General features: G+C 45.2%; 1 protein-coding gene across 2 annotated transcripts; it reads left to right on the top strand.

Annotated features, from left to right (window-relative positions):
- Positions 1 to 18,341: 18,341 nt before the first annotated feature.
- CDC42EP5 (CDC42 effector protein 5) lies at positions 18,342 to 58,134 on the top strand. Of its 2 annotated transcripts, none has more exons than XM_040432898.1 (3): positions 18,342 to 18,578; positions 19,024 to 19,281; positions 56,421 to 58,134. In XM_040432898.1, the coding sequence occupies exon 3, from the start codon at positions 56,434 to 56,436 to the stop codon at positions 57,328 to 57,330; it is 897 nt and encodes a 298-aa protein (XP_040288832.1). In that variant the 5' UTR covers positions 18,342 to 18,578; positions 19,024 to 19,281; positions 56,421 to 56,433; the 3' UTR covers positions 57,331 to 58,134. The 2 variants fall into 2 exon arrangements, with proteins under 2 accessions (XP_040288832.1, XP_040288824.1); XM_040432890.1 differs by having other exon boundaries at positions 18,995 to 19,281.
- The last annotated feature ends 13,955 nt before the right edge of the window (positions 58,135 to 72,089 follow it).

Below are 72,089 nucleotides of genomic sequence, written 5' to 3'. Positions count from 1 at the left end.
ATCTGCCAGTAAACTTAACGTATAAATGCCAGTGACATGTCAGATATTTCAGAAATATCAGTACTAAATATTAAACTTGGCTTCCTTACATTGCTTTTAGGAATTACAGTACAGTACACTACACTCCTAGGCCCCTATCACACGTCCATGTACGCGATGACATACGTGACAAGATGGTCAGTGGTTTATCCGTGAAGAATCTGAGTTTGGTCCGCCTGTTCATTTTTTACCCTCTGTGTGTCATCCAAAATCCACATACACTGATAGGGTGAAAATCAGTTTCCAGAGCATCTCCTACCAATGGTCCATGAAAACCACTGACAGAACACTGATGCCCTCTGTGTTGTGTCAGTGGATTTCATGGACCCACAGACTTCAATGGGCGTGTTTGGTCCACAACAGGGACCAAAGTAGTGAACGTCTCTGTGGCTCTTCCAATGATCCTAGGTCAGTGGAAAATCACTGAGGTGTAAAGAAAACACGTTAAAATCGATGGATATGTGTGTTGCCCTTGGAGAACATGGACAAAACACATCCGTGATTCACAATGTGAAAGAGGCCTAACGTGAGGATACTAAATGCCAACCAGCAATCCTCCATGTGTTTTCCAGAATCTGTAATCTGCTTTTGAACAAGGTATATTGCCAAGCAGGGCCGTAGCTATAGGGGAAGCAGGGGAAGCGGCTGCTTTGGGGCCCTGACCCAGAAGGGGCCCATCCAGGAGGAGGAGGACTAAAGGATTTGGTCAGGGCCCCCTCAACAGTATCACACAATAAAATTAGATACAGTGACAGTATAGACAGTGTATAAAACGGATGGAACAGCTGCCGGGCCTGGTCTGAGAGAGCGATCTTTACTAGCCAAAGGAATGGGGGCGGCATGAAAGGAAGCGGTCGCTAAAAAATTACTGTGGGATGGAGCCCCATTAAAAAATTTGCTGTGGGGCCCAATCATTTCTGTTGCCAAGCTTGACCCATCATCAACAACAACTATGCTACTGACCTTCATGATAGGCCTTATGAACATGGTCAGCTCCATAAAAACCATGAGTTATAGGGAACCACAGAAGTCTATGGATCCAGACCATTGTATGGAATCCAGTAGGAAAATAGTTTATGGTTAGAGCCCTTAGGGCCGTCCTACATAAGTGCTAGATCTAAAATGTTTTTTACGATATATTCAGCATACGCCACATCATATAAAATAAGACAGTTGAATGGCTGAAAAGAAGGAATTTAGACTAAAAGCTAATGTATAGGTACCCAAAAATCTCTAAAGAAAACACCACCCTTACACAGCTATGTTGCTGTAGAAATCATAACATACATGGCCACTGGAATGCAGAATAGCAAAAACCAAACTTCTTGTGGTCAAACTTGGCTTCATCCTTAAGGGGTTAATTTTTATTATATATATATATTTTTAAGTAAAAATTTCTGCCTTTAGCCATGAGCTATTCACTGCCTCTTTGGGGTTTGTCTTTCAATTCTAGTAACACTTCAGCAAATACCATTTATTATGTGCAAGAAGATAATACAAGGCACTTACTAATGTATTGTGATTGTCCATATTGCCTCCTATTTTCCCATCACATTATACACTGCTTGTTTCCTTGGTTACGACCACCCTGCAATCCATCAGCAGTGGTCGTGCATGCACATTATAGAAAAATGAACTAGACTATGTGCGCTCCCACGTTCCCGGCCACCAAATAGGCCAGCGCTTTTTCTTACAGTGTGCAAGCACAACCACCGCCGATGGACTGCAGGGTGGTCGTAACCATGGAAGCGAGCAGTGTATAATGTGATGGAAAAATCAATCCAGCCAGCAAAGGAAGCAATATGGAGAATCACAATACATTAGTAAGTGCCTTGTATTAATTTCTGCTACATAATAAATAATAAATAGTGAGACAACCCCTTTAAGGCTAGTTTCACACATGCGGCACAGCAATCTGGCAGGCTTTTCCAGCAGAGAAAGCCTGCCACAGTTCTCTGGATCCAGCATAGCCGGAAAGTGCTGCTTTCCTGCTGGAACCCATTGACTATAATGGGAACCAGCTACTCCACAGCATAAATGCGGAAATTCGTCCGGACGAAAACCGTTGCATGCAGCAATTTTTAACCAGCAGATTCAGCGCATTTATGCCAGAGAGCGGCAAGTCCTCCGCTACTCAATGGGGTCCAGCGGGCATGCGGCATCTAGCTATGCTGGATCCAGAGAACTCCAGCAAGCTGATCTCTGCTGGAACAGCCTGCCATATGTGAAAGTAGCCACATACAGCACCTTCATCTTACAGACTGAGGTGGTCTGACGTGTAACTTGAAGATCCTGGTCCTCAATACAAGCACCCCAATCCTGCCTACCATGTGCCATTCATAATAGTAGTGCATTCCTACTGTATGTCAAAATGGGGCCTTTGGGCGCAAGTCCATCAAGTTCAGCCAAGGAAGGGTTGTCCGGTTTTCTCCTAAGGATAGGTCACCAATGTAAAATCGGAGGGAGTGTGACTCCAAGCACTCCCTGATCATCTGTATGAGGAGACTGCAGGACTCATACCAGCGCTGCGTTCTCCTCCCTGGTTACTTGCTCTGTTGCTCACCATCGATATTGCAGCGGTGAACAGAGTAATGACGACTCCTCCGTCCTATTCAGGTGAGGCTTTGATATGGCTAACTATACATATTCCAGTAAAATAATTCTCACAGAATTCGGCATCAGTGTCGATTAAGAAATCAGAATTAGGCTTAAATACCCCCTGAACCCTCATCCATCCAAAAATTGCAGTTACTTCATCCATTAAATACTTGATTATCATTAAGGCTTCATGCACACGAACGTATTTTGTTTCCGCGTAGGTTCCTTTTTTTTTTGCGGATAGGATGAGGACCCATTCATTTCTATGGAGCTGTTAAAAAATGCGGATAGTCAACCGTTTGTTTTCCGTGTCTGTTGCTCCATTCCGCCCCAAAAAAATAGAGCATGTCTTATTCTTGTCCGTTTTGCGGACAAGGATAGGCATATACAATGGATCCACAAAAAAAAAATGGATGCCGCAATTTGCAGACCGCAAAACACATACGGTTGTGTGCATGTAGCCTAAGGCTTACTTCACACGAACATGAGCGCTACATGGCGTATTGTGGACCACATTTGCGGATCCGCAATACACTGGCACCGTTCCGCATGCATTCCGCATCACGGATGCGGATCCATTCACTTCAATGGGTCCGCAAGTCCAGAGATGCGGAATGGTGCAGAATGGAAGCACGGAATGGAACCCTACGGAAACACTACGGAGTGCTTCTGTGGGGTTTCGTCCCGTACTTCCGTTCCGCAAAAAGATAGAACATGTCCTATCTTTTTGCGGAATGGCCGGATCACAGACCCATTAAAGTGAATGGGTCCGCGATCAGCTGCGGCTGCCCCACGGTGGGTGTTCGTGCATTGCGGCCCGGACAAAATGTAATCCCTCTGGTTTTATCAGTGTTAGGCCCCCTGCACACGAACGTGGCCTGCAAGGCCACGGGGCGCACACGTTCGTGTGCAGGAGGCCTAACACTGATAAAACCAGAGGGATTACATTTGTCCGGGCCGCAATGCACGAACACCCACCGTTGGCCAGCCGCAGCGGATCGCGGACCCATTCACTTTAATGGGTCTGTGATCCGGCCGTTCCGCAAAAAGATAGAACATGTCCTATCTTTTTGCGGAACGGAAGTACGGGACGAAACCCCACAGAAGCACTCCGTAGTGCTTCCGTAGGGTTCCATTCCGTGCTTCCATTCTGCACCATTCCGCATCTCTGGATGCTCAACCTGCGGCCCTCCAGCAGTTGTAAAACTACAACTCCCACCATGCCCTTCTGTAGGCTGATAACTGTAGGATGTCCGGGAATTATGGAAGTTGTAGTTTTACAACAGCTGGAGGGCCGCAGGTTGAGCATTCCTGGTCCATTGTAAAGCATGGGTGAGTAGTCCTCTGCACCCACATCATGTGGAGGGCCCTATAGATTTAAAGATGTAGGCCTCAAATTAATAAAAATACAACATACCCAAAAAAAAGTTTTTCTGTCCAGATCACTGACATCAAGAATCACTATCTCTGCTTGGATTTATTTATTTTTCTTACAAAGGCAACTTAAGGCCAAAATTTTGACAAGATCTGCGAACAATTTAATGTGTTGGGATTGTCATGTGAGGTCCTTTGTCAAGGGTAACAAAGGTCATGCAGGTTAGAGTTTAACCAGTCCAATTCTTGTTTGCCCAGGGGTATGTGGCAGACACTTATCTTGCTTCCCCATTGAAATAATGTGACATTTGGCCAAGCTTTAAATGGTTACAACAATTTAGTGAAGTGGCGTGAGGTCTCCATGTGCCAGGTCCGCAGCACCACCTTAAGGCCACCAGCACACAGGTGCGAGTGAACGCACATAAAATCCGCACAAAGTTTCTGCAGCATATTCGCACCGAAATCCGCAATGTCTAATTGCAGATTTTGGGGCGGATTTGATGCGGTTTTGCCGCAGATCTCAACCCTCCATTGAAAAGGGTGAAATCCACAGCTAAATAAATACTGTAACACGCCATTTATTTTTTAAATATGTTCGGCAGGTCAATTTCTGCATGTAAAAGATCCACAAGGTGGAACCTGGGAAGAAGAGTGGAAGAGCTAAGGTGCACCGATCTAGGCCTCCTCAGTGCACTTAAGTCCTAATTTGCATATTTTTAAAACCACTTCTAAAGGCAACAACAGATCGGTGGAAGAAAGATGTTTATAATCAGCAGGGTCAGCCGTAACAAGCATTATGGCTGGTTGGTCTAATAGGGTTGACCCTGTTAAAAGATCCCCTTTAAGGTCTCTTGCACACGGCCGTTTTTTTTCCCCATTTACTGGCTGTTTTTTGCGTTCCGTATACGGTCCGTATACGGAACCATTCATTTCAATGGTTCCGCAAAAAAACGGAATGTACTCCGTATGAATTCCGTTTCCGTATTTCCGTTATTCCGTTCCGTTTTAACATAGAACATGTCCTATTATTGCCCGCAAATCACGTTCCGTGGCTCCATTCAAGTCAATGGGTCCGCAAAAAAAACGGAACACATACGGAAATGCATCCGTATGTCTTCCGTTTCCGTTCCGTTTTTTGCTGAACCATCTATTGAAAATGTTATGCCCAGCCCAATTTTATCTATGTAATTACTGTATACTGTATATGCCATACGGAAAAACGGAACTGAACAGAAACACAATGGAAGCAAAAAAACGGAACAACGGATCCGTGAAAAACGGACTGCAAAACACTGAAAAAGCCATACAGTCGTGTGCAATAGGCCTAACTATGATGAAAACGGGAGAGCAATCAGCAGCACAGGCGGTTATGAGGATCACTGCTATTTTATGAGTGCCCTGCCAGCCAAAAAAAGGGCCAGGGCATGATAACTCTCCTGATATCTATCACCATTATAAGGCATTATTCACATCTCCGGTAAACGAATCCGGCAGACTGTCGCAGCAGAGAATAGCCTGCCGGAGTTCACCGGATTAGGCATTGCCAGATACTGATCACTGCTGGACTCAATAGACCTGTGATGGCTAACCTCCGGCACTCCAGCTGTGGTAAAACTACGACTCACAAGATGTACACTTGCTTGCCTGTTTTCTCAGAACTCCATAGAAATGAATGGAGCATGTTGGGAGTCGTAGTTTTACCACAGGTGGAGTGCCGGAGGTTAGCCATCACTGCCATAGACTATAATGGGATCCAGTGGGGATTTGGCCACTTTGCAGCGAAGTTCTGGCTTTCGGACAGACAAGAAACCCAGCCCTCATGCCGGAAAGCAGGATACCTGGCAATGAACGGCAGTATCTGGCAAGCTGGTCTCTGCTGGAACAGCCTGCCGGATATGTTTACCGGAGATGTGAACGAAGCCTTATGTAACCTGTAATAGGGTTTTTAGGAAACCAGTTGACACTTTTTCTGAAGCCCACATGGTTGTCCAGTTTTTTTTCCACATTGACATCAATACAAAACACCGTAAAAACCTAATAAAACCGTAGTTTTTACATGTAGTGATACAATGCGGTCTTCTCTGGAAGTAGGTTGCTGATTGTGGTCTTCTGAGGCACTACCGCCAATGCATATACCCTAGTGAGATACTGTGGTTGGTTTAGTGTAACTGAATTACAGATAGTCACAGACCAGGAGGGCACATACCACATTTTTCTGCCTCTCGCAAACTAATTCTCATAATTCCTAATATATTTAAACACAAGATTCCAGTCACTGGAGACATCAATTTAGCGTTAATCCTGTGGACCAAAATTGCAAACAAAATCCCCTTTCACAAAACCCTGTACACCAGACGCTCTTCACCAGTAAAAGTAAAAAGGTGTTGGAACTAAAAATCCCACCTAATGAAATGAAAGGACTGCAGTTAATTTGAAAACACACACAGACTTGTGTACTCCTCGGTGGGGGGCGACTGCCCAGAAGCCATCTTAATCTGCAATCAAATAAGTGGAGATTAGAAGGACACAGGAGGCCCTCTGAAGAAAGAAGGTGGGTGGACCTGATTTATCTGCATCAGTCACTCACAAGTCTGAGGTTCCTTGTGTCAATTGTCCTATTCAGAGATTGTCACTGTACATAATTAATGAGCCAGTCTAGAACACAACATATAGTCTACTATGGAATGCGTATTGTGGGGGGAGGTGGTCCCTGGTGCTACATGGCCAAAGGCATCGAGGGGTTTGCCTTCATGTTGGGACAAGTCCTTGCAATGATTTAGAGGGGTTATCTCAGGACTAAATTAAAATCTGACATCATCTAATACTTGACAATTTCTTTGTAACAGAGCTAGAATCAGCCCTGTACCTCACATGGACCCTCTCCTAGTTTCCCTTCGGGCTGGCAGCTCAGGGGGCACGTCTTTACTGCTGCTGCTCTTTAGGGAGCATGTCCTTTCTCAGGAGAAGTGTCCATTCTGCTGCAGCTCTCCCTATCACAGCTCAGGAGGCATGTCCCTTCTCAGGGGTTGTGTCCTTTCAGCTGCAGCTCTCCCTATCACAGCTCAGGAGGCATGTCCCTTCTCAGGGGTTGTGTCCTTTCTGCTGCAGCTCTCCCTATCACAGCTCAGGAGGCATGTCCCTTCTCAGGGGTTGTGTCCTTTCTGATACAGCTTTCTCCCTATAAAGCCTCATGCACACGACAGTATTTGTGGTCCATGTCCAATCTGCATTTTTTGCAGCCCGCTCATTTCCATGGGTCCCCCCCCCCCCCCCCACAAAAAAAAATGAACGGCTCACGGATGACATTCGTGTGCTGTCCGCATGTGCGCGACCGACCCCCAATTATAGAGCCTGTCCTTTTATTGTCCATTTTGCAGATAAACGTAGGCTTTTATACAGTGCATTGACTTACATTGTGTGCCAGGACGGGTCCGTTTGGCTCAGTTTCGTCAAGAGGACAGCAAAACACTGCAGGCAGCATTTTGGTGTCCACCTCCAGAGCGGAATGGAGACGGATCGGAGGCAAACTGATGCATTCTGAGCGGATCCTTTTCCATTCAGAATGCATTAGGGCAAAACTGATCAGTTTTGGACCGCTTGTGAAAGCCCTGAACGGATCTCACAAACGGAAAGACAAAACGCTAGTGTGAAAGTAGCCATAGCTGGTACTGTACAACACTGCGGATTTGCTGCATGAAAATCCGCTGCGGCAAATCCACAGCTAATCAGTCACATATGGGCATAGCCCTACTGTGTATGGGGGCTTTAAGTGTGGGATTGAGGGTGCCAGCTCCAGGTACTTAGGACATCAAGGCCAGTGACGCCCCCTTCAGTGGTGACAGGGGATGCACCTTGTGCTGACCCTGGTTATGAGCAATGTTCCCACCATGTTGGCGGCAAACTGAACCGTAGTAAAGCAACCAAGGTGGTAGTTAGTGCCATATGTGAGATCTACTGCATAAATAGGAACCAACGTAGTGGAGTGTATGAGCAGAGACAGCATAGAAGGGAACATTTAGGGACGATTTACCATGAGGGGAATTTCTGAAGTCAGTTTTGCTTGAGTCTGCTTTGGCATACTTTATGCCAGATTTATCAAATGTTGTATTTTGTTTAATAAATTTGTCTTATCCTTAGGGCTCATGCACACGAATGTATTTTTTTTCCGTGTCCGTTCTGTTTTTTTTGCGGCCTGTATGCAGAACCATTTATTTCAATGGGTCCGTAAAAAAAAAACGGAAGTTACTCCATGTGCATTACGTTTCCATATATCTATATTTCCGTTCCGCAAAAAAATAGAACATGTCCTATTTTTGTCCGCATTACAGACAAGGACAGTACTGTTCTATTAGGGGCCAGCTGTTCCGTTCCGCAAAATACGGAATGCACACGGACGTCATCCGTATTTTTTGCGGACCGCGTGCATGAGTCCTTAGACCTAAGACTTTTGTCTAGAAAAGCTCCTCCAGTTTTCCTACTCCACCTTCCTACTGAAATGAGATTGTGACTTTTTCAGCGACCTTTGAAAAAGTCTGATAAATCTGGAGTGAAACTCTTTAACGGGAACTAACGGCAACACAAAGAAGAGACAGGCAAGTTGATTTCAGCAGTCTGTCATTTATAAGTTAAAAGTAAATGGTTGCCGAGAACCAACATCACAATCATTGCAGACTGGGCCTGGAGAAGAGTCACGGCGACCTGAGAAGAGTCACGGCTATTCATGATCTCCTGCCCACCTGCTGGTGACTGACAGTCTTCTACCTAGTTTTCTCTCTTTCTCTATAGGAGAGAACTGCCAATCATCAGCAGATGGGTGAGAGAGCAGGAGATTTTGAATAATAATGACTCTTCTCAGGTAGATTTGACGGGTTCCCTTTAGTATAACTAAACAAGCCCAATTTTCCATCCATACTTCAAAACTGGAGTGAGTGGTATAAAACCGCAAAAATGTTTGCGCAAGCAAGTTCAAAAAGTCACAAAAGCCCTGATTGGCGGCTTTTTGAAGTAAGAATTCTGGCGTTAAAGGGGTTATCCAACCCCTATAATAACCCCTCAATGCCCAGGCACCTCATATAGGTTATACTTACCCCGCCCCCCCGGCACCAGCGTCGCTCCTGATCCCTGCACGGCGTTAGGCCGGGTTCACACAAACGTGTGTGACCCGTGCCTGTGAAGCGGCCCGCAATGCTTGTTCGCCGGCCGTAGGTCAGCCGCATCGGATCGCGGACCCATTCACTTTAATGGGTCCGCGATAGGACTTGTTCTATCTTTTAGCGGAACAACGGGACGTAACCCCAGGAGGCACTCCGTAGTGCTTCCGAGGGGTCCCGTCCCGTGCGGCCGTTCCGCGATTCCGGATTAGCGGACCGATTGAAGTGAATGGGTCTGCATCCGTGATGCGGAATTCACACGGAACTGTGGCCGTGTATTGCGGCCCGCGATACGGCCACGGATCACACACGTTCGTGTGAACTTAGCCTTAGGGAGGCTCGTCCTGTCGCAGCCTGCCATTGGCTGACCCCCCCGTCACCAGATGTATTGATCCGTGAGACAGGGGAGATGCAGCTGTGGTTGTGCAGGGATCAGGAGCAACGTGATTACCCGGGAGTGGGGTAAGTATAACCTATATGAGAGCCTGGGCATTGGTGGAGTCATTATAGGGGTTGGATAATCCCTTTAAGGTATGATAAATCTGCCCTCAGGTTCCTTCTCAAATGTGGCTCCTCTCCTTCTGGGTAGCTGCTAACATCTGTGACTTGCTTCTTCATACGATATCAACCTGCCACCTCTATTAACAATGGAATGCAACAAGCAATAAGACATTGAGAAGATTCTCAAGGAGCTCCGAGTGCCTGTTTTTTTACACAGGTGAAGCCTCATACCAGACTTCAAACCTCTTCGGGCAATACCGCAGACCCAAGGTCATAAGAATTTACTGGAATTTAAAGCCAGCTCTCCAGTAAATCTGCCAATGTCATGGCCGTATTTCAAGTGACATTCCATATGTTGCCTGCAGAGTCCAAAGTTCTTTTATAGCTATTGACTTCCTCTATTATTTAGATTTACCTATGGGACATAACTACACTGCTCAAAAAAATAAAGGGAACACAAAAATAACACATCCTGGATCTGAATTAATTATTCTTCTGAAATACTTTGTTCTTTACATAGTTGAATGTGCTGACAACAAAATCACACAAAAATGAAAAAATGGAAATCAAATTTTTCAACCCATGGAGGTCTGGATTTGGAGTCACACTCAAAATTAAAGTGGAAAAACACACTACAGGCTGATCCAACTTTGATGTAATGTCCTTAAAACAAGTCAAAATGAGGCTCAGTAGTGTGTGTGGCCTCCACGTGCCTGTATGACCTCCCTACAACGCCTGTGCATGCTCCTGATGAGGTGGCGGACGGTCTCCTGAGGGATCTCCTCCCAGACCTGGACTAAAGCATCTGCCAACTCCTGGACAGTCTGTGGTGCAACGTGACGTTGGTGGATAGAGCGAGACATGATGTCCCAGATGTGCTCAATTGGATTTAGGTCTGGCGAACGGGCGGGCCAGTCCATAGCATCAATGCCTTCGTCTTGCAGGAACTGCTGACACACTCCAGCCACATGAGCATTGTCTTGCATTAGGAGGAACCCAGGGCCAACCGCACCAGCATATGGTCTCACAAGGGGTCTGAGGATCTCATCTCAGTACCTAATGGCAGTCAGGCTACCTCTGGCGAGCACATGGAGGGCTGTGCGGCCCTCCAAAGAAATGCCACCCCACACCATTACTGACCCAATGCCAAACCGGTCATGCTGGAGGATGTTGCAGGCAGCAGAACGTTCTCCACGGCGTCTCAAGACTCTGTCACGTCTATCACATGTGCTCAGTGTGAACCTGCTTTCATCTGTGAAGAGCACAGGGCGCCAGTGGCGAATTTGCCAATCTTGGTGTTCTCCGGCAAATGCCAAACGTCCTGCACGGTGTTGGGCTGTAAGCACAACCCCCACCTGTGGACGTCGGGCCCTCATGGAGTCTGTTTCTGACCATTTGAGCAGACACATACACATTTGTGGCCTGCTGGAGGTCATTTTGCAGGGCTCTGGCAGTGCTTCTCCTGTTCCTCCTTGCACAAAGGCGGAGGTAGCGGTCCTGCTGCTGGGTTGTTGCCCTCCTACGGCCTCCTCCATATCTCCTGATGTACTGGCCTGTCTCCTGGTAGCGCCTCCATGCTCTGGACACTACGTTGACAGACACAGCAAACCTTCTTGCCACAGCTCGCATTGATGTGCCATCCTGGATAAGCTGCACTACCTGAGCCACTTGTGTGGGTTGTAGACTCCGTCTCATGCTACCACTAGAGTGAAAGCACCGCCAGCATTCAAAAGTGACCAAAACATCAGCCAGGAAGCATAGGAACTGAGAAGTGGTCTGTAGTCACCACCTGCAGAACCACTCCTTTATTGGGGGTGTCTTGCTAATTGCCTATAATTTCCACCTGTTGTCTATCCCATTTGCACATCAGCATGTGAAATTGATTGTCACTCAGTGTTGCTTCCTAAGTTGACAGTTTGATTTCACAGAAGTGTGATTGACTTGGAGTTACATTGTGTTGTTTAAGTGTTCCCTTTATTTTTTTGAGCAGTGTATATTGCTAGTGTAAGGATACACCACATTAATACAAACACTATACCGCCATCCCGTGCAGCAGAGATCAACAATATCAATGTCCTGAGAGACTAAACTGTAGAACACAGCGGGTCCTTTATGCATGAGAAGATAGTTTATATTGTGTGTCGGATATGTGGAGAAATGTCTCATATGACATACACGGATGTCTGAAGAATAGATATCCACTGATACCTTACAGTAACTATCTGATGTTCACCCAAAAAATTTGAAAAAGTTTGTCGGAAGCGATAAAGAAAAGGGTACGTCTACATGACGACATTTGTAATGCCGCGCAATATTTTTATAATGATAGTCTATGTTGTCGCGCTGCAACACGACAGTGGCACCAAAATCCATCCCAAGTTGGATTTTTTTGTGACTGTCATACCACAGTATGTCACATGTCACAGTGCGGCACCGTAGAATATCATTACAAAAAATGTTGCGCAACAATACTGCAACATAAATGTCTCAGTGTAGTTGCACCCTATTGTCACACGACTAGTGACGTACTCCAACTTTTACATACGAGCAATGATACGCACAATATGGCATCAACATTTCCTGCAGCGTTGTACAGATGTCCTCACCCATATCAGTCCCTGTCCCGACTGGGGTTCACAATCTAAGGGCTCTTTCACACTTGCGTTGTCCGGATCCGGCGTGTACTCCATTTGCCGGAATTACACGCCGGATCCGGAAAAACGCAAGTGAACTGAAAGCATTTGAAGACGGATCCGTCTTCAAAATGCGTTCAGTGTTACTATGGCAGCCAGGACGCTATTAAAGTCCTGGTTGCCATAGTAGTAGTGGGGAGCAGTATACTTACAGTCCGTGCGGCTCCCGGGGCGCTCCAGAATGACGTCAGAGCGCCCCATGCGCATGGATGACGTGATCCATGCGACACGTCATCCATGCGCGTGGAGCGCCCTGACGTCACTCTGGAGCGCCCGGGGAGCCGCACGGTAAGTATACTGCTCCCCACTACACTTTACCATCTCAAACAGGACTTTAGCGTCTCAGCAGCCATGGTAACCATTCAGAAAAAGCTAAACGTCGGATCCGGCAATGCGCTGAAACGACATTTAGCTTAAGGCCTTTCAATGGGCATTAATTCCGGATCCGGCCTTGCGGCAAGTGTTCAGGATTTTTGGCCAGAGCAAAAAGCGCAGCATGCTGCGGTATTTTCTCCGGCCAAAAAACTTTCCGTTCCGGAACTGAAGACATCCTGATGCATCCTGAACGGATTTCTCTCCATTCAGAATGCATGGGGATAATCCTGATCAGGATTCTTCCGGCATAGAGCCCCGACGACGGAACTCTATGCCGGAAGACAAGAACGCAAGTGTGAAAGAGCCCTAATTTCCCTATCATAGTCACACAGAATGGGGTCAATTTCACTGTAAAAACCCTTTATCGCGAACTAGCATCTGTATGAACTGGGTACTGGGTGCCATCAATCACCCGACATACAAGCAAACGCTCGTCCATCAGGGGATCACATCTTTCCTGTGGCACAGTTTGCCGGTAGCAAACAGCAAATCTGTATGAGAACAAAGGATCACAGCAGAGATTGTTCATCCCGATACAGAGCAGAGGGATTGATTGCTGCATGTAAATGCAGTTAGAACTTTGGCGCAGGTATTTAATGTTCAGCTCATTCCCAGTGATTGCCTGTGTATCCACATAAGACCTCATGCACACAACTGTAGTTTCGTTCCGCATCCGATCCGCAAAAAATGCGGATTCATTCATTTCAATGCACGTCAGCAGAAGAAGAAAAAAAAAGAACATGTCCTATTCTTGTCCACCTTTCTACAGAAGTTAATAAATAAATGGTGGCATGCACGCGGCTGGCATCCGTGTTTTGCGGACCACTTATGGTCGTGTGCATGAGCTCTAAAAGTGTAGATGACCAGACAACCCGAAATAAACCCATGCAAACATGAGGGCTACATTCAAACTCCAAATATGTTTTACTTAGGCCTTATGCACACGGCCTTACGCAAATTGCGGATCCACAAAATACAGAAGCCACCCGTGGGCCTTCCGCAATTTGCGGAACGGAACAGGCGGCCCATTGTAGAAATGCATATTCTTGTCCGCAACACTCTCCATTCATTTCTATGGGACTGCTGAAAATAGCCGAGCGGACTCATGCCTTCTCTTTCGGGAGTCCCCCACTTATGTGACTTTGATGGCATGTCCTAGCGATATGTCATCAAAGTCCCAGGAGACTCAACGCCCTTAAAGGGGTATTCCCATCAGTGGTTTTCATACTTACCTGCGGCGAGCCCGACGTCCACTTCCTGGATTCGGCTGGGCTTGATTGACGTCTTCTCCCGGCCGGGCCGCGCTTGCGCAGAAGACTGAAGATTTTCTCCCTGCCTGGGCAATGTCCTGAACGCGCACGCAGCCGCGCATGCGCCATGGTGACATTCCTGGCCTGTATAGTACAGAGCCGACATGCGCGTTCGCGGCTCTGTACTACACTGGCCAGGAAGAAGTCATCATGGTGCATGCGCGGCGGCGTGCGCAATCAGGACATTGCACGGCCCGGCCGGGAGAAAATCTTCAGGCTTCTGAGCAAGCGAGGCCACAGGATTCGAGAGACAACAGGTGGCTGTAACCAGGGGAGACGAAAGACAACAATCAGGTAAGAGGGGACTTATTTTCCCAAAAAGGGTGGGAATTGGGTAATAAAATTTATTTACAAAAAAGATCACTGTCAAATCATTAACAGTGATCATTGTGATGGGAATACCCCTTTAAGGCTAGGGCCACACTGCGATCTTGGTGGTGTGACAGCGGTCACAGTGCAGCCACAGAAATAAACGGGTTCGCAGCACAACATACACGTTTGCTGCAAACTCAGAATCGCAAAAACATCAAGCAGAGTTGGATTTTTTGCGTTCCTGCGGTTGCACCACAAGCTGCATCCTATTAAACAAATTACATCGTTTCTTCTGTCCTCATTGTTAATAGGCGAGCAGGGGCGGACTGGGAACTTAAAGTGCCCCTGGAAAAAACTAAAAGTGGCCCCATGTCGTAGGCGGGTCTAAATTGATAGAGGGCAGGGCAAACACCATATTGCGGCACAAAATACCGCCCTAGCAGAGCCAAATACCTCAGTGCAATACTATAAACTTACCTCGCAGCATTTAAAAAACACAGCACAGCACAAAATACTGCCCCAGCAGGACAAAATACCCCCTCAGAAGCTGCCCCTCTGCCACGTTCTGTCCTCCTACTGCCTCAGGATGGCAATAAGGTTGAATTCAGGAATCAGGAGGGCATCTGTGGTCTCCAGCCAGGTACATAACGTAATTGACGCCCCCAGCATGAATTAACTCTGGGAGTGACAGATCATTACTTTCTCGGCTAGTGGGAGCGAGGAGGGTTAAAGGGGTTATCCAACCCCTATAATGCTTCATATGCCCGACACTCATGATGCAAGGGAGGCTCGTCCTCGTCGTTGCCCGCTATTGGCTGCTCCCCCCCCCCCCGATGTTTTGATCCACGCGACGGGGAGATGCAGCGGCAGCCCTGAGGGCATCAGGAGTGACGCGGGTGCTGTAAGCAAGGTAAGTACAACCTGTGTGAGGGGCCCGGGCATTATAGGGTTTTGATAACCCTTTTAAAGGGAGTCTGTCATCAAAGTTTCACCTTTTTAACCCTTCCCATAGCTTTCTAGCAGCCTTACAGTTAATAAAAACGTTACCTTTATGAGCAATCCTGGACTTCTAAAACCGGCAAAAAACTACTTAGCATATGCAAATGAGGGCTCGCAAGTGCCCAGGGGCGGCGTTACCCTCATAGGTGCCCAGCTAGCTCAGCTTTATTGTCGCTTCCCCCCGCCCATTCTTTCCCTCTGACCGCCCATCTACTTACTTCTTGTTTCGCCGAGATCCCGCGCACTCAGTCCGTCGGCCGGCGCATGCGCACTGCGATGCCCATTCCTTGTACAGCATCACAGTAATTAATGCGCATGCGCCGGCTTCCCGCTGTTAGAGACTCCCTTTAAGGTGGCGCCTTGGGCATCAGCCCATTGGGAAAATTCCCTGTAGAGTATGTGCCCTATCCGCCCTTGCAGGCGAGCAGTTTTGCAGGTTAGGGTACTTTCACACTTGCGGCAGAGGACTGCAAACTACTGACGCAAACTATAGGCATTTGTCAGACGGATCCGGATGCGGATCCGTCTGACAAATGCATTGCAATACCGGATCCGTCTCTCCGGTGTCATCTGTAAAAATGGATCCGGATTGCCGGCACACTTAATGCCGGGTCCGGCACTAAATACATTTCAATGGAAATGAATGCTGGATCCGGCATTTCGGCAAGTGTTCAGGATTTTTGGCCGGAGAGAAAACTGCAGCATGCTGCGGTATTTTCTCCGGCCAAAAAACGTAAGAGGGACTGAACTGATGCATCCTGAACGGAATGCTCTCCATTCAGAATGCATTAGGATAAAACTGATCCGTTTTTTTCCGGTATTGAGCCCTTAGGACGGAACTCTAGGACGGTAAAGAAAAATGCTAGGGTGAAAGTACCCTTATGGTACAACACAACCGTGCCATGTGATCGTACCTTCATCACACGGTCATTAAGAATGAAGACAGAAGAAACAATGCGGTTGTAATTAGTTAATAGGACGTGACAAGCGCAGCACGGCCACTGAGCACGATCATACCCGGGCATAACGCTGCCACCGCCAGCTAATACATGAGATAATAGACACACGGCAGCAGGGTGGCCAACTCAATATAAACTTCTGGGCAGTACGTAAAAATAGGCGACTTTTTTTCCTGTGTCAGTGATTTTTTTTTAGGCTGGTGGTACTTGACTACATCTTTTTGGTGGTAATTCTCTTCATTTTAGGCTACTTTAAGGCGTTTGGTGCGTACCTGTCTTGTACAGACGGATCCGCACCGATAATGCAAACGCTTGTATCCGTTCAGGACGGATCCGTTTGCATTATTCATTCAAAAAAAAGTCTAAGTCAAAACGGATCCGTCTTGACTTACATTGAAAGTCAATGGGGGACGGATCTGTTTTCAATTGCACCATATTGTGTCAGTGAAAACGGATCCTTCCCCATTGACTTACATTGTAAGTCAGGACGGATCCATTTGGCTCCGCATCGTCAGGCGGACATCAAAACGCTGCAAGCTGCGTTTTGGTGTCCGCCTCCAGAGCGGAAGGAATAGAGACCGAACGGAGGCAAACTGATGCATTCTGAGCGGATCCTTATCCATTCAGATGCATTGGGGCTGAACTGATCCGTTTTGGGCCGCTTGAAAGATCCCTGAAACGGATCTCACAAACGGAATTCAAAACGCCAGTGTGAAAGTAGCCTAACAGCTCACAGTACGTGCTGGTAATGAGGCGTCATCAAAGTATGGAGCAGTAGACATGGACTACTTATAATTAGGCCGAATGCACACGGTCGTGTTCCGCGGCCGAGAGCGGTCCGTGGTATGCCGGGCTGGATTCCTGTTCAGAGCAGGAGCGCACGGCGTCATTGGTTCCTATGACGCCGTGCGCTTCATGCCGCCGCTGCTGTACAGTAATACACTATACGAGTATATTACTGTAGTGCAGCGGCGGCATGAAGCGCACGGCGTCATAGCAACCAATGACGCCGTGCACTCCTGCTCTGAACAGGAATCCAGCCCGGCATACCACGGACCGCAGCCGTGTGCATTCGGCCTTAAAGAGGACCTTTCACTAGAATAAAAAATGTAAACTAAGCGTACAGCCATGGAGAGCGGCGCCCAGGGATCTCCCTGCACTTACTGTTATACCTGGGCGCCGCTCCGTTCGCCCGGTATAGCCTCCGGTATCTTTATATGTTCGGCTCAACTGGGTGGAGCCTGACAGCGTCTCCTTCTCCCAGGCTGGAGTGCTGGCCAATCGCAGTGCTCAGCTCATAGCCTGAGAGGAAAAAAAAAAACTCTCAGGCTATGAGCTGAGCGCAGCGATTGGCCAGCGCTACAGCCTGGGAGAAGGAGACGCCGTCAGGTTCCCCTGGGTGGAGCCTAACTATGAAGATACCGGAGGCTATACCGGGCGAACGGAGCGGCGCCCAGGGATAATAGTAAGTGCAGGGAGATCCCTGGGCGCCGCTCTCCATGTCTGTATAGTTAGTTTACATTTTTTATTCTAGTGAAAGGTCCTCTTTAAGGATGAGCGAACTTGTGCCTTGAAGTTTGGCGTACAAGCTTCCGGTTTAGGATATCTAAGAATTCCGTTACGGATTCCGCTACCACGGACCATAAGTTATAGTCGGTGGTAACAGAATTCGTAGATAACCCGAACCTTGTACGCCGAACTTGAAAACAGAAGTTCGCTCAACACTACTTATAATCTTTCTCATTCATTGCGGATTTCCAATTTGTCCGTAAAAAAAAAACTGGCTGTCCGATATTTTGGGACTGCGCGCCAGGCTCCGTTTCCATCCTCCCTGGCTGATTCTGAGCACTGGAAGAACAGTCTTCTTGGCTCCTTGTACCCAACCTCAAGGCAGATCTCTCAATCTGGAAGAAATTACACTAAAAACAGTCTCAGGAAATTCCAACAATGGTCTGCAGGGCAGGGGTCGAGCCAGCCATGGAGGAATGTCTACCACTTCCCCACCACAGTGCCCAGGACAAGGGGCGGCTGTGGTGTCCGGGGCCCTCAGACTGAACCTTGTGCTGCCAGCTCCAGGCAGAAAAGTCAGGAAACTTTCGGGATGCGTGACGTCATCACGCCCCTTTAACTCTTTCCTGCGCTTTGAACAGGAAGGGGGAGGAGAGCGAGCAGTCGAGCAGGACGTGGAGTGCATTCTCCTTCTATACGTCCATGGTGTCACCATCCCACAGGCAGCTGGTGGCAGGATGGACTCTGAGCCCTAGTCTGGTAAGTCCATGTGGTGGTCTCATCTGTGCTTATTATTATTTTTTATAGGTTTTAGCTTGTAGTATTAGTTTTTTTTAATGATATTGCCATTTTTTATTTTTGCTATTTTCATGTAGCTTTATTAGGGTGCTAGCATTTGTATTTTATTGACTTTTATGTTGTTTTCAATAATATTGTCTGGGAGGGGGTTATGTGTAATTGTAAAATATTAACATTTCAGCTTTTTACTTTCTAACCTAGTTTTATATTCCTTTTTTTTTTTTTTTTTTGTAGATTCAATTTATACTTTTTTTTTTTTTTTTTTTAAATGTATCAAGTCTATGGTCTATATTTTCCATCCGTAGCTGTGGGGGGCACCTAGGGTGGTCTGTTTGATTCGGTTTTTGAGGTTGCATTGTTTTATCTGCTGCTTGCAGGCTGTAAAGAGTTCTTCTTCTCCTTGAAGCCCCCGCCCAGAGAGCTTCCACTCCAAGATCAGGAAGAAGAGGGATCTAGTAGGCGCCTCTGCTGGTTGACGTACAACACCCTCTGAAGGACGCAGGCAGCTTGTGGATAAACTCCTGAGATCTGGAAGAAGCCCCCTAGGAGGGAAGAGATCTGGAATCCCCACAGTGATCTGCTGGTTGATCCTCTGGATTACAAAATACAAAAAAAAAAAAAAAAGATTAAGAAGTGAGATTACCATTCAGCTGCAATAGGAAAGGTGAGTTGGTTGAATGCATGCAAATTAGAGGCAGGTATGGTGGTTGTGGATAGCCCCTGGAAATGTGTGCAGTCTGGCAATGATTGGGTTAAAAACTGAAGGTCTAGCAGCAGTTATTCAGGGTGGGATCCCTATTAGAATATTCTCTTAACTCTTTCCCTTCCATAGCGCTGCCTTTTAGTAGGCACTGCGGAGTAGAACGCTCTTTTAACACTTTCCTTTTCCAGAGCACACAGTTTAAAGGGAACGCTGATTTGGGCACCGCGTCCCTTCAGGGGCTTTTTAGGGGAGGGGGGGGGGGGGGGGGGGTGGCTGATGTCACTTATATCCCCCCCCCCATCTTGTAAAAAGTCCCATGTATGTAGCAATAATAATCCCAGGCTAATTTGGACCCTATGGGCGGCAGCCAGGGGGGCTTCCTGAGTTTTGGAGTCTGGTGGGGCCATGCACAGGGGGATCATTAACACAGGAAGTGAGCGCTGACGCTGGGTGCTGGGAATTGCTGATGAGTGTTACGCTATCAATGGCTTGTGCAACATGTGTCTCTAGGTGCTTTATTGTCCTGTAAACTGGTCAGACGCGGGACGGCTATCCGCTACGTGACCTGAATTCTGAGGTCTTGTCCACTAAAATGATGGTGGTCGGGAAGGGGGCATGCACTGCTAGAGGACTATGATGAGCAGAGTGATTTTCCAAGTGGAAAACTTTTCCCAGATTTATTGTTTCCACCTCCTTTTATTGGTCGGGTCACTAAGAGATGTCATTGTATGGCGGGGCACCCCTTTAATAATAAATAGACCATGTGTGTGACCAGTACTGAGCTGTAATCAGAGTCTGCCAATGCCAAGAACTGAGCATTCCCATCCTGCCTTATGGGATTGTTACAATCTGCGTTGTTCTGCTTTGTTCTCCTTCTATGTAGCAGATGTCCATGGATTGCACTGATGTCATCTGTGTCCATAGATACCCGCGTTACTGTGTGTATACGGTCAGGTCCATACACATTACCAAAAAGTTGGTAGAACTTGGTAATTTCGACGGGGGCCTGACGGCATTCTGGTACTGTCGGCATGACTGATACTGCGTTCCCAATGAGGATCAACTAATGGGTAGGGGCGGGGGGGGGGGGGGGGGGGGGGAAGAGTAAAGCTAACCATAGATACCTGTATGGGATAAAACGTATTGCTCCCAATCCTCCGTACAAATGCGTTTTCTGCTGGGCTGAGCATGCAAGTGTTGTGAATAGGTGAGGGGAGAAAGCTGTTATACCCCCCCATCCCCAAGAACAAAAGGATCAGGCATGTTTGATTTTGCCTGTCACGGGTGTAGAGTCAAGAGTCGCCCACACACATTAGGTGGTCAGCCGCACATCTAATGTATATGGGCAGCTATAGTCCCTAGAACGTTTCCAACCACGTGTCGCTCGGAGTTATGACCATAGGAACTGATAGGGCGTGTCCTGCGTGTGCTGCCGGTCCCTGTATGAGTTTTAAGGCATCGGGCTGAAAAGCTTTGAATCCTGCCCTTGGGATGTCATTGCCTGAGATTCCTGTGCATTGACTCTTTGAAATGGAGATTGCTAATCTATTCAGGGGCTCAGTGAATAAGCATATGTATTCACAGCGGCACACAATAAAACCGCACTGGGGGGCTTTGTCAGCTTTTTTTAAGGATGTGCTTCCAGTATTACAAACAGCCTGGCTGGTGCTAGCGTCAATGCCCCTGACTCCAATAATGGAGCGTCTCAGAAAGTGATTGACTCGTCCTCTTCTGTCAAGCATCAGCACGTGGTAGAGCTGCGGGCACTTCCTCCATGTGGCATTGTGTGACATGCATTCACCCCTAGAAGTAACATTTATAGTGGAGAGCACCTAATGTACAAATCCATAGGTCGACCAAACCGGCTGACCACCCAATACGTATGAAATACCCAGCTGACTTTTGTTCAGCTTATGTCAAGAAAGAAAGAATTGGGCATATTGAATATCGACATGCCTGATCCTTTTTTCTCAAGGGAAAAAAGCCACTGCCAGAGATGTCGGGCGGCGGCTTATTACCTTTTCCCACTTAAAGGGGTTGTCCGGGTTCAGAGCTGAACCCGGACATACCCATAATTTCACCCAGGCAGCCCCCCTGATGGCATTGGAGCATCTCATGCTACGATGCGCTCCCTTGCCCTGCGCTGGATCGCGCAGGGCAAGGGCTCTTTTATTTACAATAACAAAGCCAGGTGGAGGCTTCCGCCCGGCAATGTGTTCGGTGACGTCACCGACTCTGATGGGCGTGCTTTAGTGCCGCCCTAGCCGTTTTACTGGCCAGGGCAGCGCTAAAGCCGGCCATCAGTGCCGGTGACGTCACCAGGCTCACTGTTGGGCAGAAGCTTCCGCAGCCCCATGGAGAGCCCGGTTCGTCACCGAAACTCCAGAAAATGCCTTTGCCCTGCGTGATTTAGCATAGGGCAAAGGAGAGCATCGAAGCGTGAACTGCTCTTGATGCTCAAGTCAGGGGGCGGCCTGGACATATCGTCCAGGTTCAGCTCTTAAAGTGGTTGTCTCGTGTCAGACATTGATAGCATATTGTTAGGATGTGCCATCAATGTCAGTTGGGAGCATCCCTTGCCTGGGCGCGTCCATCCGCCTTTCACCGCTATGGGAGTTCCGAAAATAGCCAAACCCTAACTTGGCTATTTCCGGCAATCCCATAGAGTTGGCGGTGCACTCTCCATTCACCACTATGGGACCATCAAAAATAGCCGAGTGCACTCCATCAGCTATCCTTGGAACTCCCATAGCAGTAAATGGAGAGCCCATGCACGCTCTGCTCTCTCGTCCTGGAGATAGGAACGGGTCCCAGAGGTGGGACCTTCGGCTGTTTCACTTTGGTGGCATATGCTAGCGATCCTATGCTATCAATGTCTGACAGGAGACAACTCCTTTAAGCTTGTCAGAACTAAGCATGCATGTCTATGGGGAGTTTGTTAGGAATAGCTGTCATTCAGTGGCAACTTTTGAACGTGTAATGCCAACCTTATGCCCGGTAGACTTCTGAGGCTGCAGTATTGTGATAGTATGGTGGTGTGTGAGCCCTTATAGTTGTTTCTGGGAAATCTCAGTGACAAACATAAAGGCCACAATTAACGTCTAGCAGAGGACTTCACCTAGCCTTCTGATAATGCTGAGTGACAGATGGGCCTAGTTACGTGATAACGTGTGGACAACTGGTGTCACGTAACGGCCAGGTTTGCCTTTCAGTAGTGACAACTCCTAGGCTACCGTAGTTGTGGTCATATTGGTTGTCACACAGCAACCCCAGAAGAAGCTGCATTAAATTTAATGATACTGGCGGAGATTTATCAAAAATGTGATGTGAACCCACCCTAAGCCAGTTTTCCTTACATCAGTTTTGATAAATCTACCAAACTATTTTTCTTGCTTTTTATTTTATTTTTTGTATTTTTAGCCTAGTTTTTGTAAATCTGCAGGTGAACATTTGACCCTCAAGCTTTTCAATGGTTAAGTGTGTTTAATAAATGTGATCCTGACAAATGACCTACTAGGGAGGGTTCTAATCCCAGTGTAATTATTTGCCTTAGCTTACCCTTCATATTAAAACTTCGTAAACTCTTGCCGAGAAGAATATGGTTTCCTCAATCCTGTGTACAAAATAAAAAACTGTGCTTTGATATGAGGCAAATTGTTCTTTCTGTTATCCAAACCAAGCCGTAGCAGAAAACCACAAAGACGTCTTGTCATCTATAGGGAGAATCCGGTTTAGGATTTAGATTTCTTCCTAGATAAGTGGTTAAAAGGCACAGCTTATCTTTGTGTCTCCATAAGGCCTCATGCACACGACCGTTGTGTGCATCCGTGGCCGTTGTGCTGTTTTTTTTTTCGAGGACCCATTGACTTTCAATGGGTCGGTGGAAAAATCGGAAAATGCACCGTTTTGCAGCCGCATCCGTGATCCGTGTTTCCTGTCCGTCCAAAAAATATGACCTGTCCTATTTTTTTGACGGACAACGGTTCACGGACCCATTCAAGTCAATGGGTCCGTGAAAGAACACGGATGCACACAAGATTGGCATCCTGATCCGTGGCCGTAGGTTACTTTCATACAGACGGATCCGAAGATCCGTCTGCATAAAAGCTTTTTCAGAGCTGAGTTTTCACTTTCGTGAAAACTCATATCCGACAGTATATTCTAACACAGAGGCGTTCCCATAGTGATGGGGACGCTTCTAGTTAGAATATACTACGAACTGTGTACATGACTGCTGCCTGGCAGCACCCGATCTCTTACAGGGGGCTGTGATCCGCACAATTAACCCCTTCAGTTGCTGCACCTGAGGGGTTAATTGTGCATATCATAGCCCCCTATAAGAGATCAGGGGCTGCCAGGCAGCAGGGGGCACACCCCCCTCCCTCCCCAGTTTTAATTTCATTGGTGGCCAGTGCGGCCCCCCCTCCCTCCCTCTATTGTATTATTTTCATTGGTGGCACAGTGTGCGGCCTCTCTTCCCCCCCCCCCCCCCCCCCCCCCCCCCCGATCATTGGTGGCAGCGGAGAGTTCTGATCGGAGTCCCAGTTTAATCGCTGGGGCTCGGATTTGGTAACCATGGCAACCAGGATGCTACTGCAGTCCTGGTTGCCATGGTTACTTAGCAATATTAGAAGCATCATACTTACCTGCTGCGCTGTCTGTGACCGGCCGGGAGCTCCTCCTACTGGTAAGTGACAGATCATTAAGCAATGCGCCGCACAGACCTTTCCAGTAGGAGGAGCTCCCGGCCGGTCACAGACAGCGCAGCAGGTAAGTATGATGCTTCTAATATTGCTAAGTAACCATGGCAATGGCCGCACACTGTGCCACCAATGAAAATAATACAATAGAGGGAGGGAGGGGCACCTGAGGGGTTAATTGTGCGGATCACAGCCCCCTGTAAGAGATCAGGTGCTGCCAGGCAGCAGGGGGCAGTCATGTACACAGTTCTTAGTATATTCTAACTTGAAGCGTCCCCATCACCATGGGAACGCCTCTGTGTTAGAATATACTGTCGGATCTGAGTTTCACGATCTAACTCATATCCGACAGTATATTCTAACATAGAGGTGTTCCCATGGTGATAGGGACGCTTCAAGTTAAAATATACCATCGGATTGGAGAAAAACTCCGATCCGATGGTATATTAACTCCTGACTTTACATTGAAAGTCAATGGGGGACGGATCCGTTTGCAATTGCACCATATTGTGTCAACGTCAAACGGATCCGTCCACATTGACTTGCATTGTAAGTCAGGACGGATCCGTTTGGCTCCGCACGGCCAGGCGGACACCAAAACGACTTTTTTTTCATGTCCGTGGATCCTCCAAAAATCAAGGAAGACCCACGGACGAAAAAACGATCACGGACCAACGGAACCCCGTTTTGCGGACCGTGAAAAAAATACTGTCGTGTGCATGAGGCCTAAAAGTAACATACGTGCCCCATTTCACTGAATGACTTGTTAACTGGGATATCTGGAAAGACGGTTATCCTCCATGATCCCATGATCCATCCCAAGTATTTTCATTAAAGGGGTTGTCCGAGTTATATTTTTGTTCTTTCTTTGTTCCTAACTAGGCAAATATAACAGCTTTCCAATTAACTCACTTTATCTGCAGTGCCTGGTTTATCAGATTTCACTGAGGGTCACATGACCTGTGATGTCAGCTTCTCTCCCTGCTCTGATGATGTTCATTTACAGGGTCCTACTGTGCTGGCCACGCCTCCCTTCACTGCTCTCTCCTAGGATTCTTAACCCCTTCAGCTGCACAGACTGGGTAGCTGAAGCAGTGAGGAGACAATGCTGGGCACAGGAGCTGACAGACTAGAGAGAGCATTGCACAAGAAGGTAGGGGGAAGATCCTGTGTGTATTAGCAGTGTCATTATATAGCTGGGACCTGTAGTTCTACACTTACAAGTTGCTCTTGATTCTCCCAGCACTCAGGGCAGCTCTTGTATCCACTCCCTTAGCAGTGTCATTGTACAGCTGGGACTTGTAGTCCTACACATACAACATGCTGCTGGTTCTCCCAGCAGGCAGACATGTCACTCAGGGCAGCTCTTGTATCCACTCCCTTAGCAGTGTCATTATACAGCTGGGACTTGTAGTCCTACACATACAACATGCTGCAGAGTCTCCCAGCACTCAGGGCAGCCCTTTTATCCACTCCCTTAGCAGTGCAGGGGGAGGGGCAGAGAGTGTTTTTATTGCATGTAAACAAAGGGCCAGAAGAGAACCAGGAAAATTAGGAAATATATATGGTTTTTTTGCCTGAAACTTGCTTAGCTTAGTTATATATCTCTGCCCATCAGATTTTCAGTGCTATATATATTTTTTTCATAACTCTGACAACCCCTTTATGGAAAATCGGACATAAAATAGTACACGACAATCACTTTCTAACCAAGCTAGAACCAGCCCTGTACCTCACATGGATCCAGAGATCTCCCCATTCATTGCTCTGCTAGATTTATACCAAGTGGCATCTCAAAGGGAGTGTCCTTTCTGCTGCAGCTAATGGGGCATGTCATTTCTGCTGGAGCTCTCTTCCTATCACAAGCCAGGAGGCAGCTGAAGGATCAAACTGAGCATGTGCGGCCTTCTCAGAAAGCAGGACAAAGAAATAAGAAAAATAACTAACAGCAGGTGGCGCTATATAGCTACATTTTATGGAATAACTTGGTGGTTATACAAAAATTTTAATTAGATGCAATTACGAAAGTATTCAGATCCAGGTCCTGGTTTGAAAACTGTAGAATATTCATTGTGGGGCAACCCCTTTAAACTTATGACCTAGATTTTCATTAGACGTCCAGTCCATGCCAATGAAAATTGGTTACAACTTTCATAGGTGACAGAAGCTAGCCATACCCAGCCCAAGCTTGAAGAATAAAGCAAGGCCATGTTTGATACCTTATTTAGGTAACTAGTGTGCCATGTACTATACATTGAGGAACACCATGCAATCAGGGCATATGGAAAAGGGTTGTCTTCATGAGACATGGTCAGATTGTGCAGATGGTCTAGGTCCTGAGGTGAGGTGGCCTCAACTTATGTAGACCCATTAACCCTCCTTCATTGGTAACCTGCAAACAAAAGGGAGGAAGCAAGGGTCCTAATGCTTTTTCTATCCTACAATGAATGGAAAGAAAGGGCAAGAACCTGGACCTCCTATCTAAAATTTAGGGGCGAGTAATCGTGTGAACCGGCACAAGAAGAAAGCCGCGCTTTGACTTGGAGAGGAGTGACCCACAGTCGGAGCGCCTTTGTTGGTGCAGGTCACACATTTGTCATGATTGCTTGGGCAGAACTTACTGAGGTTTAATGCAAGCTGTATGAAGCTGTAGGAACACCCAAGTGTCCGAGCTTGTATATGCATGTGTGACATGAAGGTGATGTATGCGTGGGAAGAGTTTGTTCTACAGAAATGATATGGATTCTTTCCATGGCCGGGATAACACCTATCATCTCCAGTCATGCTTGTGTATTCCTGCCCTGTTGTAAACTGTTCCCATAAACTCGCCGTCGCTGTGTATCACGTAAACATATCCGTCATGAGTGATTGTTCGCAGGATGTGCTGCCGGGTAAGAGTCCCGTGAAGAGAGATCTTATGGGGGGATGTTTTTCTCAACTGTCATAGTGAAATTTCTGCCATCTGCTCAGCTCCGTTTTATTTTCACCAGTACATGAGGATGGCGCGATTTGTTTACGGCCATTATTCCGCCACTTATAGCAATCTAATCAATGCAGATCTCCTTCCATGGGAATAGTCTGAGCCGAGGGAGTGACTAACATACGGTGGAGGGGTGGATGCTGTCTCATCCGGGATGACAGACATCATGGCTCTCGGTTCTGGCTCTTAAACAAGATTCCCGAGGACTCCTCTTTGATGTTTATATGCCCTAAAAGGCTCAGGACCATGGCTTTAGGCCAGTTTTAGACTTGCGCTAGAGATTCGGCATGCCGGGAACAGTCTGCCGGATCTCTCTGCATTGCCGGAATCTTTAAAGCCTCTGTCTGGCCGCATTGACTATAATCTGGACCGGCCATATTTGCCGGAATGTGGCCGGATCTTTGCCAGTCCCCATTCTAGTTGGGGTACTTTCACACTTGCGTTAAACTTTTCCGGTATTGAGTTCCGTCCTAGGGGCTCAATACCGGGGAAAAAACTGATCAGTTTTATCCTAATGCATTCTGAATGGAGAGAAATCCGTTCAGGATGTCTTCAGTTCAGTCACTGAACAGCGTTTTGGACGGAGAAAATACTGCAGCATGCTGCGGTATTCTCTCAGTCCAAAATTCCGGAACGCATGTCGGATCCAGCATTATTTTACATTGAAATGCATTAATGCCGTTTTCCGGAAAAAAACGGATCCGGTTTTGCGGTCTGAAAAAGATACATACCGGATCCTTATTTCCGGATGACAAGAGACTGATCCGGTATTGCAATGCATTTGTGAGACGAATCCGCATCCGTTTCCGTTTGCATACAGATTGCCAGTTCCGGCGACGGAACTGCCTGCCGGAATCCAGCAACGCAAGTGTGAAAGTACCCTTAATAGGTGCCGAAATGCATAGAGATCTGGCAGGATGTTCACTGCCGGATCTCGAGCACTAGTGTGAAATTAGGCTAATTATGGCTCCATACTACATGTTGTATGGTGGGGTTCCAATTGCTAGCAAACCCGCCAATCAGCTATTTGAAGAGGCCAGGCCTTTTTCCTAGGTCAGGAACATCACATGGGCTATGAGCAGCTTAGTCCTATTCGAATGAATGGACATGGGCTGCAATACCCAGCACAACCACCATACAATGGGCGGCGCTGTGCTTGGTATGTTATGAGGAGGCTGTGACGCTTTGTCCCTTTTTTCATACAGCTGATCATTGGGGGTGCTTGGAGCCATATCTCCATCAAACTGATACTGATGACCTATCCTGGTGATCAATATTCTACTCACGGAAAACCCATTACTACCCTCTACATGTCCTTCATATGTTAAAAGGGTGTCCCAAGACTGATGCTTAAAGAGGACCTGTCGCCTCTCCTGGCATGTCTGTTTTATTAACTGCTTGCATTCCCCATTTAATAGCAATTCTGGAGCAACCAGTCTTATGACTCAATTCATTCATAAACTTCTAGTGGGAATAATAATCAGCTGTTTACAATGAAGGTCCCAATAGATGTTACTAGTTGAGGGTGTGTCCTTGCACAGCCTGCCTCTGGTAACCCCAGATGGACCTTTATTGCAGACTGCTTGCAATTCATTCATAAATTTCATTTAGGAATAATAGAATTGTTATTACTCGGGAGATGCAAATAGTTACTTAACCCCATCGTGACCAGCCTGCTTTGGGCCTTACTGACCAAGCATTTTTCTTCCTTTTTTTCATTATCACGTACCAAGAGCTATAACTTTTTTATTTTTCCATCTATATAGCTTTATGAGGGCTTGTTTTTTGCGGGACAAGTTGTAGTTTTTAATGGCACCATTTGGGGGTACACATAACTTTCTGATTAACTTTTATTAACTCTTTCTGAGAGGGAGATGGGAAAAACAGCAATACTGCCACTGCGTTTTTACGTTATAAATTTTACGGCGTTCATTTTTCGGTATAAATAACATATCTTTATTCTCTGGGTCAACACGATGAGGCCGAATGCACACGGCCGTGTTCCGCGGCCGAGAGCGGTCCGTGGTATGCCGGGCTGGATTCCTGTTCAGAGCAGTAGCACGGCGTCATTGGTTGCTATGACGCTGTGCGCTTCATGCCGCCGCTGCACTACGGTAATACACTCGTATAGATCATACCAGTGTACTACTGTAGTGCAGCGGTGGCATGAAGCGCACGGCGTCATAGCAACCAATGATGCCGTGCGCTCCTGCTCTGTACAGGAATCCAGCCCGGCATACCACGGACCACTCTCGGCCGCGGAACACGGCCGTGTGCATTCGGCCTTACAGTGATACCAAATACCTATATTTTAATTATTTTTTACATTTTGTTACTTTTTTGCAATAAAACCCCCTTTTCTTTTAAAAGAAAAAAATGTTTTTGCATTGTTGCTTCCCAAGACCCATAACTTTTTTTTTTTTTTTTTCTTTCTATGGAGTTATGTGAGGGCTTGATTTTTGTGGGGTGACTTTTTGATCGCTTATTATGCTTTTTCGGTGCTAACTAAGAATAAATTAGCTATTCTGTCTTATATGGGAAGATTTTTTTTTTTTGTGCAATTTGTTTTCATTGAAAACAGTATTTTCAATGGGAAAAAAAGCATAATTTTTTTTTTTTTTAATTGAATAAATGATGATTTTTTTTTTTTTTACCACTTAATAGTCCCACAAGGGGACTATAACAGACAGCATTTTGATTGCTTTTAAAATGCAATGCACTATCCCTATAGTGCATTGCATTTTAATGGCAATGCTATTCTGCCAGAGAGGCACAGCCTGCTGGAAATTACTGAAGGGTGGTCTGGGGCCTACATCAGACCCCAGGCAGCCTTTACACACATCGGCACACCTTTAAGAATGCTTGATAGCGCAAGGCTTGCTGGAACCTATAGTGCCTCACTATAAGCTAAGTAGTTCCCACTTGGCTAGCTTAGGTTTTCTGCAGGTAGAAGGTAAGAAACCCTGCATGTGAGTTGTGTGATAGAGCTCTGTGCGGCTGCTTCTTCGGGCAAAGTACATTGAGTATACTGGCCATACATATTAGATTAATGGAAGCCAAACCTGCCGACCATCTAGTGTGTACGCAGGCCTCCAAACTCTCCCAGATGGCAGATGTTGGGGAAAGAAGGATTGGACAGTTGGATTTTTTTATGTGCCAGAGGTGTCTGGCAGCTTAACCCCCTCTCCCCATTCAGACCACATGGGGGGGTCAGGAGGGGAGCTGACTGCCAAACGACTGTGCAGCCAGCAGCCTTAGGGACTAGTGATGCTTGCCAACATGTAAATCACAGATTTTAAACCCCAGACCCTTTTTACCTAGAAATGCAGCCAAAATAGCAAACATAGAAACATAGAATGTGTCGGCAGATAAGAACCATTTGGCCCATCTAGTCTGCCCAATATACTGAGTACTATGGATAGTCCCTGGCCCTATCTTATATGAAGGCTGGCCTTATGCCTATCCCATGCATGCTTAAACTCCTCCACTGTATTTGCAGCTACCACTTCTGCAGGAAGGCTATTCTATGCATCCACTACTCTCTCAGTAAAGTAATACTTCCTGATATTACTTTTAAACCTTTTGCCCCTCTAATTTAAAACTATGTCCTCTTGTAGCAGTTTTTCTTCTTTTAAATATTCTTTCCTCTTTTACCGAGTTGATTCCCTTTATGTATTTAAAAGTTTCTATCATATCCCCTCTGTCTCGTCTTTCTTCCAAGCTATACATGTTAAGGTCCTTTACTCTTTCCTGGTAAGTTTTATCCTGCAATCCATGTACCAGTTTAGTAGCTCTTCTCTGAACTCTCTCCAAAGTATCAATATCCTTCTGGAGATATGGTCTCCAGTACTGAGCACAATACTCCAAATGAGGTCTCACTAGTGCTCTTTCTACTGGTAATTCCTCTCCCTATACACCCAAGCATTCTGCTAGCATTTCCTGCTGCTCTATGACATTGTCTGCCTACCTTTAAGTCTTCTGAAATAATGACCCCTAAATCCCTTTCCTCAGATACTGAGGTTAGGACTGTATCACTAATTTTATATTCTGCTCTTGGGTTTTTACGCCCCAGGTGCATTATCTTGCACATTAAATATTAGTTGCCAGATTTTTGACCATTCCTCTAGTTTTCCTAAGTCCTTTTCCATTTGGTGTATCCCTCCAGGAACATCAACCCTGTTACAAATCTTTGTGTCATCAGAAAAAAGACACACCTTACCATTGAGGCCTTCTGCAATTTCGCTGATAAAGTATGATTAGAAACCTATGTTTCTAATCATACTTTGTACACAATCCTTCACAGTCGGCGTCGTGATTAGAGATGATGGAATTGATTTGCCAGGTTTATTCACATCTTTAAGAATTAGGGTCCATTCACACGTCCGTAGTGTATTGCGGATCCGCAATACACCCGGCCGGCACCCCCATAGAACTGCCTATTCTTATAGGACATGTTCTATTTTTTTTTCCAGAGCCGCGGACCGGAAGATCGTGGGCGCGCTCCGGAAATGCAGATGTGGACAGCACACTGTGTGCTGTCCGCATCCATTCCTGCCCCATAGAGAATGAATGGGTCCGCACCCGTTTCGCAATTTGGGGCTATCCAGAAATTTAAGATTGATGGCATATCCTCAGAATAGGTCATCGATATCAGATTGGTGGAGATCCGACTCCACTGTTTGAAAAGGCTGCGGCCCTCCGTGACCGTGTATGCCTTTTCCTAGACCAGTGAAGTCACCGTACCGAGGTCACGTGGCCTAGGCGCATCTCCGTCCTATTCAAGTGAATAGGGCTGAGCTGCAATACCAAGCACATCCTCTATATATACAATGTACGGCGCTATGAAGAAACCATAGCGCTTGCCAAAGCTCCTTTTGGGTGCAGCGGGGTGCCAGGAGCTGGACGCCACAGGATAGGCCATCAATACCAAATTCCTGGATAACCTCTTTAAATCGGATCTGTGCAACTCGCGCAAAGCAAACACACTTGGTAGGATATGTTGTGGCAAGGACCTAAGCCTCTCCTGGGTCTCCTGTATGCTCTGACCATCTCAGATGATGTAGACATTTATAAAGTAACCATGATGTGTGAAGCCCAGGGCACCTGCAGATTGGTGACGTGTTATAGAAACGTGTCGCGTGTGTTCTTCATCCTGACGACAATTGGCTTTCTAGCTATGAAATAACAGAAATTCGCCCTTAGGCTAAATGCACACGACCGTTGTGTGTTTTGCGATCCGCAAAACACGGATGGTACGGACAGCCTTTAATATAACTGCCTATTCTTGTCTGCAAAGCACGGACAAGAATAGGACAGGTTATATTATTTTTTACGGACCACGGATGCGGACAGCACACGGAGTGCTGTCCGCATCTTTTGCGGCCTCATTGAAGGGAATCGGTACGCATCCGAGCCGCCAAAACTGCGGCTCGGATGCGGACCAAAACAACGGCCGTGTGCATGAGACCTTACTTTGATATGTGGACATTGGCTATTATACTGTATATAGATTTTATCAGCAGCCCCATGTAAATAAAGCTTCTTCCAGGCCAGGCCTTTTCTAACCCTGTATAACTGCTCTGCACAATATTTTTCTGTGGCCGTCTGAAGCAGGAGCTCTTCTCCATAGACCTCTATATGGAAGGTAAAGGGTGACATCCCCTATGGGCTCCTTCTCGTTGCGCCCTTTCATGTTTTCTGCCTGCAGGTGTCATGTACCATCTTCCTGGGTCCTAGCCTAGACCTAACACAGTGGATTACTTTACGCAGAGCGCCGCCTTTAACTGTTTTCTAGGGTTAGAAAAACATGGTTACTTTCTTCTAAAAGCAGTAGCCCATCTGTCCACAAGTTGTGTGCGGTATTGCAGGTCAGCGCCATTCATTTCAATAGAGCTGATCTTCATTACCAAGCAGAACCCAAAGCTAGGTGGGACATTGTTTCTGGAAGAAAGCAGCCATGTTTTGTAACCCCCTATAATCTTTGGGTTCAGGAGACCTTTACTGAAGGTAGAGGACCCTCAAACAATCTGCCTGTGTAAAGGTACGGCCGATCACCTGATAAACCAGCAAAATGCTCGTTCATCGGGTGAAACTTGTTCGCACAGGCACCTAAATGATCGTTTCTGGGTAGCAGATCGTGCCGTCTAAACGGCGATCTGCTGCCTAGAAACTATGCAGCTGTATGAGGACGAGTGATTACAATAGCCATCCCTCGTCCTCATACTGTGGAGGAGATTGCTGCATGTCAATGTAGCTCTTCACCTCCACTGAACGAGCAGCCGACTGTTGGGAAGGAACGTTTTCTTCAATCGGCTGCTCCTCTGCCTGTGTAAATCCACCTTAAAATTACCAAAGTTTAAGTAGTGGGTCCCATAAAATACCCAAGGCCCCTTTTATTTTAGTCTGAGTCCTTACGTCAAGGTGTTACACGGTTACTGGCTGAGTCCTATCTTTACTTGGGCTTACCTCGGAACATACTAGAACATTCAGCAAAGCCTGTTATCTAGTGTATAATTAGCTGTAATCCCTGGAGTCGCTTAGTAGAACAGGCCTTCGGTGATCCATGACAAACCCCAAGTACTCGCATTAGGTATGATGACCTGTACTTGTTTTAGCAATGTGTTTTAAAGGGCTGTTCCCATCAGACATTCATGGCATATCCACAGTATGTACCATAGATCAATTCATTCGTAACCTTCTAGTAGGAATAACAGAGGAAGGACACAACATAGAGTTATGTCAGAAGATTACCAGAGTTATTACATGGGGAATGCAAATAATTAGAGATGAGCGAATTTAATGTTATGAAATTCGCTCATCTCTACAAATAATGACTAAAGCAGACATGTAAGGAGAGGTGACAAGTCCTCTTGAAATCGCCTCTAATTAGGGATTGACGGGATACAGTTAAAGGGGTTGTGTCACAAAGCATTTTCTACATTTTTCAAACCAGCACCTGGATCTAAATACTTCTGTAATTGCATGTAATAAAAAATGTAGTATAGCAAGTGAGCTGTTCACTGAAATGTATATGTTTGTCCATCTCGCTGAGCTAGTCGAATGTGCTCAGTTGAAATCTTTAGCTTTTGAAGTTGCATGCCCCCTGAGCTACAGCAGAAAGTACATGCCCCCTGAGCTACAGCAGAAAGTACATGCCCCCTGAGCTACAGCAGAAAGTACATGCCCCCTGAGCTACAGCAGAAAGTACATGCCCCCTGAGCTACAGCAGAAAGTACATGCCCCCTGAGCTACAGCAGAAAGTACATGCCCCCTGAGCTACAGCAGAAAGTACATGCCCCCTGAGCTACAGCAGAAAGTACATGCCCCCTGAGCTACAGCAGAAAGTACATGCCCCCTGAGCTACAGCAGAAAGTACATGCCCCCTGAGCTACAGCAGAAAGTACATGCCCCCTGAGCTACAGCAGAAAGTACATGCCCCCTGAGCTACAGCAGAAAGTACATGCCCCCTGAGCTACAGCAGAAAGTACATGCCCCCTGAGCTACAGCAGAAAGTACATGCCCCCTGAGCTACAGCAGAAAGTACATGCCCCCTGAGCTACAGCAGAAAGTACATGCCCCCTGAGCTACAGCAGAAAGTACATGCCCCCTGAGCTACAGCAGAAAGTACATGCCCCCTGAGCTACAGCAGAAAGTACATGCCCCCTGAGCTACAGCAGAAAGTACATGCCCCCTGAGCTACAGCAGAAAGTACATGCCCCCTGAGCTACAGCAGAAAGTACATGCCCCCTGAGCTACAGCAGAAAGTACATGCCCCCTGAGCTACAGCAGAAAGTACATGCCCCCTGAGCTACAGCAGAAAGTACATGCCCCCTGAGCTACAGCAGAAAGTACATGCCCCCTGAGCTACAGCAGAAAGTACATGCCCCCTGAGCTACAGCAGAAAGTACATGCCCCCTGAGCTACAGCAGAAAGTACATGCCCCCTGAGCTACAGCAGAAAGTACATGCCCCCTGAGCTACAGCAGAAAGTACATGCCCCCTGAGCTACAGCAGAAAGTACATGCCCCCTGAGCTACAGCAGAAAGTACATGCCCCCTGAGCTACAGCAGAAAGTACATGCCCCCTGAGCTACAGCAGAAAGTACATGCCCCCTGAGCTACAGCAGAAAGTACATGCCCCCTGAGCTACAGCAGAAAGTACATGCCCCCTGAGCTACAGCAGAAAGTACATGCCCCCTGAGCTACAGCAGAAAGTACATGCCCCCTGAGCTACAGCAGAAAGTACATGCCCCCTGAGCTACAGCAGAAAGTACACGCCCCCTGAGCTACAGCAGAAAGTACACGCCCCCTGAGCTACAGCAGAAAGTACACGCCCCCTGAGCTACAGCAGAAAGTACACGCCCCCTGAGCTACAGCAGAAAGTACACGCCCCCTGAGCTACAGCAGAAAGTACACGCCCCCTGAGCTACAGCAGAAAGTACACGCCCCCTGAGCTACAGCAGAAAGTACACGCCCCCCTGAGCTACAGCAGAAAGTACACGCCCCCTGAGCTACAGCAGAAAGTACACGCCCCCCTGAGCTACAGCAGAAAGTACACGCCCCCCTGAGCTACAGCAGAAAGTACACGCCCCCCTGAGCTACAGCAGAAAGTACACGCCCCCCTGAGCTACAGCAGAAAGTACACGCCCCCCTGAGCTACAGCAGAAAGTACACGCCCCCCTGAGCTACAGCAGAAAGTACACGCCCCCCTGAGCTACAGCAGAAAGTACACGCCCCCCTGAGCTACAGCAGAAAGTACACGCCCCCTGAGCTACAGCAGAAAGTACACGCCCCCTGAGCTACAGCAGAAAGTACACGCCCCCCTGAGTTGCCACTTGATATAAATCTAGCAGAGCAATGAATGAGAAGATCTCTGGATCCATGTGAGGTACAGGGCTGGTTCTAGCTTTGTTAGAAAGAGATTACTGTGTACTATATAATGTCTCTGATTTTATTTTTCACATCAATCATGGTATAACCCCTTTTAAAGGGATTTTCTGGTTTGCATCAGCATCCTTTAAGATTTATGAAAGAAGCTGTAATTGTGTAATTCAGGGCTGTGGTCCCATGAACATGTCCATGTAGCTCGTTCTTATTTCCTGTGATGTTATGTCCATGGGAGTGTCAGAAGAGCAACTAGATGGGTGATAGGGGAGGGTCTATGTAACTAGCTGTGCGTTAAAGGGGTTATCCAATGGTAGAAATACCCCCCTACAATGCCCGGGCCCTTCCTATAGACAATACTTGCCCGGGCTTTTTTAAGGGCGGTGCTGATGCTGGGGCAAAGAAAGGAGAAGTGCATCATGGGTTTGGTTGGATACAGCAACAGGAAGTGGTACAGACAGGATAGAAAGAAACCAGAGTGATTGGTATAAACCAATCAGGGATACAAACTACAAATTGGCGGTGTATTAAACAGGCAGGAAGTGCTCAACCCCATATGCAGTGGTGCATCTATACCGGGGGGGCAGATCCTGCACTTGTGGTCCGCTGCTAATGGTGATCCCCAGCAAAAATGCATACAATGGAGGATGCCTGCAGCGGACCACAAGTACCACAATGGACATCCTACACAGGATAGTAAATGTGTGGATGTGGTAAACAATAAAACAATATAACAATAATATTTACAAAGACAGGTGAACTCTGCGGTCTGACTAAACCCTCATACTGATGTTAAAATTGAGAGTTTAGCCAATATATCCTACTGTGGAGGACATATCTGAGCCCAAGCACCGCGCCAAGGTTTCTAAAGTAGCTCGGGGCCTAACGCTAAACCTTCCTGTGCCGTATGGGCAATACCAGGAGCCAGTGGGCAAAGGTCTGACTCACAGCAAACTCCCAGTTACCTCCAGCATGCAGCCATGCTTACAATGGGAGGAGGGAGAGAGGTCCTGAGCTACTTAAGAAACCTTGGCGTGGTGCTCGGGCTCCGATATGTCCTCCACAGTAGGATATATTGGCTAAACTCTCAATTTTAACATCAGGGTGAGGGTTTAGTCAGACCGCAGAGTGCACCTGTCTTTGTAAATATTATTGTTATATTGTTTTATATCAGGGATACCCAACCTGCGGTCCTCCAGCTGTTGCTACAACTTTACTACAACTCCCAGCATCCCGAGACAGGCGAATGCTATCGGCCTACAGCATGGCATGGTGGGAGTTGTAGTTTTACACCAGCTGGAGGGCCGCAGGTTGAACATCCCTGGTTTATATGGTTAGAACAGGTAGGAGAGTGCAAACTGAACAAGTTAAGCATAGGGAAGATGTACATGAAAATCCCTTAAAGGCCCCCCCGTACACATTTAGACTTTTGTCTCCCTAACCTGCTGTTTTCGGCAGGACCAGCTAACAATCAAATGTGTATGGGGAGCTCCAGAGAAGGTGTCTGGTAGCAGTTTTCTTCTCCCTCACAACTGACAACACATACATACTTGCCTCAGCCAGGAGTGGATGGGGGAGTATGGAGAGAGAACTTCGGGTTGCACAGTCCTGGCACGCAGCAGGTAGAAGCTGTCCTGCAACCAGTTTGTTGTTTTTTTTACCATCAAAGACAATCCAAAAAGTTAATCACTGTTGGTCCATGTCTTGGCATGTCTACTATCTGGCAACCCTACCCAAGAGAATATCTTTAATATTTCCAAGTTGTTGAGTTTTTCATTAATACTCTAGTGCGGTTAGTACTCTAGTACTCCCTGAGTGGATTAAAAAAAATAAAAAGTATATGGAAATTTTTGTCATGCCTGTTAGAAAGGTTGTGTCTGTCTTCATGATTGACATTATCTAATTAAGCAGGATATTGGTTCAGACTGCGTCTTAGGTGTTAATTTGTGAACCTCTTGCACTTCAGAAGGGTTATCAGAAGCTAATCCTTTTTTCACAGGCACAAAGTGGATCCTACACGTAAACTCCTGGTAACAAACCTGTTCTTTTATCATCACAACATTTAAAATTTTTTAAGTATTGCTGGAAACAAAGTAGCTTTGGACTGAGTGTCATGTTTTGTCCTTCCAACGCTATAAAACTTTCTGCGGCTTCTTTAGAGGACATTGACTTTTTGCTCATGCCTGACAGGCGTAATTTGAAGAAGCAGAGAAGGAAAGTGATCCTTACCTTCAAACTACAAGGCACAAACAATTTTAAAATAACTATTGAATTATTTAGATACCTTTTTACTTTCCAGACTCTCGAATTACCTTTTCCTAATGTAAGTCTTCAGCAAGCTCTAGAAGGAACCATCAAGCCATGCTATGGTTCGCAAAGTAATTTCGCCTCCAGTCTGCTACAGTTGTTTTTAGGTTGGCCAATGACTGTAATGTGAATATGATATCCTACCAAATTATATTGTCATGCAAGGGCATGACTTATAATATGTACCAGGTGCTGGCAGGCAGGGGTGAACCACCAATGAGGCCAGGTGAGGAGCTTGTCTCAGGCAGCACAGGTAGGGGCAAGAGGGGGGCAGCCGAAGGGCCATGGGCTGAAGGGAAGGGGTTGGGTTAAGAAATTTGCATTATGAAGGGTGGGCTCTGTTTTTCAGTTTTTGCCTCAGGCAGCAGAAAGACTAGCTGGACCCCTGCTGGCGGGTACCACCAAGAAGGCACTATGGGTTGTCCATGGTATTTAGATATAAGGCTATGGCGGCAAACTATCTTTCACCATGGTGTAGGAAACTCTAGCTATGACTCTAGCTAATAATCTTGCTCTAAAATGCCATTGAATAGTCTATAGAACAGTAATATAAACTGTAGGATTTTCCATTGAGTCCACCATTTTCAAAAATAGCACAAACAATAGCTTACTCATGAAAAGCATGAAAAATATGCGAGGAAGGTCACCACGTCATCTCCACTGTCGTCTAAGCCTCAAGCAAGGAATAAGAGGATGACGCGCCGACCAACCCTTAAATGCCACCACCCCTTTCCCTACTCTTCCATTCCTCAGCCTTATTCGGGTTTACTGAGAAGATTTAGAAATAAACTAATAAGTCAGAGATAAGTCATGGCAGGAATGATAAAGTTGCTCAACAGGTTCTGATGTGAGTTTCACCTGCTTTCACTCGCTCTTTCTTTGCTTCTACATTTTTGTGCTGTTGACGCTGGAGAAATGTGGCGTGGAGACAGCAGAAGCTCATTTCACGAGATATGTTCATAGGCTGTTCCTCAGGACCGGTCACTGAGGGATTATGTTCTAATTAAATCCATTATATTAACCCTATTTATCAAAGTAGCTGATGAAATAATGGCCTGTTTTGAAGTTCTTGAAAGTAAAGTAAAAATACAATTCTTTGGTATTCAGTGGGGTTGTAAAGTCGATATTACAGGCCCTTATTTAGAGGTATCAATTTTCTTTTCAGTTTATAGAACTTACTTTGGATAAATGAACCTTTTAATAGATTCCCATCTGAGACAATTGGGGCATATGACTGATAGGCGCAGGTCCCACAGCTGGGACCCGCATCTGTATTGAACAGAGCCGGGAACGTGTTGAATGGAGGACCCTGAGTTTCCCTGGGTCGGGCCACCACCAAGCGCTCTCCCCATAGAAGTGAATGGGAGCACACCGCGCATGCAGGACCCCCGGTCCCATTCACTTCTATGGACCCGACCGAAATAGCCGAGCCAGCACTCGGCTATTTTCGGCGATCTCATAGAAATGAATGGAGGGTGGCTGTGCATGCGCAGTGCGCCCGCCACCACTTCACGGCTTCGTTCTTGGTGTAGGTGCAGGCCCCACCTCCGAGACCCGCACCTATCGGACAATGGGGAGATAGAAAACCCCTTTAAGATGAGTTATTTTCAATGTGTCCTCCAGGAATTGTCAACTGAAGATCAAGAGTAAGGCCTGTATTACACCAGCAGATTTTCTTACCAATTATTGGTCAGATAGACGTTTACACACACAGATCTTTTGTTATACACACACCAACTATTAGTCTGATTGGACAGAAATTGGTCAGATAATCTATTGGTGTAATACAGCCCTAATGCAGATCAGCCAGGCGATTGTCAGGATTGAAGCATTCCTTCCTGGCAATCATCTGCTCGTCAGTGGAGGAGACCGCTGCTATTACATGCAGTCATCTCCTCCACAGTATATCACTAATGCCATCACTTGTCGCCATACTAAATCATTGTTTGCTGTCAGCAGATCGTGATTAGACAGCAGGGTCTGCCGCTAGCAAACAATGATTTTTAAGCATGCAGAAAGATTCAGATTGGATGATGAGCAAGCGCATTCATCGGGTAATCGTGGCAGTATTAAACTGCCAGATCATCTCTAACGAGCATTCCTACAAACACTCGTTGGCAATGATCTGGCCGACAATCGGCCAGTGTAATATAAGCTTAAAGGGGTTGTCCGGGTTCAGAGCTGAACCCGGACATACTTCCATTTTCACCCCGGCAGCCCCCCTGACTTGAGCATCGGAGCAGTTTAAGCTCCGATGCTCTCCTTTGCCCTGCGCTAAATTGTGCAGGGCAAATGCACTTTTAGGAGTTCCGGTGACATACCGGGGCTGCCAGGAAGCCCGGTGATGTCACCGGCACTGATGGGCGGGATTTAGTGCTGCCCTAGCCAGTGAAACGGCTAGGGCAGCGCTAAAGCCCGCCCATCAGAGCCGGTGACGTCACCAAACACACTGCCGGGCGGAAGTTTCTGCCCAGCAGTGTGTTATGATAAACAAAAGAGCCTGTGCCCTGCGCAGGGCAAGGAAGCGCATCGGAGCATGAGATGCTCCAATGCTAGCCTCAGGGATGCTGCCGGGGTGAAAATAAGGGTATCTCCGGGTTCAGCTCTGAACCTGGACAAACCCTTTAAGAGTTATATTACACTAGCAGATAATAATGCAGATCATTGCTAACAATTGTTCGTAGTAACGCTCGTTGGTGATGATCTGGCAGTGTAATACTGCCACTGATTACCCAATGAACGAGCATTGGACAATCGGAATCTTTCAGCAAGCCTAAAAATCATCGCTTGCCGGTGGCAGATCGTGCTGTCTAATCACAATCTGCTGCCGATAAACAATGATTCAGTTTGGGGATGAGCGATGGCATTGGTGATCTCTGCTCTCCATACTGTGGAGGAGATTGCTGCATGTAATAGCAGCGGTCTCCTCCGCTAGCGAGCAGGGGGTTGCCGGGAAGAAACCCTTCCTTTCCTACAATCGCCTGCTTCATCTGAGTGTGTAAAATAAGCCTAACTTCTATAGTTCCCAGATAATGAGCAGCCGTATATAATGGCTTGCTGAACCCTGTTAGATAGGGTGCCTGTGGATATGCCATTAGTATCTGAATGGGAATATCCCTTTAAAGCCCAGAAAACATCATTGATGTCATTATTGCTTGAAAATTCTTGACCCTTAACCATCTGTAATTACTGGCATTACGTTAAAAATTGGTCAAACACTATGGTTCATGGTGTCCCACCTCTGTGGACGCTGTCCAGCCATCCTTGGTCGCCATCAGGAGGCCTGAAAAGGATGTGAAAAGCAAGATGAACGTGTGTGTGTGTGTGTGTGTGGCACTCTTCATCCCAGTCTGTGTGTTTCAGAAGGAGCGGGACTACTACATAGACTACAATCGGGAGAGACACAGGTATTGCTCTCCTACTCCCTTTCTCAGCCAAATTGCGAAATTTGGGTCATTGGACCTCTTCTAACCCCAGAGGTGGCCATTCCACATATGCACCAAAAATTCAACTTGAGGTTCAATAACCTTTTTCACCGATGCGCCTAAACATTTTCTGTTTGTACCTTTTGTGTTCTAATGGGCGGTATGGCTTGTGGCGTAGTCCAACCGGTTCCTAAGGTATACAGGACTTAATTCATCCCTAAACTGTAGTCTGTGTCACAAGCTAAAGCCCCACTTTAAATATATTCTTGATCTGGGGCAGCTGGCAAAAACAGCTGCACTACTAGATTTAACAGGTATGTGCCTCGGTATCTTATGTACGATTTACAAGGCGACTGCATGAAGCCCCACAAAACATATGATTTACTATATAAACTATAAATACCTGAATATTTTTGTCTTCTAAAGTCCATCCAGCAGCTTCAGGGACTTTACAGAAGTTATTTGAATGTTAAAAGTAGCATCGCTTGCCAGGCCGCCAGGATTGTGTGATGGTCCCAAATCTTCTGGATAGAAGACACAACTTTACGAGTGTGTCCACAAGTACTGGCAAAAAACTGTAGTGGATTTCACCACAAAATCTGCAAGTTTTTTTTTTTAGAAGAATTTGTGGTGGATCAGTGTGTTTTACCCTTCTACATTAAAAGGGATGAACTACGCTGTGTGAATCTGCAGAAAAGCATTGACATGCCAGTGGTTTAAAATCCACACATGTGCAGATCAGTATCCATGTGAATTATTATTATTTTTTCAGCTTGTGGATGAGATTTGTTAAAATCTTACCCGCTTTGCTGTAAAAGGTGTCCCGCTCTGGATTATCTCCCCACAAATCTGCAGCATTTCTACAAGTGTATCCCGTTAGACTGCTGAGGATAGTGATTGGCTGCAGCGGTCACATGTACCCAGGCACATCACCGCTCGCTGGTAAATACTAACGGCTGCCGCCGGTCAGTATGAGGCCACGTAATGAATTTAGCCCTCAGTCTTTAACCAGCCTTGAATATGAAGGACTCCTGTATAAGATACCGAGAAGAAGGGTTTTATAACTAGATCTCTCTCTCTCGTAAAGTAATACAAATTTATTGCAAATATGGTTGTCTACAGGTGTCTTTTTGTTTTCTCCTAAGTTTTGTTGTCCTTGATTTTGATATTGATGACAACCCCCACCCCCACCATGATCAGCTGTTACCTTGGAGTCCTGGCACCAGAACTACACAGTGGATGGAGCCAGTAACGGCAGTGCTGCTCCTATTCACTTCAGTGGGACCACAGCTCATCATTTCCATGAAGTGGATTGCCAGCCTCATATACCTGACCTGATGTAATCCATATACGTTGCCCCAGCCTTGAGCACTGCACGACTTCCTAGCCAGCTATACCAGAGCTCTGTGGAACACAGACCTGACAAAAGCATTCCACATCTTCATGATTGGTCAGTCACTGATAAGGAGGTCCATCCAGCCACCCCACTCCGTATTGCTCTGACATCCAGACATGTCAGTCTATGGTAAAGATGTTGAGTTATGTGCAGGGTATGTCACCGGCAGGAAAGTGAGTAGACACCGGGGTGACTCTTGGTGTGTAGTGGTAGGTTTTTACCCTCATACCTGCCACTTAGACATTTAAATTGCTTTTAGTCTTCCCTGGTGTACAGAATAGTGCTCCAGTCAGACTAAGCAGAAGTACAATGGAGTGTGGCACGCATAGTTCCACTAGAACACTGCCTTAGCTTTAACACTTAGGGACATGACATCCACACCAGTAGTATATCAATTGTCACCTCATTATACTGTGCCTGGGTATAGTCCTTAGGAGAGTCAACTGTGGGGGCAACGTGTGCCAGCCCTCCAGAAACTTGCCTGGCCACTGCCTTCATGTTCCGGTTTTCTTGGTGTTTACAGCCGCCACAGCATGGGCATGGTCACATGCTCCGAGGCGTGTCAATAACTAACTTTAGAGGTGATGTGCTGCTTGAGGAGGGGGATTGGTCTTGGTAGGTTTAGCATTCTGCAGGCTATTACAGTCTCTACTTTCCCAAGACAGTCGCAGAGAGGGACAATATGTGTAGCGCGCATCATGGCAGTTTTTTCATACTAGGCCACGCCACTAACTCCGCCCAAATTATAATTGCGGACTCCGTCACAACTGCAGAATTATAGATATTTGAAGGTCCATATTGCACCAAATAATGAAGTTATGGTATAATGTACAGGTAGAAACCATACAGCTAGTTTAGTAAGGAGCAATTTAGTACATTTATTACTGCACATATATGCATTAATTCCCCAGGTCAAAAAGAGGGACTGTCCCTCCAAAAGACGGACAGTTGGGAGGCATGCATGAAAGGCAAATTTTCCTAGCTGTGGCACTATTTAGGAGTGAGGAGAAGGATTTATTTGGGCAGACTTGTCAGCAGTCCATATTACAGCTCCACATAATGTGTTACCCAGCTTTCCTGGGACCCTAAATGACAAATCTGTCTATGTATGCTACAATGCGGAGAATTTGTCACTGGAATTCTTACTCTGTTTTTCCAGAATCCTGGCTAGCAATTCCATCTAGGTATTCTACAGTTCTGGTGATTTACCAATTCATAAATAGATATGGGGCCAGATTTATCATTAGCTCAAGTCAGAATAATGGAGTGAAAAAGTTGCAAATTTTTGCGCAATTTCACTCGAGTGAGGACCATGCTTATCTTCTGAGACTTTTTAATAGAACATGCGACTTTTTCGTAAACACGTGCGACTTTTGTAAAGCTGCTTACTGACGGATAAACTGCTCCCGTCAAACCACATTTATAACAGTCTTAAAGGGCCGATCATAAATCTGACTTAGCTAAAACTGACTTTAGCCATATGTGAAAATGGAGTGAGCTGTCAGAGTCATGATAAATCTGGCCCATGGTATTCATCAGTCTGGGAAAGCTGGGTAGCAACCTCTGTGAAGTGATGATGGGGTCATATTGGCGGTATAAAATACACACTGCTGCCCTGATGCACTTGGTGCACTTATCATGTGGTACAAGGACAATATGATCTGCTGTCACCAATGCAGCTCTACAGTCTTGTCATCTAGATTTGTCACTACATAGGGTAAAAACCGGCAACGATGTCATGGAGGCCCTGCTTGTTACATACATTCTGTATACGCTATGGGGGACATTTACTAAGACCTGCGATTTAGAGGCAGGTCTTGGTCCCTGTCCTCTGCAGCTTGCACCGGCCACATGATCCGGTGGCCGTTCAACAAGATTAAGTCTACGCTAGCTCCCTTGCTGGTATAGATTTAAGTCCTTTTTTTACACCAAAAAACGTGTGTAGCAAATGATGAATGAGATGGCCTTTTTTTCTGCCCAAACCACTTGCCCTTTACTCATAGAATTCGATAAAATTGGTGTAAGTGGCTTGAATGGGGAAAAAGGCGCAGATTTTTTAGCAAAACACCTTTGCGACAAAATCTGCGCCTTAAATACGGCAAGTGTTTGTATTATTTTTTTTTTTTTTCATAAATGACCCACTATACCCCTAAATATAGTATCTCCAGCATACCTCCCCAGCTATTCTGTGCGGTTATTGACTAGGAGATTTCTTCCAACAAAATGGCCGTGGTCACTGTGTAGACAAAGTATAAAGCCTAAACCCAGCCCCCTCCTCCTAAACTTCCTGTACATTCACCAGTACAGAAGGGGGAGAGGGAGGGGGAGAAGTCATGACTGCAGCCTGAGGAAACTATGCACTGCTTTTCTATTCTTTTTTTTCATGGTCTGCCGTTTTGAGCAAATAAGGCTACTTTCACACTTGCGGCAGAAGATTCCGGCAGGCAGTTCCATCGCCGGCAATCCAAACGCAAACGGATGCATTTGTGAGACGGATGCGGATCTGTCTCACAAATGCATTGCAATACCGGATCCGTCTCTCCGGTGTCAACTGGAAAAAAAAAAACGGATCCGGTATTATTAGTTTTTTTGCATTTGTAAAGGTCTGTGCAGACCAGAAAGCAGGATCTGTTTTGCCGGAACACTTAATGCCGTATCCGGCACTAATACACTTCAATGTAAATTAATGCCGGATCCGGCATTCCGGCAAGTGATCAGTATTTTTGTCTGGAGAGAAAACTGCAGCATGCTGCGGTATTTTCTCCGTCCAAAAAAACGTAAGAGGGACTGAACTGATGCAAACTGAACGGAATGCTCTCCATTCAGAATGCATGAGGATAAGACTGATCAGTTTTTTTCCGGTATTGAGCTCCTGTGAGGGAAAGTACTGTCCTAGTGTGAAAGTACCCTAAGAAAGACACATAATGAGATTGATATGTTTTGTTGGTTGTTCTGTTTTTTTGTGTTTTGGAATTCTGGGTTTAGTTTCTCTTTAAGCATTCTCCTGCAAGATGCTCTATGAATTCTTCTGGTAATCTCATCAATTCTGACCATGTGCTTTTCTTAATTTGGCTTTACCGGGGCAGATTAGTGTTTCTTTGAAGCTATCCACTTGTACTAATTTACTGTGGTCACATTTAAAAACATCACATAACCTACTGATGAAGTCCATGAAGCGCGGCAGACATGGTAAACCATGTGCCAAACATTATCACCGCACTGTTAGTTCTGGAGATGGGTCAGGTGTGAAGAATTTCCCCTCTATTGGAAGTAAAGAGTCAGCTTGCTCTAATTGACATTATAATATCTATCCAACAACAAGATCTAATATTCTGATTATGTCCAAACAAAGGATGATCAGTCTGTGTCAAAGCCATGATGTGGCTGACGAGAACTAGTGAGGAACTGGCCAAGTATGTGTTCATCTAAGCCCACCTGTACTGTACAGATGAAGACATTTCCTGCTCCTCTCTGTATTTTGCATGTGAAGCTTGTCTGCTCTGAAAAATCAGCTGTTGGGTCTCCTAAGGCTGAAAGGAAATATGAAATAAGGACCTGATTAACTCCTGCCCTTCCTTCCTTCCTCTCTCACTCCATCTGGACGTTAGATGTTTAAAGTGTAGATAAATAAGCCTTATACCGAGAAGATACAGGCCAAAAGGACAAAGTGATCATATTTATTGCAGAATTCCCTACTTTTGCATACTACCTTCAGTTATATGTTGAGAAATGTTCTAAATCTATATGTCCCACCTGCCTACAGAGTTCTATTGGGCAGATGTATGACAACAAATGTGCCCTTTTGGCATACATTTGTTAGATGTGCTTTTCAGTACAGTTGAAAAAAATATAATACAGTTGCATGTATGATTCTAATTTGGACATGGCAGAACATCACATTGTCTTGAATCAGAGCCCCCTAAATTCTATGATGGGACTACTAGGTGATGTATTGACTTTAAAGGGGTTTTACAAACATTGACCTATCGTTAGGATAGGTGACCAAAATCGGATCGATGCAGATCTGACTCCTGAAACCCACAACAATCAGCTGTTTGAAGAGGCTACAGCACCTGGATGAGTGCTATGGCCTCATTCCTAGCATACCAAGCATGGTGTCCTACATTGTATAGCAGCTCAACCCCCATTGAATAAGACTGAGCTACAGAAAGGTTGTGAGACCGATGGATGTGGCATCACTGGTCAAGGTGAGTGGTGGGAGTTAGACCTCCACCAATCAGATTGATGACCTATCCTGAGGAGTAATTATCAATATTTAACTGAAGGGAAACCATATTAAAGGGAGTTTAGTTTGTCAGCAGTTTTGACCCTACTAGTACCTTTACATAATTGGGAAAGTACATATATTACAAGTGTTCCCTGAAAGCAGTTCCTCATGCTGAAGGGCTCTCTGCAGTGAAGTATGCAGAGGGCACCTGGTTGGATGGGGTTGTGGAGCACCTTAATAGAGGCTGTCCAACTTTTTACATTTTACCCCCTCCACATACACACCTGCAACCAACTCACTGAATGGGACCTGTTTTGGGAAGTATAATTTCCTACTCCCTAAGGGCTCATGCCCACGAACGTAAGAGCTCCATGCTCGTATTGCGGACTTGAATGAGTCTATGATCTGCAAGATACGGAGCGAAGGCACGGATTAGAAGCCCACAGAAACACTCGGAAGCGCTTGTATGGGCTTTTGGTTAGTGCCTCAGCACTCCAAAAGATAAGACATTTGCCAATATCTCGCGGATCGCGGACCTGTTCAGGTCCGTCTTTTGCGGTCCGCAATACGGCCACGGAGCCCTAACACTTGGTTCCGGCTCTATGGGTCAACCTCTGTCTTCTGCACCTTAGCCCTGTATGTAAACATGGACAGAGTAACGTGTTTCTGTAGCCAATGACTGGCCATTGCCATGTTTTTGCAGTAATTAACTGATCAGCAGGGGTATGACTGCAGCAAATCCCTGAAAAAGGGGCCCATGCTCCCCTGTCTGAATGCAGACACGCATGCATGTTTTCCACTCCATTCAGCTCTCTTGGGCTGAATGGAGTGACAAGCACTCGGCTGTCTACAGCAGCCTCATAGAGTTGAATGCAGCAACCGACACACATGTATGTCTGCACTCCATTCAAATGGAGGAACACAGGACCGCGTTCTAGTGATCTGCGGGGCCCCAGCGGTCGGACCCTCGCCAATCAGACACTTGTCTCCTATCCTGTAGATAGAGCGTTAGTTGTTTTCATGGAACAGACCCTTTAATGGGCTTTAGCTACTTAAATTATAAATTTTTGGGCTACAATCTTCAATTCTGGACAAGTCTTGAATTTTTTGTATTTTTAGATGGGGTAATATTTAGGAACGGGGTTGGGTGCCATCTGAAATGCTGGGAGCTGTGCAGCACATGGAAAAGTGAATGACCTGCAATTGATCGCTTGAGCTGTAATTAGTAGTCATTTCAGGTTGGGGAGTGGATTATTTGCAATATTTTCAGTGATGTCACTGGCAGGAAACCCAGAAAAATGTCAATCCTCATGATCACTTCCTTATGTCACATATCTTCCAATCTGTGAATCTCCAAAAATGCATGTGAATGAGATGATCAGCTTTTCTATCAGTTTTGTCTTTTTTTTTTTTTTACGTTTAGTGCTCTTTTAAGGGGGATTGGAGCACTTTTTAAAGTTTGTCTTCTAGAAGTTTTTACTACTTGGCCGAATGCTTAAACATTCTCCCAAAATAAATAGTCTTGCCCCAGAAGGGCTTTGAAATAAGATTCCAGGACGCCTTTTCAGCCTTGGGTGACACAGGTCGAGTGATTTAATGCAGCACATAAGCACCATAGTAAAGCATTGTATTACAAGGTTTATTACTGCCAGAAAAGCAGCAGACAATATGACATTTTACAAGGAGTTTGTCACCAGGACTAGGCTCACTGCCTTGTAGGGCTAGCTCAGTTGGATGTATATTTATTTTATATAGCGCTACTATATTCCGCAGCGCTTTACAGACATTAGCATCCAACTGTCCCCAATGGGGCTCACAATCTAAGTTCCCTATCAGTATGACTTTGGAGTGTGGGAGGAAACCGGAGTACCCGGAACAAACCCGCGCAAAACACGGGGAGAACATACAAACTCCATGCAGATGTTATCCTTGGTCGAATTTGAACCTAGGACCCCAGCGCTGCTGAGCCACCGTGCTGCCCATGTATATGTACCTTTCAGTGTTTCTGCTTTATTCTGGAGAAAAAATACTTTTAACCTGTATGGAAATGAGCAGTTAAGTGCACCGAGAGTGGGCCGAAGCCACTCTGTTCACCCTTGATCCCTCGGCCAGCCCTTTCCTCTTTTTGATTGATAGGAACAGGTGAGATGACTATGCAGGAACCTGGCCTTATTAATCAAGTAGAGAAAGGGGTTGGCAGAGGAGGCACAGAGTGGCTTGGGCCCATCCTCAGAGCAATTGACTGCTCACTTGCATATGGTCTTCTTCTTTTTTTTTTTCTCCAGAATAAAGCTATTGATCACTAAGGGCTCATGCACACGACCGTGTGCCCCCCATGGCCGTATTGCGGCACACATAGAGCCGGTACGCAATACACGGGCACTGGTCATGTGCATTCCGCATCACGGATCGCGGACCGATTCACTTGAATGGGTCCGCAATCACGGAGATGCGGAACGGAGGCACGGATCAGAACTCCACGGAAGCACTACGGAGTGCTTCTGGCCGTGCCTCCGCACCGCAAAAAAGTAGCGCATGCACTACTTTTTTTTGCGGTGAGGACCGCCGGATGCGGATCGCGGACCCCATTCAAGTGAACGGGTCCGCGATCCACATGCGGCTGCCCCACGGTATGTGCCCGTGCATTGCAGACAGCAATTGGCAGCACTGGCACGGAGGCCTTACCTAAGTGATGTGCTGTTTGGGGACACGTCATCACTGAGGCCAGTCATTGGGTGCTGCAGCATACATGACCCCGTTCCTGCAGGAAGTTTACAGACTAGGGCCAGAAGTTTGATGAAGACAGCAGGGAGTAGGTAAGAATACACCTCCTTACGGGTGCCGCTTGCTGGCAGAAAAATGTATTTAATAAAATCCTGGACAAGCCCTTTAAATATAACTATTATCAGATTGATACAAAACCTAGAGTGATAAAAATGATCAAGAAAAGTTTGAGTTAATAGATTTTAATTATATAAATGTATTGAAAAGAAAGGGGCATTTTGCTAAGAACGGCTGCACAGTTCTGCTGGGAAGGGGATGGTGTCTCATTTCTGAGAAAAGAGGAAAAAGGGGGGATTCTGGTCTCATCTGAGGTTGTAATTCATGTGCCAAAAGCAGACAGAAGGGGCTTTGTTCCCTTTTCAAGTGTCAGACACTCTGCTGCAGCCAGAATCTGTTAAATATTTAGTTTTGGGGTGGGGGAGTTTTATTGTAACACTGCCGAGTAAATGGCGCAGACACCGATCTGTCTGATATACCCTGGATTATTATGACTGAAAACATTCTGATACCTGACGTTCCATTTGGGATGGTCTACATTGACTGAAGAAGCAAGTTGTCAGCAGAACTATGAACAGTCTATTGTTAAGTATAAGACAAAAATCCAAATATCACGGACAGACATTTTTTTACGGACAAATTGGAAAACCATAATGAATGATGAAGATTATAAGTAATTATTATTACCACCAAAATAATCTAAGTACCACCAGCCTCAAAAAAATGTTTTTTTTTTTTTTTTCATGCACACAGGAAAAAAGTTGCCTATTTTTATGGACTGTCCAATTTCTGGATGGTTGGCAACTCTGGTATAAGAATGGATGTCAAATATTAGTAAATCAGAAGTTAAAGCTGCAGCCAAATTTAGTCATCTGTATCTGAGAAGCTCATTCAAAAGTGACAGCCATTATGGTCGCACTTCCTGTTGTCCCTCTGGTATAAAATGGCCTCCTTAACAAAACATGTATCGGTGTAATTGTAAGGCTACTTTCACACTAGTGTTTTTACTGGATCCGTCAGGGTTCAGCAAAAAACGCTTCCGTTACTGATAATACAACCATCTGTATCCGTTATGAACGGATCCGGTTGTATTATCTTTAACATTGCCAAGACGGATCCGTCATGAACACCATTGAAAGTCAACGGGGGACGGATCAGTTTTCGATTGTGTCTTGCTCCGCATCCCAGAACAGAAAGCGAACGGCAGCATGCTGCAGTTAGGTCTCCGGTATGGGAATGCAACCAAACGGAACGGAATGCATTTTGGAGCATTCCGCTCTGTTCAGTTACGTTATGTCCCCATTGACGATGAATGGGGACAAAACGGAACCTATTTTTTTCCGGTATTGAGAACCTATGACTGAACTCAATACCGGAAAATATTAACGGTAGTGTGAAAGTAGCCTAATTAAGGCCCATCAATTTAACTTGGGATTTACTAATTTATGGCTAATTTTACATTTTGGGTGGAAATCCTCTTTTAAATAGTGATTTGTTAAATTCAGCATGTCTGATAAGATTACATTATCATTATATCACCTTTCATTGAGTCTGAGCTGCCATACGAGACACGAGGGGTGCAGTTTCTGGGATGAGGGGGGGGGACTGACCTTTTTTTTATTTTCAAATCCAAGAGGTTTTCCAGAAGTGAAATATTGATGACCTATTCTCAGGATAGCCGATCAGTGGGGGTCTGACACCTGGCACCAATCAGCTGCTTGAAGAGGCAGTGCCACTCCAGTGAGCCCGCCAGCCTCCTCACATTATACCGAGCACCTTTCATTGGATAGCGGCTGTGCTGGGTATTGCAGCGCAGGTCCATTCACTTGAATAGGGCTCAGCTGCGCCTAGGCCATGTGACCAATGAACGTGACCTCACCAGCCTAGAAAGAGGCCACAGCTAAGGCTTGAACGAATCAAGCTACGGATCATAGATCCAAAATCGATTCGTTCAAAAACTTTGTTTCCGTACAGCATTAAAATGTATGGGCTCCATGTAGCCAAACTTCATATTGTGCAAAACTTTGGTGAATTACTACAGTATTCCTATTTGCCTATTTGAAAATATTTTAAAATGGGAATCCTGTTGGCTGATACCTCGGTACCAAAGTCTATTTTAAATATGCAGATGGGAATGCCGTTGTAATTCAACAAAGTCTCGCGCAACTTTGGTCGACAGGAAGTTTGGCTACACGCAACCAATACATTTTAATGCTGTACGGATACAGCATTACTGACAACGTTTTTGAACTAATCGGCTTCGCTCAAGCCTACCCACAGCTCTGACTGAAGCATCACAACCTCTTCAAACCCCCTCTGATCGGATATTGATGACCTATCCCGAGGATAGGATGTCAATACTGTACTTCCGGAAAAACCTCTCACTGCTCCTAAAATGCCTGTTCTAGTAAATACTTCTATTCCCTGTGAAATAACATTTCTAGAGCACCTTTTCTCATACCTCTGCATTATCCCTTTCCTACTGAATTTTTATGAATAACTTGGGTTATTATTAATTATTAAAGCGCCATTCATTCGATGGGGCTGTACATATGATAAGGGGTATACATATCAGTCTACCATTGTCAGGATTGATAGGACAGTGTCACCCCCAACTGGTAAGAACCAGGTGACTATTCTTAGGCCTCTTTCACACTTGCGTTGTCCGGATCCGGCGTGTACTCCACTTGCCGGAATTACACGCCGGATCCGGAAAAACGCAAGTGTACTGAAAGCATTTGAAGACGAAGCCGTCTTCAAAATGCGTTCAGTGTTACTATGGCACCCAGGACGCTATTAAAGTCCTGGTTGCCATAGTAGGAGCGGGGGAGCGGTATACTTACAGTCCGTGCGGCTCCCGGGGCGCTCCAGAATGACGTCAGAGCGCCCCATGCACATGGATGACATGTCCATGCGATCACGTGATCCATGCGCTTGGGGCGCCCTGACGTCACTCTGGAGCGCCCCGGGAGCCGCACGGACGGTAAGTATACCGCTCCCCCGCTCCCCGCTACACTTACCATGGCTGTCAGGACTTTAGCGTCCCGGCAGCCATGGTAACCATTCAGAAAAAGCTAAACGTCGGATGCGGCAATGCGCCGAAACGGCGTTTAGCTTAAGGCCGGATCCGGATCAATGCCTTTCAATGGGCATTAATTCCGGATCCGGCCTTGCGGCAAGTGTTCGGGATTTTTGGCCGGAGCAAAAAGCGCAGCATGCTGCGGTATTTTCTCCGGCCAAAAAACGTTCCGTTCCGGAACTGAAGACATCCTGATGCATCCTGAACGGATTTCACTCCATTCAGAATGCATTAGGATAAAACTGATCAGGATTCTTCCGGCATAGAGCCCCGACGACCGAACTCTATGCCGGAAGACAAGAACGCAGGTGTGAAAGAGCCCTAATTCTCACAAATGATAAATGCTTAAAGGGGTATTGAAGTTTTGTGATATTGATGGCTTTTGCTCAGGATAGGTCATTGAAATGAGATCGGTGGGGTTCTGACTCTCAGCACCCCCATTGATCAGCGTCATTGTGAAGGAGCTGCGGCTCTAGTGCGAGATCGGCGTTCTCTTCAATGTTTACCTCATCTACGCTGTAGGTTAATTAACTTAGGTTCATTATGAAAAATGAAAAAAGATTCCTCATTTTATTACCGATGTGAATTCTCTCCTTCAGAGGTTCACATGTGTGACACATCACTGTGCTTGTATGTTGTCCCCTCAGAGACCTCTCCTCTATTCCTATAGGATGCCTTGCAGGCTGCACATAGTTGAGGATGCGTGTCACATCAGGTATTCTGTAAATATGCTGGTGATTCACTTTAGGAAGTTACAGCTGTGGCGACGGCAACGATAAATGAGCTATTCTCTCGCGTCTGTTCAGCAGATTTCATGCTGCCTGTATATAGAAGCATGCTGCACATTTTTTAGGAGGGTGCACTGCCAGTTATTTTGAAATTATGCTTTTAAATGTTATTTAGAGCTGTTCCCTCCTCTTTTGTTTGGTATTTTTTTATTAAGGTGTGTTGTTAATAGTGTATCATAAAGCTGCAACTAAGAAAAAAGGCACAAAAAAACTTGAAAAAATAAGGTATGTGTGTCTGTAAAAAACAAACAACGGAACAGCACTCTTCAAACCCAAATAATAAAGTATATACGTTCCTGCCATTCTCACTATAGAAAATGTGCTAGTGCTAATGCTACGTTATAATATGTGAGATTCTTGGCAAATACATTTTGTACAAAACTATTTGTGCCTGTCCGCCAATGTCAACGTGATCTCTTTAGGACAGGAACCTAACCCTAACACTGGTGCCATACCAGCCTCCATTAAATTCAGGGAATGCAGCTTCCACATGCATTCTGAGAGACCACACAGTATTATATCTCTTGTGGCCTCCATGTGTGTCTGTACCCTGAGATGTGCACACATGGCCCACTTCTTATCAGCATGATAACCCTCCAATATGAACCTCCTGTAGACTTCACTGATCATTAATGAGGTTGTCCAGTGGAAACAATTTTTTTTAGAAAAGGGGCAGTATGGGTTTAAAAAAAAAAAAAAAAAAAAACCCTTACCAAACTGCTGCCATTCCCTTCTGTTTCAAATATTCCTGGTTCTGACACCCGGGAAGAAGCAGAACAATTGAATGGAGCAGTGGGGGATCAGTGAGATGAGTAATGCTGCTTTTTTTATTTTATTTTATTTTTTTAAACCCATTCTAAAAAAAAATTTTATCCCGCCAGACAACCTCTTGTCTCAATGGTTCTAATAAAGTCACTTTGGTTGGCAGATGAGCAAAGCGCCCGAGACTCTTTGCTAGTGGTTATTCTCCAGTTTCTCAAAAGTGCTCAACTTTTTGAGCACAAACGGGGAAATATCCAAATGCCTGTTATTCAAAATCAGCTGAATGTAAAACGGCTACATCTGCTAATGAGGGAAAAACAGAAAACCACCACAAATTCAATGGCCGTCTGGTTCCATCGAAATTTGCCTTTCTTTTTGTTACCTTGCTTGTGGATTTGCTTGGACTTACTCTTGCTAGTAGCAGATGTATGTAATTGGTTAGAGGAAAATTTTGGGTTGATATTTTGTGTTTTTTTGCAATTTAGAGACCATATAATATGCACCTTAAGTAAGCTTAAAGCTAGGATACCCTAATCCTAAAACACTGATACTTATCTGTATAGGGACAGGCAATCACTGTGATGGATTCTGGTTCCCATGCAGTGAAGATTGCTGTATGTACAGTAAATGGAGCTTTTACCTCCCCTGATAAGCAGGCAGTTATTGGGACCAACAGCTTGTTCCCAATAATTGCCTGCTCAGTTGGCCTGTGTAAAGGAACCTTAAGGCTACATTCACATGTCTGCTATAGCCTTCCGACAGACTGTTCCAGCATTTTTGCCAGGTTGCGGCTAAACTCCATTATAGTAGTTAGTATATAGTTAGTCTCTGCCAGAACAGTCTGCTGTAATTGGTGTTGTAAAAGTGAAACTAGCCTTAGGCTCCATTCACACGTCCGTGGTGTGTTGCGGATCCGCAACACACCCGCCCGGCACCCCTATAGAAATGCCTATTCTTGTCCGCAGCTTGCGGACAAGAATAGTACATGTTCTATCTTTTGCGGAGCTGCGGACGCGAAGATTGGGGCCGCGCTCCGCATCCATTCCGTCCCCATAGAGAATGAATGGGTCCGCACCCGTTCCGCAAAATTGCGGAACGGATGCGGACCCATTTGCGGACGTGTGAATGGCGCCTAAGTAACATCATTTAAATATTAAAATGCTTTTTAGTACTTTATTTTATTTTTTGTGTTGGGTTTGTGTGAGTGGACTCCATATTAACAGCCTTTGAGATCACATTGACCATAGATGGAGTAAAGAGAAGGAAGTATAAGTATTTACACCAACATTTGAGTTATGACAGGAGCTTCTTAAGTTGTCATATTAATATTTGCTAGGGTGATCATAGTTTTGTTAAAGGGTTTTTCTACAAGATATTTGTCTATTGGATAGGTCATCAGTATCTGGTGGGAGTCTGACACCCAGGACCCCCGCCGATCAGCAATTTGAGAAGGGACCACTGCCTTCTCACATATTTCCCTAAGCTATGTGATGTCGCGTTCGTTGGTTTCATGGCCTAGGATAGGGCATCAATAAAAAGACCTCAGAAAACCCTTTTAAGTATTTTATGTTTCTTTTTAAGTGTACATCTAAGAGTTTTTGGAAATCATTGATATGATACATTCAGCTAGGTAGCTAATAATTTTATTTGAATGTTAACCTAGAAACCAGGACTACAAAATAATGTTAGCTTTGTAGACCTCTGATAAACCTCATAAGTCATGTCATTTTTTAAGACTATAAATAATGAGGTGTTTTTTTTTTCCCCTTTTAGATTACATCTCAAGATGCCTATCCTCAAGCAATCAAGCTCTCACTCAAAAAAGCGAACCCGGATTGACCGAGAGATGATCAGTGCCCCATTGGGGGATTTTAGACACACCATGCATGTTGGAAGAGGAGGTGATGTATTTGGGGATACCTCCTTTCTCAGTAACCATGGTCCAGCCTCAGCCCCACCAGTGGAAGTGCCAAAAAAAAATGGTCTCATGAAAATGGCAGGTGACCATGAAGAAAACAAAATGGCAGATTCATTAAGCCAGCTTTCGCAATCCTCCGGAATTGGCTCTGGGGCAGGAAGTGTCTCGTCAAGCCCAGTCAATAATGTATCATCTAAAGAAGACAGTTTGTGGAATAACAGCAACACAGGTGGGAATTCTGATCAGTTCGACTGGATTTCACCCGGAGACTGTGGCCTGAAACATGCAGAATCCATGTTATCCTTTCATCTGGACTTGGGCCCATCTATTTTGGATGATGTATTAGGTGTGATGAATAGAGATCCTCCAACTTCTGAGTGGAACAATTCAGACGACCAGCGAGATTTCGACTTTAAATTTGCTCCTGTCCTAGCCACAGATGGTAATAAACACACACAATCCTCCTCTATTACAGAGCCACAGGGAAACCATTATAGCCTATCCAACACACTGCCAATGACAAACCCTGGTTTTGAAACTATATCTACCCCTCCAGACCATGCAGAAGGAAACATATCCGTGTCTGAAGAAGACAGTGAAGAAGAAAAACGTTCAATCTATGAAGGTATTGCAGATAGTCCAGATCAACATGACAACAGCCTACACATCAGTCACCGCTCAGAGCTAGATGATGAGGACGTTGATGAAGAGGAAGGTCAAGACTACACATTTGATGATGACCTTGATGATGAGATTGGAGTATAGGAATGAAAAATACAATTAAAACTCTCTGGTATCCCTCAGTTACACCATTCTTCACCATAAATGGGGATTCATAGGTCAACAAATATAGATGGTATAAACCATGATGGACTTTCTTGTGAAAGAAAGCAAAAAAAAAAAAAAAAAGTCTGTTAGGTTAAAATATTTGAAAAGAATGTACGAAGGCGATGTTATACTTTTGACCTGTTCCTATACTTCTAAGAACCGAAGACTTGTAACTTGTACTTCATGTGGACATTAGTTGGACACTGCACGGGAATGGTGGTTATCAAAAAGGACTTTGTAATTGTTTCAATTATGATTGATTAAGGGAAGTGAAACAGTCCAGTATTCTATGTCCTTTTTATATTAAAAGGTAATTTATAGCATTTTACATGGATATGTATAGAAGACCTTAGAAGAATGAGAAGAATGCCTTTCTTCATGAAAAACCTTCTTACAAGCAGAAGTAGAAAAAGCTTGGCTGTTTAGTTTATGATCTAAATATGATGCATTGGTGTCCCACCACATCAACTAGTATCATTGTAGCATACATACTGAAGTGTATTTTAACACTTCCTTTTCATATACCCTCCGCTTTACCTTTTTGACCATAGAGATACTACTTTTAAGGAAAGGTCTGAAATATAATTGATCTTGAGTATGTACAGCGCTAAAAGACTTAAAGGGAAACTGTCATAAACTTTATGCTGATCTCACTGAGGGCAGCATAAAATACTGACAGAAATGCTGATCTTAGCGGTGTGTCACTCATGAGCTAAAAGTGGTTGCTGAGAACCAGCATCATAATCATTGCAGCACAGGCCTTGAAAAGAGTCAAATGTACTCGAGAAGAGTCATGGTTATTCATAATCTCGTGCATTCTCCTCCCATCTGCTGATGATTGGCAGTTCTCTCCTAGAGAGGAAGAGAGAAAACTAGGTAGAAGACTGTCAGCCATCAGCAGGTGGGCAGGAGAGCAGGAATTCATGAATAACCAGGACTCTTCTCAGGTGGCCGTGACTCTTTTCCAGGCCAGCTACAATGATTGTGATGTCTGTTATCAGCAACAACTTACTTTTAACTTATAAATGACAGACCGCTGAAATCAACTGACCTGTCTCTACTTTATTCTGCCGTTAGTATGGGCATCATAAAGTTGATGACAGGTTCCCTTTAAGTGCCTTGTGATTTGTATTCCATATGTGTCTTAATATTATCAATTTCCTTTAAACATGTTGACAAAAAAGTTTTACATAAAAAGAAAGGGTTGTAAATCTTTATTTCACAGGGATTTTTTCATCTGTTCATGATATTGTTTCTATTTTCTTTGAGTTGTGGTTGAGGGGGGTTCTTACACTTTCAGCACAAAGTTGGACTATAAATTGACCAAGGCAATGAAAAGTCCTTTTTTTTTGCATGCGGACACTAAGCCCCTGAAATATACTTTATATTTCTTGCATTCATTTTGTTATTCTATACAACATGCTGCACAGTTGGATCGGTGGCTGCTTGTCCCATTGAGGTCAACCAAACATAGATTTACTTTTCTGATTTACTTTTGTGTTTACATTTCTGTTCCACAGGAATTGACCATAGAGTATCTTCTATGTAGTACAATAGAGCTTTATCTCCTGTGAGTTCATGCATATGACCATACTTTACATGAGAAGAACTTGACCTGATGGTGGAATGACAGCTTGCAGATGTCTTAAGGAATTTAGCCGTATAAATGTGCCTCTGTGCCATGGTCAATATTATTTTGCACACTACAGGTCTTTCACATAATTTTGCACTCTCTCTCTGAATTATACCCTTTATCTTTTTTCTACTACAAAACAGATGTCAACATGCCAGAATTCTGTTAATTTACCGTGTACTGCCCGTCTTAACACTATGTCTAATTAAGACCGATATGTATTTTCTTCTATGCATTTTTTTTTCAGCCTATGTATAGTAAAAAATAAATGCTTCACAAAAATGTATTTCGTATAGTATAATTTTTTATAAATATTTTTTTCTGCAATAAAATTGTTTTGCAGCCTTTTCAATTTTGATTTTTGTTTTTTATTGTTTATTGTCCATGAATGAGGAATGCTTCAGCTGAGTTCTCATCTTAATAGTTGCCATAGAACATCTAGGCCTTTGGGCAGCATATGGCACCATCTTCAGTGAAGCATTATCTTTTTCACTTCACTAAATGGCAGAATCCAAAATTGGACCAGAATTACTAATCCTGTCTTTTACTTAGACAGCATAAACAAAGACTAGAGAGACATAAAAGGGTTGTCTCACTTCAGAAAATGGCATTTATCATGTAGAGAAAGTTAATACAAGGCAATTACTAATGTATTGTGATTGTCCATATTGCCTCCTTTGCTGGCTGGATTCATTTTTCCATCACATTATACACTGCTCGTTTCCAGGCGTTGCGGCCACTGCTGCAACGCACATATGAGGGAGCTGCTGCACATGCATGCCTATGTGCGTTCCCATGATCCCAGACAGCGGGCATTCCGGTTGCATCTGGCATTGCCGGATCGAGACCTCTGTCAGGCTGTTCTCTGCCAGAACACTCTGCCTGAATTGGCGCCGTAGATGTGAAACTATCCTAAAGTAACACCATTTAAATATTAAAATACTTTTAAGTACTTTTATTTTTTGTGTTTGTGTTAGTGGACTCCATATTAACAGCCTTTGAGATGACATTGACCATAGATGGAGTAAACGGAAGGAAGTATAAGTATTTACACCAACATTGGAGTTATGACAGGAGCTTCTTAAGTTGGCATCGTAATATTTGCTAGGGTGATCATAATTTTGTTAAAGGAGATTTTACGAGAGATGTTTTACTGTTGACCTATCCGATCAGCTGTTTGAGAAGGGACTGGCTTATTCTTATAGTGTGCAAGTAAGTAGCCCCTGGAAAAATGAATCCAGCCAGCAAATAAGACAATATGGACGATCACAATACATTAGTAAGTGCCTTGTATTACCTTTCACTACATGATAAATGCCATTTTCTGAAAGGAGACAAACTATGCCAAATGTATCGAAGTTTTATAATCGTGATCAAAGGCCCTTACTGCTCTGTGAATTCCATTGTAGCTTTTCCCGTAGTACAGACTTTATTAAAATGGGTTTAGAAACCCCATTTTTAAAATATTCTAAAAAGGTTACTGTAGTGCTGCTCCTGTTGAAGTGAATGGGAGCAGCATTTCAGTAACCAGCTTGGTTCACTAGACATTGGGCAGAACTGTTTAGTTTCGGTGCCTTTTTCCGACATTGGAGCTACTTATTGGAGGAGGTGACTGGATAGGCCACCAAATTGAAAAGGATAAGCCACCAATTAAATATCCTGGAGAACCCTTTTAATATAGGGGAATACCCTTACAGGAGCCTGATCAAGTGGTTCCAAAGGGTTTCTTCTGCCCTGGAGGACAACTTATGTCTATGCTCTACACGAACAGTCCATTGATTTCAGTGGAATCTGTGAAATTGTTAATTTTCCCTGTGGTGACGCTGAAGTGGAATTGAACATTTCACTACCTGGTTCTCCCACAGATTGCAGCTAGAAACTCTGGCAAATCCCCTAAACGTTCACTATAATGTCTAGAAGGTTTTTGCCATTATTTTCATCATTCATACATCGTATCATGTATAATATTCAGATCAGTAGTAATAGTTCAGATCAGAGTCGTTCACTTATATAACCCTGGATTATTTGGTTCCTATTGCTATACAGTGGGAGACAGGATCCATGATTGATGGTGTGCGGCAATACCATTAACCTTGATGCCTTGACCAGATTCCAATGTGGGTCATGCATTCCTGCCTTAGGGGACAAGACTAAAATGCTCCATTAGGCCTCATGCACATGACCATGTCTGTATTGCGGTCTGCAAACCACTGATCTGCAAGTTACAGATGCCTTACATGTGCAATCCATATTTTTCAACCCACCAAATGGACAAGAATAGGACATGTTCTGTAATTTGTGGAACAGACAGACTGAAGGACACATAGAAATGGATGGAGTGCAATCCACAAAAAATGAGGATCAGATACGGATACAAAATATTATCTTGAGTTTGGGGCCTTAGGGTACTTTCACACTTGCGCTGTTGGATTCCGGCAGGCAGTGTATGCAAACGAATACCATTTGTAGACGGATGCGGATCCGTCTCACCGGTTGTCAAACGGAAAAACGGATCCGGTATTTATCTTATTCACATTTTTAAAGGTCTGCGCATGCGCAGACTGCAAAACCGGATCCATTTTTCCGGAGCACTTGGGGCCGGATCCAGCATTAATGCATTTCAATGGAAAATAATGCCGTATCCGGCATTCCGGCAAGTGTTGAGGATTTTTGGCCGGTAAAAAACTGCAGCATGCTGCGTTATTTTCTCCGTCCAAAAAACGTACAGTGACTGAACTGAAGACATCCTGATGCATACTGAACGGATTGCTCTCCATTGAGAATGCATTAGGATAAAACTGATCATTTTTTTCCGGTATTGAGCCCCTGTGACGGAACTCAATACCGGAAAAGTGACGCAAGTGTGTGAGTACCCACAGTAATTTGAGTTCATTCTGTGAGCATGTAATGAGAAGTCATCCTAAGTATTTGAGGTCCATGCCACCGATACTGGATGATTAGTGTGAATTCATACCAAGGTGATTTGTTGCAGAAATGTCTGCAAATAAAATCTGTTCTATTCATCTGAAAGGGGTTCTTGGCAAGCTGGAAGATGAATGGGACATTTGCTTCATTGATAAATCTGAGGAGAATGTGAATTTCTCCTTAAAGGGTTTCTACCACTTCGTTTCACATAATTAGCTGTCAGACACTAGCGATCCGCTAGTGTCTGCTCTGCCAAACCATCCTAATATAATTGCTTTTGGGGCAGCCGTTTCGCTAAAAAAAGAACTTTTATTGATATGCTAATGAGCCTCTAGCTGCTATGGGGGCGTCATTAGCACCTAGAGGCTCGGTCTACCTTCACAAACTGCCGCCGCCCAGCGCGTCCCTCCGGCCCGCCCATCTCCTCCGGAATGCGATCCTCCCTGTGAGTGTATGTATTCGGCGCATGCGCGGTGAATGTCTGACCGCTTCCCTGCTCAGACATCTCCACTGCGCCTGCGCCGATGACGTCATAGTGCTCCGAGGAACAGGCGCAGTGGAGATGTCTGAGCAGGGAAGCGGTCAGACATTCACCGTGCATGCGCCGAATACATACACTCACAGGGAGGATCGCATTCCGGAGGAGATGGGCGGGCTGGAGGGATGCGCTGGGCGGCGGCAGTTTGTAAAGGTAGACCGAGCCTCTAGGTGCTAATGATGCCCCCATAGCACCTAGAGGCTCATTAGCATATCGATATAAGTTCTTTTTTTAGCGAAACGGATGCCCCAAAAGCAATTATATTAGGATGGTTTGGCAGAGCAGACACTAGCGGATCGCTAGTGTCTGAAAGCTAGTTATGTGAAAACGAAGTGGTAGAAACCCTTTAATGGTAGTGTTGTGGTTGACTCTTGTGTCTCCATCTTGGCCTCCGCATCTGTTTGGCCTCCAATATGCTGTGATCAATTCTTTATTTTCCTCTACTAGGAATACCGGTGGACATTCAGAAAGCTAGGGGGTCTTTGGGCAATCCTTGATTGGGGGAAAAATATTCATGTTCTAGAAATATATATATTACAGTTTTATTTACATAGTCATATTATGGCCTCATAAGAATGATCTTGGAAACCGTCATCAAGCTTGTTGATAACCCTCTATTAGCTTAGCTGATCTATAAATGCTGTTGGACAGTTAGTCTTTCCTATATCATATAGCAATTTCCAGAATACAAGTACCAAGACAACGCTCTGCAGGAGTATTGAGGGCTGCAGAATCGTGAATAAGAGGAAGCCCGATGTGATCTAAGGTTTACACGTATACAGTCCTATATTAAATTTGCCATTACATTTGACCTTAGATCATTTGATATTCACAGATATAACGCTTTATTATTTGCTTTGTATAGCAATATTCCTGTTTTCTACACACAGAATGACCTCGCATCACTCCTTGTTGAGGCGCACAGTTTCACCTTATGTGAGCCATACTACAATTCTGCATTTGCTTTCGTTTTTTATAGGTTTTTGATACTACAAAGCCCCGCACCCCATAATTACTCACAAAGCAAAGCACAGAGCCTCACGTAAACTGCTCTTTGATGTGAATAGTGCTGGTTTTACGAGGTCCTTATGTAATGTGGCTCTCGTAGCTGTTGCTTTATAGTATTGTAGCTAATGGAGGGCCTTATGTGTATCTAACTCATAAGATCAGGAGGGTGTAGAACAGATTAAATGGCCATGTTCTAAGGTCAAAATATTACAGTAATATGATTATCAGGAAGTCTTGCATGAACTGTTCATGTATAATGCCTTATGTGTGTTTGGGCAGATATTACTTTTTAACCCAAAAAGGCTGGAAATGGAGATGAATACTGATTTAGGTATACTGGCTAATGAAAGATTGTTAGCGGCAACAATGGCTGGCAAAATAAATTAGGAATCCTTTTTCACAGACCAATAATCGATTTTGTACCTGGTTGTGTACAAATGAGCACTGATCAGAGCCGTAGCTAGAGGGGGGGGGCGGCCACCCTGTTCCTACTGCGGGAGGGTGGCTATCAAGGGCACTGAGGCCCCCACTGATCAGGGGGCACCACTGCGGGTCAGACAGCACCACAACTTTCAACTGTATCTGTGTCCTAAGGATTCCCTTTACCTGTTGGTGGTCCAACAGATAAAGGGACCATCAAGGCTGCCCTGGTGCCAGCTGTGCATGACATTACAATGTCACAGAGAGATGTCATGTGCTTTGCCATCCACAGAGGCATGAGAGGGAAGCCAGGATCAGAGCACAGGAGCCACTTGGCTGCAAAAAAAAGTAGGAGATGGTCCCAGTAATGGAAGTAGTTAGGATTGGTATATCTAAGAGCATCATCATCATCATCATCAGGTCTGAAAGCTGGTCTAAATTCCACTATAGCATACTAAGAACAGAGTAATGGAATAGTAGGGGGGCAGATTGATGCCATTAACACTCACTTTTAGAGGGGTCTGCAACACTTTCTAACGCAAACTTCTCTGTCAGCAAAAAAGACCAAACTCTACTAAATACGTTGAAAAGGAGAGCAAAGAGAAAGAAAGTACAATTGTAACTGAGTGTGGGGAACAGGGGTACATATTGTCCGATAGCAGAGTTCCTGGATAATTTTTTTTCTAGAAACCACCAATTTGAACATGGATTAAAAAAATACAAATCAGGTGCACTAAAACGCAAAGAAAGAAGGAGCAAAAGAAAAAGATAGTTTCATCTTGTTCCTCTCTAAAAAGCTACTTTTTTGTAGTGCCGCAATCTGCTGCTTTTCTCCACTCACGACAGGGAAGGCAGGCCCATCTCATTTACCATTTTCTACATTTTTTTTTTAGGCGTAGAAAAAGGTCTAAAAGTAAGACGGCTAGGAAGCTGTCTTAAATTTAGCGGGGGCGGATTGGGAACTTAAAGTGGCCCTAGAAAAAAAACTAAAAGCGGCCTCATGTTTTAGGTGGGTCCAAATTGACAGAGGATGGGACAAAACAAGTAGGCAGGGCCTGCAATACAGTAGTGCATCACAGAATACATCTCCAGCAGATCCAAATACCACAGGGCAGCACAAAATACTGCCGCCCCAACCACAACATTCAACTGTGTCATGAGGATGGTAATTCAGTTCAGGAAGGCACCTGTGGCAGTTGAGCATCAGATCATTATGTACCTGGCCTGCAGCCATCAAGAGCGCTTGAGTGGCCCCTGGGCATCGGCCCACCGGGACATTCCCCTGGAGGGTTTTAATAAATGTGCCCCTATGTCTTGGCTTTTGGATTGTCAAAATCCACCCAGCAGTAGCCTAGTGATGGCTAATGAAGAAGACATTGCTAGCAGCATAGCACAAGGCAGTTTTTCCTCAAACAGAAAAGTATCAACAAGAACATGATAGCTGGACCATTGATGATGACATACAGGTATATATAAGTGATTATATTAGCTTACCTAGCCTACTAGCCACACTAATGAGCTTGACTCCAGTCCGGGTCCTAGCACCACCACTGGTGTTGAGTGAAGCAGAATTCGGCCCGAAGTTTATGAAAACTTCAATTCACAACTAATCCGAATTTCCTCGCGCTTCATGGTAACAAATCGTTTTTTAATAAAATTCTGGCTGCTTGTGTTACAAAGTAAAAGTTAGAAGCCCAGGAACGTGAGATCACCAATAATGCCGTGCAGCCAGCCAATCCACAGATAGCCAGCACCTGTGATGTCACAGCCCTATAAAACCCTCATCCCACATGGTCTCTGCCATTGTCCTGTGAGCTGAGCATACTGTAGGGAGAGACGTGGGAAGTGCTCATGCGCTAGGGACAGTGTTGCTGAAAATGATTAATAGAAGAATATTGGAGAGGGAGAGTGTAGAGAAACTGCAGGGAGACTTATGCTGCATCATTTTTATTTATTTAGTCCTACATTTACTTATTCCTACATCAGCCGTTAACTAAGATATGTAATTCAATACCAATAAGATGGAAGACTTTATTATTCCACTACCAGCGTGCCAAACAATACCATCCAGTCTGCACCCCTTCGGGGGGCCAGGTATTAATGATAACCATCCTCATCTTTTGCTGGCTTTACTTCTTCAAAATCATCCTTCAAAGTCTCCATGTCCTAGAAAAGTCAGGAAGATGCAGAGAGAGGAGATGCTGGATGAAATATTCTTATCGATATTAGAGGATGTGGAAAAGGAGGAAAAGCAGATGGCAGAAGAAGGGCTCCCACCTGTAGGGCAGGAGAGCGCTGGGGTTGGAGAAGTGGGTATCTTAGAGCTGATTAATATTCTGTGTTTACTGTCAAATAACCTGCTGGAGAATGCGAGCCAGAACAGCAATAATATGCATATTGTTCCCCCTCCTAACCAGCCAAATCCCATTCCTGCAACAGTGATGAGCGGCAGGGGCAATATTCTAATTCACAATATTTCGTGAATATTTAGACAAGTATTCATCATATATTCACGAATTTGAGAATTCGCGATCTCCAGTCATTATTTTCTTGATTGCAAAAATTGGCAATCTGAAAATTTGCGATTAAAAAATTTGCAATAAGAAAAGTCACGATCAACACTACTCCTAAAGTCAAAGATATTGCAGCCTTCTCATTGGCCCACAAGCAAGAAGCAGTGAGGGATCATGGGTACTGATGAAAAAAAAATCTAGAATATTCCCAATTACAAAGATATAGCACTATATTCTAGATATTCGCGAATTCTCAAAGTGCCAATATTCACGATAAAAATTAGCGATTAGAATATTCGCGATAAACACTAACCAGCAACAGCCCCTGTTTTAAAGGTGCCGTGCGGCCATTTACAATGAAGAAGGACTATACTGTGCGGCCTTCATTATTAAATGAAAGGCAGCTGTGGGCTAATTGGCCGCGCAGTTCTTCACTGCAGCATGGCTGCTCCGTGTGGCTATACACAAAAGCAGCGTTCCTGGGTATTCCTGATTTATAGCGATTAGTGACAAATTAATTTGTAACAAATCAAATTTCGTGCGTAACTTTAGCAAAATTGGCGAATAGAATTTTTCAAAACTTCGCTTATCTCTAACCACCACCATTGGCGCTGACAGCATATTTAAATTTAACCCTAAAGAACCTTACCCCACCAATATATTTCTTGTCAAAGATCACTCTTACCACTGAAATAATTTGAGTTCTACTAGAACATGGTCCATGTCAGCCTGGATTAACTGATGGCTATGACAATTTTCCCTACGACACTGAAAAAAGATGATTTTTTTCAGTCCTCATAGTCGCAAAGAAGGCAACTTATGCACAGTTCAAAGACAATTATTATATTTGCTCCCCCAAATCCCACTGGCTTTATTGTTTCTGCTGCTGGCTATTTAGTAAGTGAAAGGGGTTCTGCAGTTTGTTTTAACTGATGATCTATCCTCTGGATAGATCATTAGCATCTGACCGGCGGGGGTCTGACACCAGGGACCCCCGCTGATCAGCTGTTTGAGAAGGCAGCAGCGGTCCAGCAGTGCCGCGGCCTTCTCACTGTTTACCGCTGGCCAGTGATGTCACGACTAGTATCAACTGGCCTGGGCGGGGCTAAGCTCTGGTCAGCGGTAAACAGTGAGAAGGCCGCGGCGCTGCTGGAGCGCGTCTGCCTTCTCAAACAGCTGATCGGTGGGGGTCCAGAGGATAGATCATCAGTTAAAACAAACTGTAGAACCCCTTGAAGTTAAAATGTTAGGGTAGCTGCACATGGTGAAGATTTGTAAATGTGCACAAAAAAATCACAGATATACACGTAAGCGTTTTTGTGCTGTTTTCTGGCGTGGATTTTCCACAGATCTCACTCTTCCATTGAAAAGGAAAAACGCTACAATAATGGCCATGCTGCAGATTTCAGAATCTCCGCAGGAATAAAGGAAAGTGTGCATGAGATTTGTCTAATCTCATACAATTTGCTGGTACTGTATTATGCTGTAGTTTTTCCGCACGGAAAAAACATTCGTAATCCGCGTTTTGCGCAGGTACCTAAGAGTCTGGGCAGACCTGTGCATAGGCTTTTCTAAATTTAGGAAAAGAATTGACAAACTAAAACAACATGAAAAGTCTAATACCCATTGTGAAGCAGAGGAGACATTTCTTAGGAGTAAAGGCCTCATGCACACCACCGTTTATTTTTTTTGCGGCCCGCAAAAACGGGGTTTGTAGGTCCGTGATCTGTGACCGTTTTTTTGTCCGTGGGTCTTCGTTGATTTTTGGAGGATCCACGGACATGGAAAAAAAAATCGTTTTGGTGTCCGCCTGGCCGTTCGGACCCAAACGGATCCGTCCTGACTTACAATGCAAGTCAATGGGGACGGATCCGTTTGACGTTGACACAATATGGTGCAATTGCAAACGGATCCGTCCCCCATTGACTTTCAATGTAAAGTCAGGAGTCCCTATTATACCATCGGATCAGAGTTTTCTCCAATCCGATGGTATATTTTAACTTGAAGCGTCCCCATCACCATGGGAACGCCTCTATGTTAGAATATACTGTCGGATATGAGTTAGATCGTGAAACTCAGATCCGACAGTATATTCTAACACAGAGGCGTTCCCATGGTGATGGGGACGCTTCAAGTTAGAATATACTAAGAACTGTGTACATGACTGCCTCTTCTGCTGCCTGGCAGCACCTGATCTCTTACAGGGGGCTGTGACCCGCACAATTAACCCCTCAGGTGCCGCACCTGAGGGGGGTTAATTGTGAGTATCATAGTCCTAAGTCCCCTGTAAGAGATCAGGGGCTGCCAGGCAGCAGGGGGCAGACCCCCCTCGGCCCCCCTTCCTCTATTGTATTAATTTCATTGGTGGCCAGTGTGCGGCCCCCCCTGACGTCCCCTCCCTCCCTCTATTGTATTATTTTCATTGGTGGCCAGTGTGCGGCCCCCCCGGCCCCCCTCCCTCCCTCTATTGTATTATTTTCATTGGTGGCACAGTGTGCGGCCCCCCCTCCCTCCCTCTATTGTAATATTTTCATTGGTGGCATAGTGTGCGGCCCCCCCTCCCTCTATTGTATTATTTTCATTGGTGGCACAGTGTGCGGCCTCCCCTCTCCCCCCCCCCCCCATCATTGGTGGCAGCGGAGACTTCCGATTGGAGTCCCAGTTTAATCGCTGGGGCTCCGATCGGTAACCATGGCAACCAGGACGCTACTGCAGTCCTGGTTGCCATGGTTACTTAGCAATATTAGAAGCATCATACTTACCTGCTGCGCTGTCTGTGACCGGCCGGGAGCTCTTCCAACTGGTAAGTGACAGGTCTGTGCGGCGCATTGCTTAATGATCTGTCACTTACCAGTAGGAAGACCTCCCGGCCGGTCACAGACAGCGCAGCAGGTAAGTATGATGCTTCTAATATTGCTAAGTAACCATGGCAACCAGGACTGCAGTAGCATCCTGGTTGCCATGGTTACCGATCGGAGCCCCAGCAATTAAACTGGGACTCCGATCAGAACTCTCCGCTGCCACCAATGATCGGGGGGGGGGGAGGGGAGGCCGCACACTGTGCTATCAACGAAAATAATACAATAGAGGGAGGGAGGGGGGGGCCGGGGGGGCCGCACACTGTGCCACCAATGAAAATAATACAATAGAGGGAGGGAGGGGGGCCGCACACTGGACACCAATGAAAATAATACAATAGAGGGAGGGAGGGGGGCCTGGGGGGGGCCGCACTGGCCACCAATGCAATTAAAACTGGGGAGGGAGGGGGTCTGCCCCCTGCTGCCTGGCAGCCCCTGATCTCTTATAGGGGGCTATGATATGCACCTGAGGGGTTAATTGTGCTGATCACAGCCCCCTGTAAGAGATCGGGTGCTGCCAGGCAGCAGGGGGCAGTCATGTACATAGTTCGTAGTATATTCTAACTAGAAGCGTCCCCATCACTATGGGAACGCCTCTGTTAGAATATACTGTCAGATATGAGTTTTCACGAAGTGAAAACTCAGCTCTGAAAAAGCTTTTATGCAGACGGAGCTTCGGATCCGTCTGTATGAAAGTAACCTATGGCCACAGATCACGGACGCGGATGCCAATCTTGTGTACATCCGTGTTCTTTCACGGACCCATTGACTTGAATGGGTCCGTGAACCGTTGTCCGTCAAAAAAATAGGACAGGAAACACGGATCACGAATGCGGCTGCAAAACGGTACATTTTCAGATTTTTCCACGGACCCATTGAAAGTCAATGGGTCCGCGGAAAAAAAAAGGCAAACGGCACAACGGCCACGGATGCACACAACGGTCGTGTGCCTGAGGCCTAAATACTGCATCAGTCGGGACAGCACAGTACTAGCAGAACTGTTTAAGGGTGAGATGGAGCAAATAGAAAGGAACAGAAAAATCCTTCACAGGCTGATAGTCAATCGTTGTTGTTGTTTTGTTTTGTTTAGCAAGACAGGGTCTTGCATTATGGGGTCACTTAGAATATGGTGGCTTGGGTGACAAAGATGTCAAAGCAATTTTTTGAAGCTTCTTAAATTGCTAGCACAGTATGACTTCAACATCATCTTAAAAACCCAGTAGGCTGTGTTTTATTCCTATATAAAACTGTGTACCTCTGCACAACACAACTGATGGTCTCAAACACATTATGAAGGTAAGAAATTCCACAAATTGACAAGTTAAATGAAAACCATTTCACGTGACTACCTCATGAAGCTGACTGAGAGAATGCCAAGAGTGTGCATAACTGTCTTCAAAGCAAAAAGGGCTACTTTGAAGAACCGAAAATATAAAACGTATTGTGGTTTAACACTTTTCTGTTTACAATTTAATTCCATATGTGTTCCTTCTTCAATATGAATCTACAATGCAGAAAATATACTCTTCAACACTGAATTTGCAACATCAAGAAGGAAAGGTCATGGATTTATGGAAATCACAGGATCGATAGACATGTTAATGATATGCAATTTATGAAAAAATATGCAAAACACCCTGATCTATCAAGCATTAGCAAGACACCCAGAAATGCACGCACTTACATGCCTTGGCATGCTATCAGTGAGGTTAATAATGGTTGTCTGAGGAATGTTTTGCCATGTCGAATACACTTGGGCATGCAAATCATCAAGATCCGCTGCTGCAGCTCCCTTTGCATTTTCCAACATATGATGTCTCTGATGTGCTCGATGAGATACAAGTCTGGAGATGCTGCAGGCCATGGTACCACGGTTAAGACACGCAGCCTGCTCACAGTAGCATGAGCAGCATGTAGCCTGGTGTGGTCTTGTTGAAAAACAGCTTTGCTTTCACCCGAAGTCGCTTGAGACTTTAGTGAATTAATTTGGTAATCACATCTGCATCTTTAAGAACATTTTAAAATAGCAATCCAAAGTCGGGTTTGGTCCTGAGGTACCAGTTGATACCAAACCTGACTTCGGATTGCTATTTTAAAATGTTTTAACCCCTTTAGGACCTCCGCCGTACATGTACGTCCAGTTCCTAAACATGGCGCCTGCTCGCACGTGCAGCGGGCGCCTTAGCCAAGGGTTTTCTGCTATTTTAAATAGCAGAGACCCGCGACACATGTATGCGATCATCCATAAGGCTGATCACATACATCTTACCCTTCAGATGCCGTGGTCAAATGTGACCACAGCATTTTTGCAGTCCGGAAGCGAAAGTCGCTGAGATTGGGGAACCTGTTACATTGCGCTAATTGACCGAAGCCTCAAGCAGGCTTCAGAGTCAATTAGATGAATATACCAATACAGGCCACTAGGTGGCAGCATTGTATTGGTATAGTGCAAATGAAGTGTTCAATGATGGCTATTTAGTTACTTTACTATGGGCAATCGAATGATTGCCAGTTATTGTCACCCAAGCTGACTTAAAAAAAGTAAAAAAAAAGTTTTTACAAATATAAAAAAATTAAAAAAGCTAAAAATTCAAATCACCCCCCTTTCCTTAAAATAAAAATACTTAGCCAATAAAAAAAATGAACATCATGAGCATCGCCGCGTGCAAAAATGCCCATACAATTAAAATATAACAATATTAAAAGCATACGGCAAATGGCGTAACGGGAAAAAAAATCAAAACAGCCAATTTGACATTTTTTGTTAATTCAACTACCCAATAATTTTTTTTAGAAAAAGT

This window comes from Bufo bufo, chromosome 1 (genome assembly GCF_905171765.1).
Source record: "Bufo bufo chromosome 1, aBufBuf1.1, whole genome shotgun sequence".
Lineage (NCBI taxonomy): Eukaryota > Metazoa > Chordata > Amphibia > Anura > Bufonidae > Bufo > Bufo bufo.
This window is presented reverse-complemented; position numbering and strand designations above follow the sequence as displayed.

Bases quoted from the DNA above. Each gene is read 5' to 3' on its own strand.
- CDC42EP5 (XM_040432898.1), top strand. From the start codon at position 56,434: ATGCCTATCCTCAAGCAATCAAGCTCTCACTCAAAAAAGCGAACCCGG.